Raw genomic sequence first — 52,780 nt, 5'->3', positions numbered from 1 at the left:
GCAACCTGCAACCCGTCCCTGAAGCTCCACGCTTCACCAGAGACCAGTCACCTGCAGCAGCGCCACCAGCAGGTCAGCATCACAAAGACAGCGGCCGTCCCACAGAGGTCTCACAGGAAGGACGACCAGTTAAAGGACGGTGCTGCAACGTCTGATAATGTTGCCTTTCTGTATGGTGTGTATATTATGTTGCGCTGCCGGGCGGCGTTGCTGTAATGAAGTTGCAGTGAAGCCATCGTTAGTCGTTGCTCAGCTGCAGGAGGATCATTGACTTGTTCTTTAATCTGTCTCTGATCTGGTTTTTGACTCAGTTCAACTGTTTTAATATAATAAGAAATAAAAACCTGAGCCTCACAATCTTAAAAGGAACCATAGAAGAAGAATTTAAAACAGCTGTAGTTCCTCCTACGGCCACAGGGCGGCAGCAGATCACAGCACAGCAGCAGCTCTCCTAACAGAAACAGCTGAGACATTATTTTCAGTTTATGTTTTAAACTGTTGAAGTTAAGAATAATTTCAAATCTTTAAAATGTTCTTTATGCTGCTGCAGCCTCACAGAACCTTAAAGAACCTTTAAGGAACATTTAAAGAACCTTGTGTGTTTGTTTTCATCTAAATCAAATCAACTGTTGATTGTTCTAAACCGAGGAACAACCTGATGTTCAGTTTCAGCCTCTTAACAAACTGTTACCCGTCGATCAGAGCTGAGGAACGAGCCGTTGATCCGTCACAGAAACAAACCTTTAAGTGTTTCTAATGATGTGAACGAGCCGACGCTGTAATCATCCTGTCAGCCTGTCGGCCGTTAGTGGCTGCTGGCAGCAGATGAAGGCGGCGGGCCGACCTGAGCCGCCACCTTCACCATGCGAGCGTTTGATTGACGGCGACGGCGTGCTGCGGGCCAAGTCCCGCCCCCTGGGCTTCACAAACAATGAGCGGTTTTTAACGTTGTATTCTCAGAAATGTGGATCTGGCAGGACGACCCCACGGAGTCTGGAAACACAACGACAACACTTCTAGAGTCAGGTGTTCACAAACCTGTGGAGGTCAGAGGTCAGAGGTCACGGAGGATTTAAGTTTGTTAATTAATGTTTGTGTAGTAAAATAAAAAGTGTCAGATGATGAGCTACTGTTGGCTGTGAGGCTAAGAGGATGGATCCATTGTTTGATTCATTGAATGAGAGAAATAACTACAACCAGAGCCGCCTCTGATTGGCTGCTGCAGAACCAAGGAGGTAAACAACAAGTAAACAAAGTGTGTGTGTGTGTGTGTGTGTGAGTTATTGGCAGGTATCTGAGGACCTGATTGATGCCAGCGGCCCCCAGCAGCGCTCTGATTGGTGGACTTTTCTCTGGTCTGAGCGCGCTCACTGGCTCTCATCCATACAGTAAAACACACACACACAAAGTCCTGTTTCTATCTCTGTGAGGACCAGAACCCTAACCCCTAAAAAACTGGTCTGAACAGGTTTTAACCCCCAAGAAAAGAAAAATGTCCCCACAACGTTAGTGTCCCGCAAAGGTTCTGGGCCCCACAACATGATGAAAACAAGAACAAACACACACACGTTCTCTGCTTTACTAGAGTTTCTAAAAAGATCTCACAACTTCACAAACATCCACAATCTGAGAACAAACAGAACATTTCTCAGAAACATCTTAATCACTTTTAAAAACATCTTTTTATTTTGAAGATCATTTATCTGGGGCCACTTCAGATATTACATCGTTTTAATATATTTTCTCCCTCAAGATTCAGAATAAATATTTTCTGAGGTGTCCTCGTCCTCACAAAGACAGAAGAGGAATAATGAGGCTCTTTGAGCGGGCCCTTGGCGTCGGCCCCTGCACACCGGCCAACAGTAGTAACACTTGATGATGATAATATTGTGACCACGCAGCCTCTGATTAACTCTTGAAGGAATGAAAAGACCTGAACCTTCGCCCAGATTCAGGTTTTTACTTTAAGATTAATTTAGAAATGTTTCACTGCACTGATGAAGAGGACGTTACTGCATTATAATAAAATATGATCTTAATTCTGACTGAATTCAGACACTGAGCTAAAACCCAACACAGCAACTTTTATTTGAAAAGCCTGATAAAGATAGAGCTACAATATTTATATCAATACTTATATACTTCTGTAACTCACCTGTCTATTTATTTATTTAAGTCTTTAAAAAAAGATTGATGCATCTTTGCATACCTTTTTATTTTTTAAGTCTTTAATGTTTAATAATCTTTAGACACCCCCTCTTTTTATTTCTCTGGTAAAAATATAATTGTTCCCTGCAGAGCGACGACTTCAGATTCAACAATTTTTTTTAATTTGTTTTGTTTTGAAGGATTTTAGTTTGACACGTTTGTCTTTCATGTTTCATAATAATAATAATTCAAAAGTGTACTTTGTGAACATGATCCTGAAAAACTAGAAGTTACTGAACCGGGACACAGAATGAGATTTGATTGCAAAGAAACAGCTGCAGTAAAAGAGCTAAAGTAAAGCTAATTTAGTTAAGTTCAAAGCTAAGGTAAAGCTAAGATACAGCTAACATTAAGCCAAAGTTAATCTAAAGTAAAGCTAATATAAAGCTAAGATACAGCTAACATTAAGCTAAGGTAAAGCTCCTGGAGCGTCATCGTGTTTTATTTCCTGTCGTTCTGCAGGAAGTTGTTCGTTTTTAATCTCCAGTTTTTAAAACCTGCAGCTGCTGTTAAATAATGTTGAAGAATCTCACGTGAGCTCCTTCTATTTCCAGCGCCGTGGCCGAGTAACACATTAAACGCTGTTGTGCAATCCCTGAATAGTTCAACTTTTCTTTCTTTTACCATTACAACTACTACTACTGTTGCCGTGGCGACTGGCGCTGTTGGCTCGCCGGGTTGCCCCCTTCAGGCTTGGCCGCCGTTCAGACACTCGGTGTTTGATTTAGAGACACAACAGCCACCAGCCGCCCCGGCTCGCGGCCTTTTCTGCTCCGTGTTTGGGAGCTTTGTGACGACCAGCGACAAAAAACAAAAAGGAGGTTTCTGGGTTTCATCGAGATTTATCCTCTGGTGACACGACAGATTAGAGGCTTCACAACAAACATGAGTTATGAGTCTTAATGCAACAGATATCAAGAAAGGTTCAGACTTACAGCAGAGAGTCACCATAAGACGTGAAGGTCAGTTGGTCCAGAACGTTTCCAGAAAGTTCCTTCAGTGTCTCTGATGAGGAACCAACAAGACGAGAGGTTCAATAGAAACCAACGAGATCAGAACCCACAACTTTACAAACCTCCATATTTTGAGAACGACAAACATCTTCAGCTTGTAAAAATGTCTTTGAGAAACAGCTCCATGAAGATCAACATCAGCTGATGGAGAAAACTGAGGGAACCAAACTGCTGCAAAGAAACCATGAAGAAGAGGAAGAAGAGGAAGAAGACCAAGAAGAAGAAGGAGAGGAAGAAGAAGAAGAACAACAACAACAAGATGAAGAAAAAGAACAAGAAAAACAAGAACAACAACAACAACAGGAACAAGAAGCAAAAGAAGAAGAAGACCTCCACGCTCCGTGAGGCTGCATCAGACGAACCAGCTCAGATGGTTCAGGAAGAAGCTCAGGATAAATAGGAACCCTTCAAAATAAAAGTTGCAGTTGGAGAAAGAAGAAGTTTAGTGGAGTTCATGTGGAGGCTGAGCAGAGAGTAGAGGGTGTTCTCAATGCATCATGGGACGTCCCCCAGCAGACTGGGCCTATAGCAGCATAACTAAAGGAATGGTTCAGGTTCACATGAGTCTGTTCTATTAGCTTTATCAAAAAAGAAAGTAACCTTCAAAGTAGAGAGGGTGTCTCCTCCAGAACCCAGACTGGGAGCTGGTTTCTCTGGAGAGGGTCCTGGTATCTGAAGGTTCTACCTCCCATTCTACTTTAGAACCTCTAGGAACCACAACAAGGTCTGAACTTTACTGGGGTGATGTGGTTCTATGAGGTATTTGAGATCAGATGGTGTTAGGCCTTTAAGGGACATGCATGTAAGGAAAATATAAACCAGGCAGCCATAACTTTATGACCACTAGATGAGTCAGTAGTCGATGTTAGGATCCTGGACCGAGGTTCATTGGTAGAAATGAGTCAGAACAGTCAGTGGATCTCAGTTAATAAATGGACTTAATTCATATAAACAGGAAACGTTCAGTTTAAAGACTCCGTAATAATAATCCCTTCATCACACCTTCATCTTCACCTCCATAGTCAAGTAACGGTACAACTGTCTCTCCACCAACGTCCTCCGTTCATTCGAGTCCTCAGAGACGTCCAGAGCTGTTTGTTGTGAGGACATTAGCTGCTGAGTTAAATCGAGCCGTATTAACTCTAATATAGAAATAATTGAAAAGTTGTGTGGTCAGATTTTAGATTTAGAGGCGTTCAGTTTGCTGGATTCCTGTCGGGATTAAACCAGATTAGTTTGTGGAGTTGGAGGGAACCCGCTGTGGAGGGAACAGACCACGACTTCAACCTGACGCCGTTTCAGTTCGGCCTCAGAAATCATTTTCCACCAATGTCATCTCAGAAAGAAAGAAATCCTTCCATCGTGTAGTTTTCTATGAACACAGCTGCTTCAAGGGTTTATGCTAAGCTAAGTTAGCCACGTCCTGACTCCAACTCACTCTCGTTAGCATATAAACTAATTCTCTGGTCGTCTGTGATGTTTGTAGAGGACGGTTAGTCTCTAGTGGATGTCCCGGGATCTGGTTGCCGTGGTAATAGAGACTGATATATCAATCGTAATCATTTTAAAAACGCCTGGATCGACCAGATACCGATCGGGACGTCTGTAGGTGGGATGGAGGTCATAATAACAGAATGTCAGGACGTTCAGAAAGTCCTCAAACCTCCACCGTGTGATGTGTGCATGGAGTTTGGTTTGGTTCGGAGAATAATAGCATCACGTTACAACTGCAGGACAATTCATTCCTCTGAGACTTCATCACAATAGTCAGAAGAAATATCAGATCTCTCCCGGTTCACACTCCAGTAACCAGGAAGAACGCTTTGTCCAAACATTTACAACCATTCAGCGGCGGCACACGTTCACGCACGCCCACGCCCACCGACCCCTACCGCCGTGTCGCGTGTCCCGGCAGCCAGCCAATGAGAGGGCCGGAGGGCGGTGATGTCACCAGGTGTGTTGGCGTATTGTGGCGAGAACAGAGGGAGGCACGCTGCCCGGCGACACCCGACTCCTCTCTACTGTTGGAAACGTGTCATTAGCCGTCAATCACTCTGAGCATAATCTGATTAACGGTTAGAGGAGAGAACGGCGGGAGGGAAGAGAAGTGACATTAAAACATTCAGCTGAGGACGCCGATCAGCCACAACATTATGACCACTGACAGGAGAAGTGAATAACATTTAAACCATCTTGTGACAGTTCAGTGTTCTGCTGGGAAACTTCTGGACCTGGCATTCATTGGTGTGGATGTTACTTAGACATGTAGCACCCACCTAGACCAGACCAGGCACCCCCACCCCCCCTCATAGCAATGACACTCCTTGAACTGGAGTCTCTCCACTACAAACTGATTCTGCTCCAGCAAAGACGTCCCGGGACAATCAGGTTGTTTGGGGGCGGGGCTTAATGTGGTGATGGACAGTGGTCATAGATGTCATGTGAGTTAGTTCACAACTAAATGTCTGAGATGTTTCGAGTCAACAATTAATAATTAATAGTGATTAAGTCACCTGTTGAGAAACATACGTCACATAATTCATTGATCTGATTGGTCGGAGGACTACCCAGGTGATGCTGAGGTACAGAAAGTGTATTAATAAATCTATGTTATTTAATAAAACACATTCATGTGAAGTTTGAGACATTTTTAATGTAACTCAAACACAAAGCTGAAATAAAAACAAAGAGACGTTCATGGCTTTAGCTCTTAATTAGTGAACGATTATTCCATTATTACAGATCAGGGAAAATCTAATGTAGAGTAAAAATCTTTTACCAAACTCAGATGAATTTATTTAGAAGCATTTTAGTTCATGTGCATGTTCTTCTCAACATTCATTGATGATTCTCTCTCTGATCTAAACGACCTCATCCAGAAACAAGTCAGATCCACCTCAGATGAAGTCCTGTCGATTGACCGGTGGAATACGAGGACATGGTTTAATGTCTTTCATGTCCAAGCAGCTGCTGGTCCGCCTTGGTCTGTGATCAGAACCCGGGGCGAGCGAGCGAGCGAGCTGCGAGGCCTGGAGGAGTTCCTCTCTCTCCCAGGGCTTTAATTGGCCCTGAGCTGCCAGCAGGACGCCATTGTGGACGTTAAAGAAGCTTAGCAGCACGAGGCCGACGGCCAGCGACTCAGACTGATGCTTAGAGCAGGTAGGCTGGAGAGAGTTGGAGGGAAATCATGCATGCGTGATTAGGTGTGTGTGTCGGGGGGGGGGGGGGGTATTTTATGTTTGTGTTTTGAGGGGGGTAGTTAATGTGTGTGCGTACTTAGTTTTAGACTTTGGACTGAGGACATTTCGGACTTGTTGAAGTTTAGAGACATAGTGGTGATGGTTTACATCAATGAACGTCCTCAGAGAGACACTAAGACAAACGTCCAGCGTAGGGGTCAGACATTGTCTTTAGTTCATCTCCATGGAGACAGACACGCTTTAACCAGTCTGTATGTGAGACCAGCGTTATGGGCTAGGAGCTCATTGATTGGTTGGTTGATGGTTGGCTCACATTGGAACTCAGGATCGAACCTGATCCACTGATCCACTGATCCACTGATCCACAGCCACCTCAAACCAATTGAACCAGACCGGTCCAGCTTGGTCTGATCATCAGTCCCATCTCCAAATTTGGTCACTGTGGAATAAATCAACTGACCCAGAATAAACCAACTAGTCCTGAACAGAACGAACCAACTCTTCAAGAAAGAAAGAAACCAAGTGAAACAAAACAAACTGCTCCAGATTGAACTAACTGACAGAGAGGAACAATTCAAGAGACAAGACTAGAATAAACCAGTGGCTCTAGTCAGGAACGTACCAAAACATACCAACTGACCCAGAATAAACCAACTGGTCCAGACCAGAACCCGGAACCAACCAGTTTGATAAACTACAGATGTGACTCCACTTTAATGCTTTAAGTTCAAACATGTTCTGAATCTGAATCAACCAAACTAAGAAAATCATTCATGAAACTCTTTTAATTAACAATAAAGACCTGTTTTCATATTTTAAAATAAGTTGCATTACTTTACACTTCATCCTTTTGTTGGTGATAATCAGTTCATCCCTATTATTTCATGAGGTGGATGTGACGATGTGGAGACTGAATACATGTGCTAAGCTAACAGGCTAACAGATGTGTTAGAGTGTCTGTGGTCGGAGCGTTGATGTGGTGGTTTGAGGTTGACTGGTCGTGGTTATTTAAAGGTAACTGTCTGAGCCTTTAACCTGAACCCTAACTTTAACTCAGTGAAACAGCTTGTTTAAACAGTCAGGTTTAGCTGGAGGGTGTCGTGTTGGGGGGGCGTGGTCGTCGTGTGGACGTCCAGTCGAGAACAGGCTGCCGACAGTCAGCCGGTCGCTGCTGTTGTCCAACAAATCCTGCCGCCCGTCCCACTGCTATTAGGATCCCAGCAGGGAGGAGGAATAAGAAGGGGGGGTGGGCGGGATTTAACATCTGTCCCACTGAACCTGAGTTAGACCACCAGGTAGCCCACCTGTAGCCCCCTGCTCTCTATACTGCCCTACTGAGGGGTAATTAGCTGCTAACTGCTGCCAGGACCGGAGGCTGTTTGTTTAACTGTCTGTCGCCTTTAACACCATTAACTGTCCTGTTGTTAAAGCTTCACTTCACAGCCTCAATATACACAGATCACATGCACTGATTCATATTAACGGGGGGGGGGGGGGGGGGGGGTATCCTGAAGGTGTCAAAATTTTTATTTTTATACATACAATATTCCAAAAAAAGACCAAAGTAAGTGACAAATATATATTAAAATATATAAAATATATAATAATTTGTTTTGTTTTTTTATTTTTGCAATATTTTTATGTTTTTTTGTTAAAGACCTGCATGCTTTTTTTTTCTGATATTACATATCTGAATGTGTAACAGGACCAATTTCCCTTGATTTCTTTTAATTGAACAAATGTTTACGACAGATTCTAAATGGTGACTCTCGCTTTAAGCCAGTGTTATGACTGCTATTTTATTTTTTTTTAAATCTGTATTAATTGAGTCTTAAAATCCTATCAGATTTTGAAATTAGGTTGCATCACACATTTAAGGAGAATCTTAACAGATATTCTTCTCTCTTATCTCTAACTTGCCCACACTACAGGATATTCTTTAGATTATTGTGTCAGATCAGGGACCATTGAATGCATCACCTCCCATGAACTCATGTCTATACTTTAAATATCTGTCAATGTTAGCATTCTCGCTAATGTTAGCTTAGAGGGATAGCATGTTTAGCTGCTCCATGTCCTCGTCGACTGGTTTCTCTCATTGGTGAAAGTACTGATGTAATCATCATGATTTTAAAAGCTTTTAAAAGTCTGAAAGGATCTGTGAACAGCTCACACTACAAGATAATCTGGTCTTAATGTCAGACCTGATATCTGCTCTCAAATATGGATTTCTATCTTTGCTAATCCGATGACGGCGCAGCTCAGTCTGACCACTTCCTGGCTCGAAGGCACCTCAGCAGACGATGCTTTTAATTCTTTCAGGGCCAAATTAAAGCAGCTGGCTGCAGAGCCAGAAGCTGCAGAGGGTCGGTAATCTTCCGACCCGCCGCCTGAACCACGACAGCCCGGAGGCCCCGGTCTAATTGGAGGAGGCCGTCCTGATCTAGTGGCTACAAATGAGGCTCAGCAGGAAACCTGGCGACAACAGACACTTCAAAGAGGAGGCGATAGGACGTCCCGCTGAGCGACACTCCCAAACACACCCCCTGTCGGCCAAACACACACCGACCTCAACTCCAGCGCCGCCGACACGTCGACACGTTGACACGTCGACACGTCCAGATTTCATGGATCGCCGTGAACTCGAATAACGTAATGTCATAATTTGTTCATCAGTGTGGTTAAAAAATGAAAATATTAGCTAGGAGGCTACGCAGAGCTAGCCAAAATAGATTTTGGCGTCGTTCAGGCTGATATAAAAACTAAACCAGTCCGTTCTTCTGCTCTCAGCGCTTCATCCTAGTTGAAGGAGCGACCTCCCAGTTCACGCCCTGTCCTCCACCTCCTGCTGCTGCTGCTGCTGCTGCTGCTGCGTTCACACTGCTGCTATTTGATGAGCAGCAGGTCGGCCGGCGGAGGTGATTAACCCCCCCACCACTACCACTTAACCAGCCACAAAGGCTAATGGGTAAAGTCATATTTAATGGTGGGCCGGTTTCCCTGCAGGGTGGGGTCTGGGTGGAGGAACAGATTTGCTGCTCGGCTGGAGGTGAAGCGACGTCTGCTGCCACGAGGCCGACGCTCATTAGACCAAACTTCAGCCGGACATTTACACCATCACACACTGCAGCTCGTCTGTGACCTCTGACCTCTGACTTCCTTTACTTAATTTTATTCTTTTACACCATAAACCATTTACACATTTAGCTGTTATTTCTTATAAAAGCGTATCTGTGTTGAGTTCACTGTCGCTTTGCTCTGACATGAGTTCACGTTTAATTAAGGAGGAAAGTTTAGTCTCTCGGTTGATTCAGAACTGATTCAGCTCCAGCAGAGATCTGACGGACCAATAAGATGGTTTGGTGCGGTGGCATCTAAATGTCTCTGATTGGTTGAGATCATCCTCCGATGCTGCATCTAAACTTCTGACGCTTCAGTAGAACAACAAAGATTCATGTAAATATCTGAGGAGACCTGAGGCGTCGGTCCAGATGGATCTGGAGAAACTTTTCTGGGTCTTTGTGAAACTTCAGCTGATGAAGATGACGACTGAGAGTGGGATCAACGAGGAGAAAAGAGAAATGACTGGAAAGTTGATCTGGAGTCTCTCTGTTAGGAACTGATCCTTGTTAGAGAATAATTTCTCTGTCCTACTGTTGGGGTCAGTTATCTGCCCTATTTTCTCTCTGAGGAACATGCCAAGGCCATGGTCCCTCTTTTGGCGTCTTCAGTCTCACTGTCTGGCTGTCTGCAGGCACAGCTGTAGAGTTAGATGATAATGTCCTCCGTCACTGTCTGACAATTTGTATTTCCTAGTTGGTGTGAATCCTTATCTTCATGCTTATGTTCTGTAGCCAATTGGATGTTGACACATCTCCCCTTTGCTGCCTCGGTCCACCTTGCTAGTATAAGAATCTGAGCTTCACTGTTTGACCCTTAGAACTGAGGTGGACTCATGCACTTATGTTGTGATGACGAATCTTCTGTTCTCCTCATATACGAGCCTAAATAAACTCCTTCAGCCTAAGACATACAGGACTCTGGTACTTCTTCTTCATCGGCATCACCACAAATTCCTCCCTAACAATCCTGACTCTCTTAACTTCAGACGGGACCACATTCATCCTCCAGAACTTCAACCAGAACCAGGAGAACAGGTCACATCAGTCCGGTTCTATCAGGTCTCCTGTCTTTAAACCGGAGACATTCATGTCTTTGTTCTGTTATTGTCCTCCTGTCCTCCTGTCCTCCGTCTTCCCGTCTTTCTCGTCCTCTGTTAATGAGTCACTTGGCTGGTATGTCAGTCTGTGAATTAGATTCCTAATCAGATTACAGGTTAACTCAGCGCCGTGGTTCTTCCCCTCAGTTTGTCTTGTCAGGCTCTGATGATGATGATGATGATGATGATGATGAAGACGTCCAGGATGAACTTAAACACATTTAAATATATTAATATTAATATTAATATTATTATTGTTGTTAAACAGACCGTGTCCTTTTACTGATGTACAATAGATTTTAATGTTATTACTATAACTGTCAATCAAAGTATAATTATTATTATGTGGTACTTTAATATAAAGTAAATAACTACACCAGTATAATATCTGTGTTTCATTCTCTTTGTCAACTTTCAGTTTTGAATCATTTTTATGTAGAAACGTCTGAATCATGTCTGTGTTTTACTTTATAAGACTGTAGTATAATATAAAACTACTACTAGAGTACTATAACAAGTATCATATAACTGTAAAGGGTATTTGTAGATATTACACTGTAGTACTACACAGTCTATTATATGATTATTCTGTATGACAGTGTATTCTACTATAGTTTTATGGTATAATACTACACATCACACTGTGTTATACTGTGTTATTGCACTTTAAGACCTAGTACTGCATATTAAAGTGTATTATTAAGTACTATAAAGCTCTACACAGTAATTTACAGTGTACTATTCAGTGTAAACACAGTGTTTATGTTGTTTTGTACCATAGATACTTTCTATTTTTATATTTACTGTGTACAGTAACAGTACTGTTAGTTTAAATATACAGATTACTTTGTTGTGTTAATGAAGTATTTATAAAACTTTACAAGATATTAGATAAAAATATAAGAGACTGAAACATGACTCTCATTAATGATAAAGGTTAGTTCTGATAAAGACGGTCAGTTAATGTGTTAATTAATCATCTAACACACATTTAGTTTAGATTTTAGAAAACAAAACTTTATCAAACTGAGACTTAAATGAGTTTTAATTTAACGTTTTAATTGTTTTTTTTTATTATTGTTAACTTTATCTTATCTGGTGTTTCTAACGCTGCTGAATGTTATGTCTTTGTTAATGTGCAACAGAAATAAAGATTATTCTAACTTATTATTATTATTATTATAATCTGGTCACAGATTGTAAATGTAAATAAATATCAACTTATTATAAATCATTACATAGGAGACATTAACTGATTATTTCTAATCATAACTCCAACACTAACAGACAGTCAGCTGATTATAAATGTAGGACTTTATTTGTAGATGCAGAGGTTTAGTTTAATTGTTTCTTTCTTTATTCATTTATTTACAGTTGTAATAAAAGTTTCTCTTTTTTATGAGTCACAGATAATTCACTACAGCCTCTAAATCTGAATGAACCCTGAATAAATCTTTATTAACACAGTCATTAGATGTTAAATGTTCATTAAAATAGTTTATAAATCACTGATGACTGGTCAATAAATAACTGGTTTATTTATTTATTTTATATCAGAAGCAGCAGCTGCTCGGGATGAATTCAATGATTCTGTTTTATTTTATTTTATTTTATTATCTCTTCTATTCTCTAACCTCATCAACTTCTCACTCTCGGCTCACCTTTCGGTCCGAGGCTGCGCAGCGTCACCGGCTCCGTCCTCGCCGCTGATTGGACGAGCTGAGCTGTCATGTCCGTGTCACACCTGTGTGTGAGTCAGAGCTCCAGCCTCAGCCTCTGAGCCCGGTGCAGCCTCTCTCTCTGAGCCGGGTCCAGTCTCTCTGAGCCGGGTCCAGCCTCTCTGAGCCGGGTCCAGTCTCTCTCTCTGAGCCGGGTCCAGTCTCTCTCTCTGAGCCGGGTCCAGTCTCTCTCTCTGAGCCGGGTCCAGCCTCTCTGAGCCGGGTCCAGTCTCTCTCTCAGCCCGGTGCAGCCTCTGTCTGTCGGTCTCTCTCTCTCTGGAACCATCGATCCGTTTCTTCTTCTTCTTCTTGGAGACTTTTTCCGCAGATCCAGACGCAGCGTTCACACCAGGACCAGGACTAGGATCATCTGCTCAGTGAGTCTCAGTAGATTTTTTTTTTTACTCGTGCAGAGGAACAAACTATAAATTTAAGTTTATAAATTTAACTTATAAATTTAAACTGGCGTTAAAAGTTTCTATAAAACTAAACTAAATCTTCACTTTGAATCATTTTATTTTTTATCTGCTGTGACCTGGTCAAAAATATGTGGACACTCTGATCTGGATTAGTTTTTACAAAAATGACAAAGTTTATTATATTATAATAATTTAATTTTGTACTTTAGTTCCTGTCTCTGTAGGGGACAGTGTCTCTGTAGAGGACAGTGTCTCTGTAGAGGACAGTGTCTCTGTAGTTCCTGTCTCCACTTGTAGGGGACAGTGTCTCTGTAGAGGACAGTGTCTCTGTAGTTCTTGTCTCTGTAGAGGACAGTGTCTCTGTAGAGGACAGTGTTTCTCTAGTTCCTGTCTCCACCTGTAGAGGACAGTGTCTCTGTAGAGGACGGTGTCTCTGTAGAGGACAGTATCTCTGTAGTTCCTGTCTCCACCTGTAGAGGACATCAGTTCCTGGTGTCCACATTATTTTGTCCATGTCATTAGCATCTTGTTGCTGTGTTTTTCTATCTTTGTGAGGACCAGGTTTTTTAAGACCTTTTGGCCAAAAATGTCCTCACAAAGACGCCCCCCCCACCTCCTCCTTCATTCAGCTCTCTCCGTCTCTCTGTAGGGGTTCCCTCCTCCTCCTCCTCCTCCTCTTCTTCCTCTTCATCATCATCACCTCCTGCTCCAGGACTCGGCCCTTGGCCCCGACACTGTTGACGTCTCCATGGAAACGGTGGCCTCCTTTTGGACAGGTGACCCCGCTGACCTCCGCGACCTGGGACAGAGGCGAGACGAGACAGCGTCGTGTGTCTGGGGTGAGTCCAGCCTGTAGCGTCCCGTCTCTGCTGAGGAGGACGGTTTCTCCTCGTTCAGTCAGACTCATTCATCAAACCTGGAGGTTCTCCGGCGGGTTCCACTCCAACGATCAGGAACCAGCTGGATTAAGATTCATCTTCTAATCTTCTCCGTGTCTCTTCTCTCAGACGGCTCCATTCATCAGGATCCTCTCTTTAGTCTGAAAATACTCTGCGTCAGCTAAACACCACAGCGGTGCTTCCTCTGACGACCACTAGGTGGCGCAGCAGTACGACATGAAGGGAGATGATCTGTATGACCGTCCTCAATGAAAGATAAAGATAATATGAGCAAATATGAAAATATATAAGAATATATATATATATAAGACAAACATAAGGTAATATAATAATATATAAGGTAGTATATGGATATAAGTGTATATGAGGCACTATATGATATTAATTTGAGGTTTATTTTCATTAAATAATACTCTACAAATAAAAGTCCTGCCTCCGTCTTTAATTTAACATAAAGCACCTATAGTTATATAGTTAATATAGTAATAACTCAAACATTCAGAGTAACATAAACCATGTTATCAGTTTATGATCAGTGCTGAGTTGATGTGTTCAGCTGATGAAGGTCATTTACTAAATAAAACACAGATTTAATGACGTTATCTGCTGCCCCACGAGTCCGTTTAGATTTATAGAAATAATAGTTTGATGTCAAAGTTTACATTAAAATAATAAAGAACTAACACGTTTATATTTTCACTGGCGTCTTTAGTAAAACGACTCTTTCTTCTACTACTGTATGACTTTGATAGAGTCTCCATTCATGAATAACATCGTGGTGTGTTTGTGTTTTTGTCAGGAACTCCTCCCCCTGGCTTCATGTGGGCGGAGCAGCTGTCCCCCCACCTCCAGAGGAACAAACAGGTACCGACACCTGACTTCACTGATTTAGATTAGCTACCCTAACTAGTCTTAGACCTGAGAGTGGGTTTAGGAGGAAGACCCCAGAATGAACGCTAGGCTAACGTTCAGGAAGCATGTGGGAATAAAGTGACAGTTCAACAGAAGTGAAGCCAAAATATCTCAGGACCAGGAGCAGCCATCTTGTTTTCATGGCGTCATTTACATCTAGAGTGTCCAGGAGTGAGCGGGGGATGGAGATGTGTTATCAACGCACCGTCTCCTGCTCCACCCTCCCCACAACCCTATCTTTGGGGCAAACGTGCAGCTAGCAGCTAGCAGCTAGCAGCTAGCACCTAGCTAACAGCACTAGCTAACTGGCAGCAGATAGAATGATCAGCGTTCACTGAGTGACAGTGAGGATGGAGGATGCTAGGCTACCGAAGGTCCAGGCTTGTTTGCTAACTTCTTCTAACACTTAAACGATTATAAACGATGCCACCCAGAACAAGATGGCCGCTCCTGTCTCTAAGACATTTTTTATAAATGTCCTCCAGCTCCAGGACACTCTGCTGCAGAGGGAGGAGGAGCTGGTCAGGCTGCAGGAGGAGAACAACAAACTCAGGGAGTTCCTCAACTCCTCCTTCGTGAGGAACTTGGAGCAAAAGGCCAAGGTATGTGCACCATCATCACACCTTCATCATCATCATCATCATCATCACATCTTATCCAAAAAGCGTTTAAAAAGGCAACTGGACTTGTAGAGTTTGTTGAGAAGATGTTTAGATGTTTCATCTGAGTAGTTTCTCCAGGTCTAGAGGACTGGCGGGAAGTTTGAGGTTTAAATAGATACCGTCGTTGGGGGGCGGGGAACACATGTCAGGATTAAAGAACTACTTTAACACAGAATGCAGAGATTCTTTTGTTCCGTAAACATTTAGTTCATCTTGGACACGTTTCAAGTCTCTTTAGAGGAGTCCCGTCTCTCTGTTGATGCGTTTGTGTCTCATTCTGTTCTTACAGAGACTGACCGCTGACGGGAGGAGGAAGCTGAAGAGGAACCTGACGTTCCTCAGCGATGAACCTCCATCAGTCTCCCAACAAGTCACCAAGAGAGTCTGCAGGAACCTCACCGCCGAGTTCTGCTCCGAGTCGTCCGGCTCAGAACCAAACCTGGACCTCTGGGTCCTACGAACGCTGGGACTGAAGGACAGAGACACCATCGATACGTCCCACCAATCCTCCGAGTACGACATCGGGAGTTTAGTTTTCGACACCGCCGCCCCTCCTTCCTCATCCCCTGAAGACGCCGTCGCCTCCGCCTCGTCGACGCCGTCTTCCGTCCACAGCTTCCTCCAAAGATCAACAGGCGAATCAAACTCTGATAACTGTGATAGTTTAGCTGAGAACTGCTCCCCTGTCTCTGGTCTGACCGGCCGGTACGACTCGTCCACTGCCTTCACAGCCTCCAGTCGAGTCCAAACTCAACCGGAGGGAAACCCAACCAAACCGCTGGAGTTCTGGTCTTCGATGCCAGATGTCCGGACTCCATCACGGGACATGGTCCAGTTCAGTCCACCAGCAGAGAGACTCTACTTCTCCCCCGTCTCGGCTTCGACTCCCATCCCAAACCAGCCCTGGACGCCCGTTAGCAGCTGCAGCCCGTCGAGTCCGTCGGCAGCGTCTCAACCTCCTGCCACGCCGAGGACGCCCCTCAGCCGGACGGACTTAGCCTTCAGCATGTCCCTCAGTCCGTCCAGCAGCGTCAAGACCCACAGCTTCCCCCAAGGACAGGCTTTCGTCAGGAAGGACACAGAGGGCCGGTGGAACTTCACCTGGGTGCCCAGACAAGGACCATAGGCAGGGAGGACAGGGACAGCTCCAGGTCACTGGACAAACGTCCCAGAAAGAAGAACCAACTGTTCTCAAAGACTTTATGTCCCATGTTCAGACCTGGACAATCTGATCTCAAGTGTCTCCATGTGTCTCCAGCCGGCTCCAGATCAGATCCACCCACCGTTGTTTCAGAACCATGAACAGCTGGTTGTTGTTCTGCCTCATGACATCGGCCCTGTTGAGTAGGTGGTCTTTAATGTGACCCAGGACTCATTGTGTGTTCACACTACCAAAGGAAGGAGGTCACATGTGTCCCAGACCACCTCCACATGTGGACTGACACCAGATCAGTGTTCACACCTGGACCTGTTTAACCTGGACTCTAGAGACCAGATCAGTGTTCACACCTGGACCAGATCAGGACCAGATTAATGAACAGGGCCTCAGATACGATAACCTGCCTGTTAGGATCCAGACTAAGGATCTCCTTCAGATTAAATAATGTTTTTATTTTTTTTATTCTCTCCACTAATCAGCTGTTAGCGACGTGTAACTTTAAGAGTTAACAGGAACTGAACTGCCTTTAAATATGTTTATACTGTTTACTGAGTGAAACTGCCACAAGAGGAATCAGAGTGGTGCCACAGAGCCAGACTCACTGCCTCAGAACCAGAACCAGACCCAGAGCCAGACTCACTGCCTCAGAACCAGAACCAGATCCAGATCCAGACCCAGAACCAGACCCAGATCCAGATCCAGAACCAGAGCCAGACTCACTGCCTCAGAACCAGAACCAGAACCAGACCCAGACCCAGACCCAGAACCAAATCCAGACCCAGACCCAGACCCAGACCCAGACCCAGATCTAGAATCAGACCCAGATCCAGAACCAAATCCAGACCCAGACCCAGTGCCAGATCCAGAACCAGAACCAGATCCAGATCCATACCCAGACACAGAACCAGAACCAGAGCCAGACCCAGACTCAGAACCAGAACCAGATCCAGATCCAGATCTAGATCCAGAACCAGACACAGAACCAGAACCAGAGCTAGACTCACTGCCCCAGAACCAGACCCAGACCCAGAACCAAATCCAGACCCAGACCCAGAACCAAATCCAGAACCAGATCCATACCCAGACACAGAACCAGAACCAGATCCAGACCCAGACTCAGACTCAGAACCAGAACCAGAACCAGATGCAGATCCAGACCCAGTTTCAGACCCAGATCCAGATCCAGACCCAGACCCAGATCCAGTTTCAGACCCAGAACCAGAACCAGAACCAGATGCAGATCCAGACCCAGTTTCAGACCCAGGTCCAGACCCAGATCCAGGTCCAGACCCGCTCTGATGTTAACAGGAAGTCGATCTAAGAGTCAGAACTAATGACTAGATGTCAGACAGATGAACGTCATCACTGCCGTAAAAGCTTTCCTGTCGCCAATCAGGACTTCACTGGTTCTACAGGTGTATCTATTAGAGTGATCAGCCATAACATTACGACCACCTGTCTGTTATTAGGACCACCTCCTGGACTCTGAAGGTGGTCACGTCTCGACGGTCTACGGGGTCAGAGGTCAGCATGGACACCCCGTCTCTGGTTATTCTCCTTCCTTGGACCGCTTCCTCCTCTTCTTCCTCTTCCTGCTCCTCCTGTTCATTTTCCTCCTCATCCTTGTTTTCCTCCTCTTCCTCTTCATCTTCTTCCTCCTTCTCATCAACCCTGAGGACTAAATATCGTACTTGTTCATTGACGTATATTCAGGAGCCAGTGGTCGTAATGTTTTAGCGGTTTGCTGTGTTAAAGTGTCGATTGAGCGTGTGAGTCATCAGCTGTAATGAAGTCACATGTTTTTATTTCTGGACGTTATTCCATGGAAATAAAATGAAAGTTAAAAAATTGTTTTAATGGATGAATTTGTGAGAGGAGGTTGGGGTGGATGGAGGGCACCTGATGGAGACATGATTCATTCATTCATTGGTTTCAGATCCTTCAGAATAAAACTGACCTCAGACTGATCAGGTTCAGACTCAACAGTCGACCCAGAGCTGCAGCAGAGTCGACACAAGAGGTTAATAAAGACGTTATTCATGATTAAACTTTACTGTCTAATGAACCAAATGTGTCTCTGATCAGTTCAAATTAGGGCCGGGACTTTAACGCGTTAATTAAGATTAATTAATTACACAAAAATAACGCGTTAATTTTTTTTAACGCATTTTAATCACACTTATTTTTGCACCGCGGAACGTTTCTCACTGGATGAGTTTCGGCGGACCGATTATACTGGAGCACCAACTAGCGTTCATTACCAGTGTCCTCAACAAGCAGCGGGTGCTGCCGTGAGCCCCTCTCCCGTCCCAAAGCACTCACAGGCGGTCAGTCTCACAGTAGCCCCGCCCCCGCGCAGCAGCGGTCAGAGCAGAGAGGGAGAACCACGCCACCGCGTCCAGACTGCAAACGAATGACGCATGCGCAAAGCTGCCGCTGATCGCGCCCTGGTTTACAGAGCGGGATGTAAATGTTTCTTCACTGTCACACTAAAATAATAATCCATTTAGATTGTTAATTTTGTCAAGTAAAAACCGTTTGTTCAAAAAATGTTAAAAAATATTCTAGTTATGGCAAAAAATGCTCATGTTCTTCTGTGCCTGTGACTTGTAGGCTAGAAACTAAACCAAACTTAAGAAAACTAAAAAAAAAAAAAAAAAATGCCAATACCAAGATAAAGGAGGCGCGTTAATAATACAGCGTCCATCACAATTACATCCAAAAGGTAAATTATGCAAATTAGCCGATGACGTCATTTAGCGACTTCTAGCGACTTTTAGGACAGCCAATAGCTACTTTCCTTTCCTGAGGAGTTGGCAACACTGTTCATTACTTCAGACAACAACAAACCACAGTGAACATGAAAGAAGAAGCTGATGAGACCGCTTTGGTTGGCCCCGTGGATGGGAAATTTAGTCATTATTCAATGGTATACTAAAAATCCATATGAAAAAAATTACTTCTCACTGTTCTCAGGTCAAATATTTATATGCGATTAAAATGCGATTAATTTCGATTAATTAATTACAAAGCCTCTAATTAATTAGATTAATTTTTTTAATCGAGTCCCGGCCCTAGTTCAAATACACCTGGAACAATTACACATTTATTTCTGGACTTTGATGAAAGACGCTCTGATATTTATTTCATGTTCTCTATCGACAGGTAAACTGTCGTAGCTCGTCTCCACCATTTATGCTGATATAAGATAAGACAGGACGAGACACAATGAGACACAATGAGACACAATGAGATGAGACACAATGAGACAAAATGAGATGAGACACTAGCTTAAAGAGGTTCCACTAAAAGGTGTCATAATGTTATGGCTGACTGATGTGATCTGTCTGCACTGACCAGAGTTTTACTTTAAGGATCAATCAAATGAATCTGTGTGAACCGCTCTGACCATCATCATCATCATCATCATCATCAGGAACAAAAGGAGGCCAGCAGCTCCCTGGAGACCCCCCCCCCTCCCCCCTCAGGTAACGACGGTGGGTATTTATTCTGTCCCTGGAGGCCCCTCTACACGGGGCCCCGGCCCTGCCCCGGGTCCCCTGAGAGCGGGCCGGGGGCCGAGGGAAAGAGGTGAGCGAGCGGTGTCCGAGCCGGTGGTCTATCTCTAATGACAAGGTAAGACCGGCCGCAGATGTCCGACAGATTGGAGGCTCTTTCAGGGGCCGCGGGGGCCCGGCCTCCGGCAGGAATGTGAAAGGAGGGCCGCTCTGGATCACAGGCTCCGAGAGAGGGCCGGAGTGAGAGAGGGTCATTAAAGAGGACGGACCCATGAAACGCGATCCCACCCCGAAAGATCAGGGGAACGGCCTCAAGACCACGTTCTCATTTAGACACGGGACGACAGATTGAGACAAAGACAGACATGTTACTCCTCCAGGAGGACGAGGAGGAGGAGAGGAGAGAGACATGTTACTCCTCCAGGAGGACGAGGAGGAGGAGGAGAGAGACATGTTACTCCTCCAGGAGCAGGAGGAGGAGGAGGAGAGAGACATGTTACTCCTCCAGGAGCAGGACGAGGAGGAGGAGAGAGACATGTTACTCCTCCAGTAGGAGGAGGAGGAGGACGAGGAGGAGGAGAGAGACATGTTACTCCTCCAGGAGGACGAGGAGGAGGAGAGGAGAGGAGGAGGAGAGAGACATGTTACTCCTCCAGGAGGACGAGGAGGAGGAGAGAGACATGTTACTCCTCTAGGAGGAGGAGGAGGAGGAGGAGAGAGACATGTTACTCCTCCAGGAGGACGAGGAGGAGGAGAGAGAGATATGTTACTCCTCAGAGGAGGAGGAGGAGGAGGAGGAGGAGAGAGACATGTTACTCCTCTAGGAGGAGGAGGAGGAGGAGCAGGAGGAGGAGCAAAGACGAGACAGTAGTAGTGTCTTCTCCTCCAGTCCTGAACCATGGAGGTTACCATGGTTACCACCAGAACCTCTACTCCTCTACTCCTCATCCAGCAGGAGTTACCAGACTCTCTAGTCTCTCTCTCCTCCTCCTCTCTCCTCCTCTCTCTCTCTCCTCCTCTCTCCTCCTCTCTCCTCCCCTCCTCTTCTCTCTCCTCTCTCTCTCTCCCCCTCTCTCTCCTCCTCCTCCTCTCCTCCTCTCTCCTCCTCTCTCCTCCTCCTCTCCTCCTCTCTCTCCTCCTCTCTCTCTGAGTGGGTCTGTAAATCTAACACCGTGATTGGTTGTTCTCTAACGAGCTGATTGACGAGGGACACGGTCCAGACTCTAATGTGTCATGTATCAGTGGATGGATGCTGCTGACCTCTGACCTCTGACCTCTGAGCAGTGAGGGAGAAAACCTGTAGAGGGACGAGTTAATGAGCACTGACACAACAATGAGGAAGTGAAGGATGACAGGATGAGCTAAACGCTCTGAGGAGCTAACGGCCAGTCCTTTGTGGGCGCTAATGCAGTTAGCATGTGTCAGTTAGCATGTGTCAGTTAGCATGTGCCAGCGAGCACTTTTCAGTTAGCATGTGTCAGTTAGCATGTTTCAGTTAGCATGTGTCAGCTAGCATGTGTCAGTTAGCATGTGTCAGTTAGCATGTGCCAGCGAGCACTTTTCAGTTAGCATGTGTCAGTTAGCATGTTTCAGTTAGCATGTGCCAGCGAGCATGTGCCAGCGAGCATGTTTCAGTTAGCATGTGTCAGTTAGCATGTTTCAGTTAGCATGTGTCAGTTAGCATGGGTCAGTTAGCATGTGTCAGTTAGCATGTTTCAGTTAGCATGTGTCAGTTAGCATGTGTCAGTTCCAGCTGCAGATGTGACACACCTTCATTCAAGTCATTATAATCATTTATCATGTGAATCAAACCTTCTACACGACACAGCATGACTTCAATATCAGATGACTGATTAAAATTAAAATTAAATACGATATATAATATAATATAATATATAAAATTAGATAAAACTAGACATACATAAAACGTTGACACCTGTCGTTAAATTACAGAAATAAAACAAAGTCAGTGTCTGTTCCAACCATAGACTGTTTATAAAGATGGAGGAGGAACCAAATCAAGTAGAGCTCCCCCTGGTGGCTGGCTGCAGTATAGGTCATAAGCTCCACCCCCTCCATGTTAGTGGGCGGGGCTTGGGCCAAACTAAAACACTAAAATACACGTCAAATAATTTATTTTTCATGGATTAAAGTTCTGCAGAAGTAAGGGGGCGTGGCCTGTTTGATTGACATTAAGAACATGGATGTGGTTTTATTCTGAAGCAGAGACTAAACTCTGTCTCTGTCTGTTTAATGGTTAATGAGTCTTTATGGCGTCCTCTCTGAGGATCACTAACTACATACCAACACAGTAACTGCTGCAGACTCCTGCTCAACAATTAACCCAGAACCACTCATGTTTCTACATTAATCACCAGCTCTGATCTTCATCCTCCACGTGTCTCTGAAGCTTTAATTCAGATTAACTTTAACACTGATCCATAAACTGGACCATGTGAGGCTGCCCCAGACACTGCCTGATATTAATTCCCTTCTTATTCTTTATCTCAGTTTGACAGCTGCTCTTCTAGACGTGACTCTCACTGTGTTTTATTCTAGTTCTTTTAATCTCTTCATTGTCTTTGGTTTGTGTTGACGGTGCATCTATATGGTTTATATACTCCTACATGTCTTGACTCCTCTGTACAGCAGTCACAGAAATAAACTGACTTTAACATGAATGCCACTGACTTAAATATGTGAAGCAACAAAGATTAGATTCTCAAACATGAACCAGACACTTCTTTCTGGTTATATTCATAATCTAAACAAATAAAAAACAGATTCGGTACAACCTTCAGGTCCAGATTAGATTTGAGTTCGATGCAAACAGGATTTAAAGATGTGATCTCAGGATCTGAGGAGAACTGATGAAAAGAACAAGTTTGTCAGTGACACAAATAAAAAACCTTTAAAATAATGAGATGAAGAATTCAAACACAGAAAAGGTTCATCCACCAGACGACCAGAGACGTTCATCTTAGCTGCCTTAGGCTAATGTTAGCTGGTTTATGATTAAATTAGTTGGTTTAGGCTAATGTTAGCTAGTTTAGGTTAACACTGTTTAGGCTAATGTTAGCTGGTTTAGGCTAATGTTAGCTGGTTTAAGCTAACGTTAGCTGGTTTAGGTTAACACTGTTCAGGCTAATGTTATTTGATTTATGTTGAAATTAGTTGGTTTAGGCTAACGTTAGCTGGTTTATGTTTAAATTAACTGATTTAGGCTAACATTAGCTGGTTTAGGTTAACACTGTTTAGGCTAATGTTAGCTAGTTTAGGCTAATGTTAGCAGATTTATGTTGAAATTAGTTGGTTTAGGCTAACATTAGCTAGTTTAGGCTAGCGTTACCGGCAGCTTGGAGCATCAGATAAGCCCAGATGGAGCAGCAGAAGTGTTGACTGTATTTTATATTCAAATATAAAATAGAAGGAGAGCTAGCTACATCTAGACACTAGCTATTTGTTCAAATGTTCAGGTTGTTTTTAAAGTTAGCGTCTGATGCTAAATGTGTTTGTTTTAGTGTTTTAGATGAAAAAAAGTAAATTGTTCTGACTTGGACTCCAGGACGCTGTGGCGTTGTCATTTCAAAGTTTTCTTAAGTCTTATCAACCACATGGTTCAAGACAAGGATCATTGGTCACTAACCTAAACTCCGTGTCCAGTTCATTAGGTACACTAGTGAATGCTTTCTAATCTAAAACCCCTTCATGGAGTTTGTGGTGCTGTTAAACTGGACTGATTTGAGGAGATGATCCATATTTTAGAACAAGCTGCAGCTACAACACCCGTTATTAGAAACTAAAGCTGAACACCATAACCTCCGTGCATTCACCAGTGTACCTAATAAAGTGGCCAGTGACCAGTTATGTAATATCAGACCAGGAGGATGAAGAGCGTTTTAGTTTAGTAGAGTTTTTTTTGTTTTCCTCAGATCAAATAACTTCAGTCGCGTGTTCTAAGCGTGTGGAATGTAAATCAACCTTTGACACACACACACACACACACACACACACACACACACACAGTTGTAATTAATAACCAGTTGAACCAGTCTCCACACTGAGAACACTCAAACATGTGAACTGTTAAATCTGACACCAGCTCAGAGATTCCAGGCCATCTCAGGCCCCGCCCACATCTCAGTGAAGGTGGGGCCACCACACACCTGAGGGGCCAACACCTGGGGGGGGGCAAAACCAACGTTCAACCATCTCAGCTTGATATAAATAAATACTTTGATATGCAGAGATAGCATACCTCCTAGCGTCCTAGCCTCCTAGCTAACAGTAGCCCTTCCTAGCGTCCTAGCCTCCCAGCTAACAGTAGCTCTTCCTAGCTTCATAGCCTCCCAGCTAACAGTAGCTCTTCCTAGCGTCCTAGCCTCCCAGCTAACAGTAGCTCTTCCTAGCTTCCTAGCCTCCCAGCTAACAGTAGCTCTTCCTAGCTTCCTAGCCTCCCAGCTAACAGTAGCTCTTCCTAGCGTCCTAGCCTCCTAGCTAACAGTAGCTCTTCCTAGCGTCCTATAGCCTCCCAGCTAACAGTAGCTCTTCCTAGCGTCCTATAGCCTCCCAGCTAACAGTAGCTCTTCCTATCCATGCGTTCAGACGATGCCAGAGAAAACTCCTCCCAACTAAACTCTGAATCGATGCGTCGTCTCGTTGGCAGCGTTGAGCAGATGATGGATGTCCAGGAGCTGCAGCTCACATTAATAAACGCTGATAAGATGTTTTTCCTTCTGAGCTGAGCTGAGCTTCATTAATGCCAGGACGATAAAGAGCGACAGGTAGAGACAGATCGGAGGACAAGTTAAAGGTCAGGGGGATGGTGATGTCCCTCATAAACATCTGATGGATCCAGCGGGACACTGACTCAGTCTGTTTTATTAGTTTGCTCCGTCAACACTTTGGAGGAAGGTTAAATAGAGGAAACAAACAAACTCTCACTCAGCATCAGAACGTTTTCAGGCTAAAAAGTGGAAAAAAGAATCTGTAATCAACTTGTTCAGCAGCGGAGACCAAAAAGAGAACACCTTCATTGATATTATTTCTTGTCCTTTCAGTCACATAGAAGCTGCTGAATCCGCCGGGAACAAAGATCCTGAATGAACTCAGCTCAGCGGTGAGCAGAGTATTCAGGAGTGTGCCGGACAGCGAGAGGATTAGTTTCAGGTTCCAGCTCAACTTCACGACTGAAACCCGAACCATCGGAGAGGAAACTGTTTGTTTCACTGGTTTCTGCTGCAGGAACACGAGATTAACACCAGATTAACACGTTCATTCAGAGCGTTCATGAAACCCGACTGGAGCCAACGAGCCAACGAGACAACGAGACGAGTCAACGTCACAATGAAGAAACTTAGACTTAGTTATAATTCACATACAAGCCCCTAAATGGACAGAAACATACAACGTGCACTGGTGTTTATACAGTTATCTGTAAATTATAAATTTTTTCCAATCTGTGTACAGCTGCTCTGCTGGTGTAGCGCTGAATGACAATAAAAATGTCTAAACATCAGATTAAATTCTCTCAGCAGCTGGTGGAGACCAAAAACAGATCTAAACGAAAAGATGACATGAAAATCCAAATAAGTTTCACACTTTTGCCACCAATGTGGAATTAACCAATAAAATGTATAAAAGACAAACAGCAGTATTATATCATAGACTATATTATGAGTCATTGGGTCATCGATCAGTTTTTTAGCTAAGACCTAAAACAGTTACTTAAAAAGTTTTAAATGAACTTGAAGTTTTAAGAGACTTCCTCAAGGGACGCCTACGATGTTATGAGTTTTGAAAAACTTTAAGTCACTTTAAAACGTCCTCAGACACACACACACACACACACACACACACACACATAGATTAACAGACTATCATCAGGAAAGTGAAGAGAATTCACGTCTTCTCTTTGATCCTAAGACTCCTCACACTCCAGGATTTTCTTTAGATGGTCAGATCAGGAGTCATTGAATGCACCGCCCTCATGGAGGAAGACTGTGGAGCTGTTGATCTACTGACCTATACCTCTGGTCCAGTAGGTGGCGCTAACACACCTGTGAGCAGGTTAACGACAGGAAGTCAAAGGCTTAACGAATGTGGATGAGAAAATGTTTGGGTGACTGTTCATGAGTCAGATTTAAAATGGGTCTAGAGTAGCTAGCTAGTGTTAGCCTAAGGGGTTAGCATGTTTACTGTTGCTTGGCAACACTGTCAGCTGGTATAATACCGATGTGATCGTAGATATCAAACATGATACGAGTCTGTGAACACTTCACATTAACAGATTATCTGATCATCATCATCATCAGGAGGATCCATCGATCTTAAACCTCTGTAGTCAGAGCTTTAACTGAACTAGATTTTATTTTCTGGGTCTTTTCTAGATTTATTGGAAACTTTCATCATAATTTATGTAAAAACTTTACTAATGAGTTTGTTTTACTTGAGGAATTATTTCTAACCAGTCTTTCCATTTCATTTCCACCCAGCTCCAAACTGACATACTGATATAATATAAAGACATTAATAAAGCAGCAGTTTAAGTTTTTAAAAGTCTGAAAACTCTTGAACCAAACATCAGTTTAAATGTCGGTTAAACGAAAGCGTCTGAAACTCTCTCCCTGTCCTCGGTTTCATTTAACCTCCTTCAATGAAACCACCTCAGTTCACACTGAGCTGCACTTTTCAGGAATTAGCAGCAGGATTAAGGAAGAAAAAGAGGAGCTCAGCGTCGCGTTGACGCCCAAACACTCTTTCATTGTGTTACTGTTGGAGGACAAAGGCTTTAAAGAGGTGGAAGAGGCAGAGAGGTTTAAGCCTCGTTGGTATTTGATCACGTTATCACTGATCAGCTGATCTTTACTGATCTCTGACTGTGACAAACATACACCACCTGGATTTAACTAATAAACAGGTAGGAGCCTCCTATTGGATAATTACTGCATGGGTGATTATCTTTCAGCTGACAACAAGTTATTTAAGCCCAACTGATGCAATGAGTAGCTTCTCATTTCTTCAACAACCATGTCTAAAGACACATCCTGTGGTCGTCTGTTTGAGAAGGGTCAAATCATTGGCATGCATCAAGCAGAGAAAACATCTAAGGAGATTGTAGAAACTACTAAAACTGGGTTAAGAACTGTCCAAGGCATTATTAAAAACTGGAAGGATAGTGGAGAAGCATCAGGGTAAGAAGAGAGGCAGATGAAGTGATGCACCCATCATGCCTAGTGTCTACTGTACAAGCCTGTGGGGGCAGTGCTATGATCTGGGGTTGCTGCAGTTGCCCAGGTCTAGGTTCAGCAACATTATGTGTCCAAAGAATGAGGTCAGCTGACCACCTGAATATACTGAATGACCAGGTTATTCCATCAATGGATCATATTCCAAGATGACAATGCCAGGATTCATGGGGCTCAGATTGTGAAAGAGTGGTTCAGGGAGCATGAGACATCATGTTCACACATGGATTGGCCACCACAGAGTCCAGACCTTAACCCCATTGAGAATCTTTGGGATGTGCTGGAGAAGGCTTTGTGCAGTGGTCAGACTCTCCCATCATCAATACAAGATCTTGGTGGAAAATGAATGAAACACTGGATGGAGATAAATCTGGTGACATTTGTCCAGGTAGTGAATGTTCAGAGCTCCAACCAGTTAGAAACCTCCAGTCTCTAAGAGTTGATGCTGAGAACATTAATGATCTGATGTTTGATCAGCTGATCAGGTTCAGAATGCATCAACTCTGCTTCATCATGTTTGTCTGGTCCTCAACTAAATAATAATTTGCAGAGCGATGGACGATCACATCGCCTTCAACAACTGAGACACAGAAGAAGAGGAAACTGCTTTTATCACTGATCTCTAATTCTTCATTTCATCATTTAAAGCTCTGAACATTAGAATCAGACACGAGTCAGTAAATAAACTGGTCCTCACAAAGACATGAAAACACTCTCAGGTGGAGCAGGTTCAGTGGTTGAACAGCGACACCTGCTGGTCTGAGTCGGTCCTCAGTCTCAATAAGAAAACTAAAAACTAAAAACAACCTAAAGTTATTAGTTAGGAAATAAAAATGTATTTAAATAAACAGATTTATGTTAATTTAATCCTCAAACAGCTTCACACTGAAACTATCAGAGCTTCGTTTTATCTTCACTTTGTTCCTCACCTGAAACAGTCACTGCAGGTGGAACTGGACGAACTGGAACAGACACTTCCGTTTCCGGTCCGGTGGTGTCCTCATCCTCCTCCTTCTTCACGTCTCCATGACCTTTGACCTCGTTTCAGGACACGTTCATTTAATCATTTTATTTCTGTTTGTTTATTTATTTTCTCCTCACTTCATCCAGGAAGTAGAACAGACTCAGAGTAGGACAGAAGAAGAAGAAGGAAGAAGAAGAAGTATACAGCGCCCCCTGACGTCCACACATTTAATCTTTAGTAGTTTCACAGTAAAACAACAAAACATTAAATGTAAATCATCCAGAGTGTTTAATTTCATTCAGAAGAATAATTACAGTCGTTAAAATTTCTAAATGTATTGATTTATTGACGGTTCTGAGACATTTACATGATAAATTAGAATCAGATTAAAACCAGACAGAAATAATAAAACGTCCAATAACAGAAATAAAATGTTTAATTGTATATGTGGCTTAATCTTGGTTCATTATGAGCTACGTTCAAGACACGGTGAAACTGACAGAACAAAACCTAAAGATCATTTATTTCATTTAACGTTTCATGTTTTTCAGTGAAGTCACAGTTTTATCAAATAAGGCATTTCCTGTTGTTTTAAAGGTGAACGTTCACAGCATCATGCTCCAACCAATGAAAACGTTTCTAAATATTATTAATTGAATAATATTTCTATATTTTAAAGTTAACTGATGGTACCTTTTAAATCAGCATCACTAAAAGTCCGTTTAAAAAGTCTGTATCAAAGGCTCAGTTGGTGTTTCTCCTGAGGGGCGGAGTCAGTGTCGATTTCAGCGCAAGCCCCGCCCCCTTCCTCTCCTGACATGATTTCTTCAGAAGTCCTTGAACCAATCACCTGCTGCGGTTGGTTTTGTTTCTCTGTGGGGTCCTGTTGACCTGTCGTGGGGGCGGGGTCTGCATCCAGGTCAGAGGCCAGGTCAGGTACGGGGGCGGGGCTTGGAGTGTGCTGCGCATTGTGGGCGGAGTCTGAGTGAATCTCAGTCCTGTCACGTGCCACTTGCTGAACCCCTCCCCCCACAGTAAGCACCACCCCTCTGTTCTCCACCTGGCCCATAAACCCGTTGCAACTGGAGCAGCGCCTGCTGTGCTGATGCTCCTCCTCCTTCTTGTATGACCCCGCCCCTTTTACACTGCCCCTCCCTCTGGGCGGGGCCACTCTGCCTCTACGGCTCTGATTGATCCTCCTGTTGCGTCGACTCTGACTGGCTGCGTCGCTCTGGTTCCGGTTCTGGTTCTGGACGCGTTGCACTCTCTGCAGCACGGCGGCGGCTAGGTCCGAGTGAGACGACGTGCTGTCAATCAGCCGTCGACCCAGAGCGAGCGGTCGGACCGGTAGCGCCAGCCTCAGCCTCAACCAGAACCGAGAGCGCCGCGGTTCCGACCGACCTCCTCGCCACGAGACGCTGCTGATGGCGGCCTGACGCAGCTGAGCGACCTCCACGCACGGCAGTTTGCTGACCGACCGGTACACCACGCACACGAGGGAGGCCCGGCGGCCATGTTGGAGGTAGAGGCCCAGACGACACTCCAGGAGGCTGAAGCTCTTTTCTGCCAGGAAGTCCGGACTGAGGACGAAGAGGAGGCGTCGGCTCCGCTGCATGGACTGAAGGATGGACTCTGACACGTCTGACAAACAGGAAGAGAAACGACTAAAACACAGAAGACGAGTTGATTTACTCACGTCGGACACGTTGGCGCCGACCGAGAAACATGTCGACATAAAATCTGGTTCAGGAATAAAATGTCGAAGCTCAACGTCTTTCCACAGATTTAGAAAGATTTCCTTCAACATGTCGTTGGTTTGATAAACGCGTCGTAACATGCTTCAACATGGAAATATTAGCATGCTAACGCTAGAAGTCTGATCATCCACTTTTTATTGAGATACAGATGCTTTTGTTTTGTTTTAGTCCGAGGTAAAAAGCCAAAATCGCGTTAGACTTTATAAACTTTACTTATCGTGTTTTTTCCTGGATCGTAAATATCTTGAATGTTAAATACTACTCAGGAACCAGACTGTAGAACCAGTGGACGCCATGACGGCTCCTCTGCAGTGAAGCCAAATGGTGACTGGCTGCAGCATAGGTCATAAGCTCCACCCCCTACATGTTATTGGGCGGGATTTGGGCCCGCTAGGTAGATGATGATGTAATGCTGATGTACAATCAAGGTATTTGATGGTATAAAAACAGGAAGTGACAACATGATAATTGACAGTTGCCACGACAACTGCTCTTTGAAATGAGTAGTTGTGCTGTAAACTAACTGACCTCAAGTTAAACTTTAGTTCAGTGAGAATCGTCACTAGCTTGCTAGCTAGCTACGTTAGCTCTGTGTGGCGTTAGCATGATGGAGCTGGATTTAAATGTTGTTAGTAACTGAGCAGAGAGCAGTGATAACCAATCACCAGCGAGTCTGGAGGAAGAGTGGGCGGGTCCAAACTCACAAGATGGTGGCGCCTGTATCCCACGAATGCTAGCTAGCCTTCTTTTTTTACAGTCTATGACTCTAGATGGAAAACATGAAATGAAAAACACAGAAAGAAAGAATGACGGTGACTTTAAATCAAAACGTATTTATTGAACAGCCCCTACCCGTATATAAAGCAGATTATAAAGCATGACAAAGTGCAGGATGAATTCTCCCAATACTGATATTTAAAAGTGTTAAAACAGAACATTTGTGATGAGTAGAATGTATTCCTTGTCGTAGATGTATATCTGAAAGTATTAAAGTGGAAACAGTGACAAAAAAAAAAAAGAAAAAAAAGTGCAGAGTCATGGCAACATTTAAAAGTAATGATCAGCTGAGTTTTACTCTGTTAACACATGAATCCATCCTCCATGGGTCAGGAGAAAATCTTCTGCTGTGCAGATGTTTTTTTGTTTTTTTAAATGCACCAAACGATTACTGAAAACAACAACTAACCAAAGTTTAACACCATAGCTAAGAATATGAAACCACTTCCTCTAACAGCCACTACATAGAGGAAGGATATAACACTCAGTGGTCTAAACATCCTGACATCTCCAGGATGGACTGAGGACGAATCGTCTGCCTTTTTCTCTAATGCCTATTTATTATTATTATCAGTCTGTGTGTGGTTTGTTGTTTTTGCCATTTTTAAAAGAAAAAAAACTTAAAGTAACATAAAATGGTGATAATGAATGAATAGTGTGAAGTGACTTGTGATGAGAATACTGCACCTAGAACCGTTTAGTGGCACATTAATTGTTCCTCTTGCTCCATCTTCAGACCAAACTGAGACGCTGTCGTTGAAATGAATCGGTAGGTTAGCTAAAGAGCTAAAGATTGCTAATGGTAGCATGCTTGCTAGTAACACTGTCTGTAAAGGTGAAATTTAGCTAACGTTTAGCCATGGTAGCAATATTGCTCCAATTAAATACATCAACTCCTGCTTAAAGGACTGACCCCAACCTTTCTATAGCGCCACCATCAGGTGGACATTGGGGTTAACTGTTATGACCCTTGATCCTGGTCCTAAATGTCCTAGAGTTGGTCTCCTGTAGCTTCCTAAAGTCTGTCATTGTCTTCCTTGTCTTCTCCTAGAGTTGGTCTCCTGTGTCTTCCTAAAGTCTGTCCTTGTCTTCCTTGTCTTCTCCTAGAGTTGGTCTCCTGTGTCTTCCTAAAGTCTGTCCTTGTCTTCCTTGTCTTCTCCTAGAGTGGACTGGATTCAGTCCAATAAATCTTTCAGTCAAAGTTAATGTAGTGTGGAGAGGGTAGCTGGTACCTTGTGTTCTCTACTCCAGAAATGTTCTGGTCATCCAACGCTGCCATAAACTCCCTAACCCTCTCTGGAAGATGTTTCTCCTTGACGCTGTCTCCAGGAAACTTTTCTCTTCTTTTAAACGCAGCGTTCATTAAAACAGAAGAAGACCCTCTGACGCTACAGGGACGTGGTTTCAGTTTACAATCAGACTTGGCTGCAGCCCCATAACAAACCCATCCTGTACCGGCTCCGGACATCTGACTATCTGACGTATTTGGGTAACTTTGATACCTTCCATGTAGCTACTGTCACGTGTCCTTCACTTTGGTTTAAAACCAGTATGTGGTCATAATCTTTTGGCTAATCGACATGTGAAACTCTAGAGACCCTCATGGAGCGGCTGGCTTGGCTGTAAACTTTAAACAAACAAATGAAATGAAATAACTGAGAGTAACTGAGAATGTGAGATGCCGTCTAAATCTGAACCTCTCTCTCAGAGCTCGGTCCTGGTCCCAGTCCCAGTCCCAGTCCTGGTCCTGGTCCTGGCTAGGCTGCAGAGTTCAGGACTTTCTGAGGGTCTTTGACGGTGTTGCTGATGAGGCCCGTTTGGGAGTTGGTGCTGTTCTGACTGTGAAGCCTCATCAGAGCCACCTCCTTACTGCTCCGGTCCTCCTCCTCCTCCTCCTCCTCCCTACTGCTGACGCTCCTCACCGGTAACTCCACCCTCAGCCTCTTCCAGAACCGGGACGACAGCTCTTTGGACTTGTCCCCCTGCCAGCGGACCAGAGCCAGAGCCACCCGGGCCCTCCTCAGCTCCCGGACCCAGCCCTGCCTCCGGACCGGCTTGTACTGGATCAGGATCACCCTCAGGTGCCCCCCCCGCGCCATGCCATCGATACCGACCTTCAGTTCCAGCAGAGCCTGGGAGCCCTGGGAGGCGTAGCCCGGACCGACCACCACCAGGAGGCGCCGGCTACGGGCCACAAAACTCAGAGTCTCATCTGTGATGGCTGCAGGGAGAGGGGGAGGGGAGGGGGGTTAATGGAGGGAGGGAAGGATGAAGGAACTAAAGATTGAAGGAAGGAAGGAAGGGAGGAGTGTGTTTGTGTGTGTGTCCCAGTGCTGCAGTAGCATTAGCATCTTTAGCGACAGTAGCAGTGAAGCTGAGAGCAGAAGCTGTTGATGTAAAACCTGGAGCAGGAGGAGAATACTACTAGTAGTACTTCTACATGAAGTACCAGTAGGTGTAGGAAGTAACAGGAGCAGTAGAAGTAATAGAGAGAGAGTATTAGTGTGTACGACAGTATCAGGCTTCGTTCAGACCTCACATCAACACCTGGTCTCACCTGGTCTCACCTGGTCTCACCTGTCCATCTACCTGGTCTTAATATAAATGTGTCTCCACATGCGTCCCCAGCCAGCACTTGAGATCTGATCTCAGTTTGTGTGTCTGTAAATCAGCAGCGCCATCATGTGGTCAGTAGAATATTGTACCAGCTGCTGTCTCTAATGGATCTCTATCTACCGCTGGATCAGAACCATCAACAGCTGCTTGTTGACTTGGAGACATGATCCAGATGTTGGAACCAGATGGAAAGACTCTCACATGTTAAGATCTGATTGATTTTAGAGACAAAGGGAAGTAGGGAAGGAAAGAAGGAAGGAAGGATGGAAAGAAGGAAGGAAGGATGGAAGAAGGAAGGAAGGAAAGAAGGAAGGAAGGATGGAAAGAAGGAAGGAAGGAAGGAAGAAAGGATGGAAGAAGGAAGGAAGGAAAGAAGGAAGGAAGGATGGAAAGAAGGAAGGAAGGAAGGAAAGAAGGAAAGAAGGAAAGAAGGAAAGAAGGAAGGAAGTAGGAAGGAAAGAAGAAGGAAGGATGGAAGAAGGAAGGAAGGAAAGAAGGAAGGAAGGAAGGAAGGAAGGAAGGAAGGAAGGAAGGATGAAGAAGGAAGGATAGAGGGAAAGAAGGAAGGAAAGAAAGGAGGAAGGATGGAAGAAGGAAGGATGGAGGGAAAGAAGGAAGGAAGGATGGAAGAAGAAAGGAAGGAAAGAAGGAAATAAGAAAGAAGGAAGGAAGGAAAGGAGGAAGGAAGGATGGAAGAAGGAAGGAAGGAAGGAAAGGAGGAAGGAAGGATGGAAGAAGGAAGGAAGGAAGGAAAGGAGGAAGGATAGAGGGAAAGAAGGAAGGAAGGAAAGGAGGAACAATGGAGGGAAAGAAGGAAGGAAGGAAAGAAGGAAATAAGAAAGAAGGAAGGAAGGAGGGATGGAGGGAAAGAAGGAGGAAGAAGGAAATGAAAGAAGAAAAGAAGAAAGGAAGGGACAAAGGAAATAAAAAAGAGAGGAAGGAAGGAAGGACCAGCCCCGTTAGGACTGAGACCAGATCAGTGTTCACACCTGGACCTGTTTAATCTGGACTCTAGAGACCAGATCAGGATGTTAATGTTTGCTCTGAACGGGGCCTCAGAGTGTGTTCTACTGTAGTAGTAGTAGTAGTACTAGTATTAGTAGTATAGTACAGTAGTACTATGAGTACTCACTCCCTCCAGGCAGACTGTCTCTGTCAAAGATACACACTGAGTACCCGAGCTCGTTCTCCAGGACCCTGCGGAGCGTGGACAGGACGAACGTCTCCTCCTCGCTGTTCCTGGCGTAGGAGATGTAGACGTCGTACTCTTTATCATCTGGAGAGAGACACGAGACAACGTCAGGACGTTTTATCTGCTCTGGACATCAGGCTGCGTTCAGCATCACACGCAAACAACAAACTAAATTAAAGCTGCAAGCAGCATTGAGGTGGCCAAGCAGAAAGTTCAGCAGTGCAGATTTGCCATGTAACTCAATGCAGTTGCATCAGACATAAAGCATTAAGCAGTCACAGCAGGTTTCAAGCCAAAAAACCCAGGATTGGTTGAGATATAAGGTCACTTCCTGTTTGGCGAATGCTTTTGCCAATTGTTCCAGAAAGCCATGCATTGATAAGGCATGGTCTGAAGATGGCCTGTGCCAATTTCGGTGAAGATCAGAAGAAAGTTGTGACCTGTGAAAACTTTTTGATGGTTTTGATTAAATCAAATATGGCGGCCGAATCAATTACGATGACATCACAAGTTGGCGTGGGTCGGCCTAAGGACGTCTAACAGTATTACCAGACACCATTAGTACATTTTAATTCCAAACACATCAACAGCTAAAGGCCAAAAGGCATCTTACTTAATTGCAGCGCCCCCTAGAGGTCAAAGGTCGCCAAATTTCTTGAGCGTTCCCCTGATCGGGTCCTGAGACCATGCACCAAGTTTGGCTCTGATACACGCAAGGGCTGCTGAGATATGAGCTCACTTCCTGCTAGGGGCTTCGCCGCAAATTTCGATTGGCTGTTACGGGAGAACGGTTTTAGTTCCGAAGACAAAAAGTAATGCATTAATGAAGCACGGTCCGTAGATGATGTGTGTGAAGTTTGGTGTCGATCGGACAAAATTTGTGACCCGTGAAAACTTTTAAGTGTTTTTGATAAAATCCAAAATGGCGGAAATTCCAATGGGGCGAAATTAACATCATAGGTATCGTTGATCTCGGCATGATCCGAGGAGTCCAACAGTACCAGGTTTTTAAATATCAGGCATACGGGTCAAAAGTTATAAGCAAAAACGCAATTTTGCTAATTACAGCGCCCCCTAGTGGCCGAATGACACCAAATTTTTATTGCGCACTTCTAAGGGAGTGTCGAAGCGTGTGACCAAGTATGGTCTTCGGAAGTCAAAGCATCACCGAGATATAACAAAACTTCCTGTTTGGCGGCTTTGCCGCCGACTGCGATTGGCTAACGCGAAAAGTCGGCATGAACTGTCACTGGGGCGACCCACGGTATCTGCGGATATCGCAATTTCATTTCAAATAAAAACGCATCAAGAGATATGAGCAAAAACAATGATTTGCTAATTATAGCGCCCCCTAGTGGCCACAAGACACCAGATTTTTTTCGTACACTTGGGACAGCATCTGGAAGCGCGGTACCAAATTTGGTTTCATTGCTCCAAAGCGTTGCCGAGATATGAGATAAAATGGAAAACGGCGCCATCGCTGCTAATTTTGATTGGCTGTTACGGCCAAATGGTTTCGAACCTGAAGACACCTGATAGTATCTTTTGTGCGCATTGGTCAGAAGACGGTGTGTGCCAATTTTCGTGAGAATTGGACAAAATTTGTGACCGCTGAAACTTTTTTCGTGTTTTCGCCAAAATTGTAAATTGCGAAAAATCTATCATGACGCATTATGACGTCATAGAGTGCGTTGAAATCGTCATGATCCAAGGATTCCAACGATACCTTGTTTTCAAAAATCGGACATACGGTTCAAAAGTTACATGCACAAATGTACTTTAAACTTTGACCCGTTGGTGGCGCTACAGCGTGCTTAGTGCTTACATGAAACTCTGTCAAAGTAATGTTGAGACTGTCCTTAAGCTGTGTGCAAAATTTCACAACTTTTTACCATACGGTTCTATGGGCTGCCATAGACTCCCATGGCGGAAAAATAATAATAATAGGGAAGAAAACGTACAATCACAATAGGTGTCCTACGCAGCTTCGCTGCTTGGCCACCAATGATGACGAAGCATCAGTGGAAACACGTCTTTATCTCTTCTCAGAAAAACTCAAACCTTCCATCCTGATAAACACATATGAGACATAATCTTAGATCTGTGACGTCCCAGAGTCTGTGAACGCTTCACGGCAGGAAACCAGCGCAATGCAGCGATAACTAAGAAGGAAGGAACATTTTTACGAGCAGCACTCTGAAGATTTGACGAGCTTTAATAATACTAAAGCTCCGAGCGGCGGCAGGCGGAAAAGAAATTTACTGAGAGGAGGTTAAAGTGTTTTATTGACTGTTGAAGAGTTTTTATGATTAGAAACCTGCTGACCATGGTTTTAATTATTATGTTTAGATTGTTTTTATCTATTTTAGTGTTGGTTTACTGAATTACACTAGAGTTCAGTTTGCATATTGTCAGTTTATTAGTTCATTAATGTATTATTGCTGTTATTATTATTTTAATTTAATAAAAAAATGGATTAAACTACATTTCCCTTCTCTCCTTGTCGCTCTATGTTTTCCTGACTATTAAATATTATGAGTTTGTAATAATTATTATTATGTAAAATATTATTTTATTCTATTTCTCTTTACTTTAAGTATAATTCTTATTCATTTTAAACACACAGGACATGAGCTCTTATTGTTTGGTCTCTGTCCCGTCAGTGAGGACCCAGAGGGAGCAGGTGAGCAGATGGAGCTGCAGGCTCTGGGACGTCCCACCTGTGTGCCTCTCGTCGGTGCCGAACCAGGACCTGTAGAGCAGCAGCAGCTCCAACCAGAAGACGTGATAAACCACGAAGAGCAGCAGCATCAGGACCAGAGTGACGCCCAGACCACAGCCCAGCTCCACGGACGGCAGCAACTCTGAAACACAAGATCTTGTGTTAAGCTACGTTGAACCCGAACGTAAAAAAGCTTAAAGGTGTCTCGACTTTTAGAAGATTTAAAGTCACGGTGGACGTCAGAAGAAAGAAAGTAAACAGACTGATGGCATCTAAATTCCTGTTTGACCTCCGACCTCCAATCAGCTGATCGTTCCTCACCCTCCTTCTCCAGACGAACACTGCGTCTCTCCTGCCCTCGTGGGTTCCTCACCCAGCACGTAAAGTCTCGGCTCTGGTCCTTAGACTGGAAGTCACGGATCAGCAGGATGTTTTCCTTCGTCACGTCACCGAAGTCGTACTTCACATCCCTGCAACCAATCACACAGCTCAAGCTTTTCAAAACAAAACACCACTTCATCTCATCTGGTCCAGCCTTGACGTTTTGGTCTCCACCTGGTGGTTTGGGAGAATCGAGAATTGTTGAGGTTGTCCAGCGTCTTCCCGTCCACCGTCCACCAGATGGCCTTGGACTTATCTTCGTCGATGTAGGGGAACAGAGCCGAGCATTTCAAACGCACATCGGTGCCTGGCGGAGACGAGAGCAGAAACAAACACTCAGACTCCATCATCGTATCCGTCGACAGTCTGAGCTCTTTACGTCACGAGATTCAGTTCAGACGACGAATGTTTTCATCAAGAACAAGAAGATTCATCAGATTCATCAGATCATTAAGGATTTCTGCTTTTAGGACGAAGATTCTGTCAAAACAGGAAAAATTCTGTTTGCAGCTTGTTTCTTAATGAACGTCACCACCTGAAACAGTTGCTCTGATTAAATTTACCTTTGGTCCTTTAATATGCAAATCCTGTATATTGTTCCTTATTATTATTCGTTTTTTATTTATTCGAGTCTTTTTTTTTCATGACTGAGCGACTGTGACCAAGTTCCCTCGTGGATCGATTGAACGACGAGTCAAGATAAAGATTTACTGAAGCAGCTTCAGACGGAAAATAAGATGAGCTGCACAAATACTGACTGCAGCAGCTCTGATCTGATCTGATTCAGTCTAATTAGTGTCCTACATGTTGCTGCAGCCGCCTGATAAGTTTATTTTTCATTTTATTTTGAGCAGACGTTTTAAATCAGGGTGAATAAAGTCGAGCTTCCTTTAAACGCCGTGGACCTGCAGTATGTTTCTGTTTTACGAGCTCCTGCAGCCGCTTCGATTGACTTCCTGGACGTTGAATCTGCTCTCAGAAAACTAATTTATGTGTTTGGCAGAGCAGCTTTATGTCCTGAGAGTCTGGCTGCAGGTGAAAACAGGAAGGATGGAAGCTTCACGGCTGAGTCCTGACCCTTGTTATTTTATTTACATATTTTATTTTAGTTTATTTGGACATATGACTACGGATCCTACCAAAATAAAATAAAATAAAATATGTAAATCATGTCTTCTGATGTATTGTTTCCTGTTTTTAATCCAGAACTCGTTTCTGATCAGTAACCGGCGCTGCTGTACCAATCCATCACCATGGCAACCGCATCCTTTAACAACAACCTCCTCCTCTGATCTGATCTCAGACTCTACGTGTCTCTGTGACGAGGTTCAAACCTTTCAAACTTAAGTTTCGTGTCAGAAATCTAGTTTTAAGATGCAAATAAAAATATTTTATTCTGGTTTATTATCTAATGATCTAAAAAACATCTCTAAGTCCCTGTGTCTCCACCTGGTCTTAATCTAAATGTGTCTCCACATGCGTCCCCAGCCAGCACTTGAGATCTGATCTCAGTTTGTGTGTCTGTAAATCAGCAGCGCCATCATGTGGTCAGTAGAATATTGTAGCAGCTGCTGTCTCTAATGGATCTCTACCTACCACTGGATCAGAACCATCAACAGCTGCTTGTTGACTTGGAGACATGATCCAGATGTTGGAACCAGATGGAAAGACTCTCACGTGTTGAGATCTTCTTTCCTCATTTATTTATTATTAAGTTTCTGTTTAAAGTGTCTGGTGACGTCTTCAGTGACCTTAGATATAAAGTGTGGAGGCTCAGCTACGTGGGGTCGTCCTTCAGTCTTAAAATGATTCAAACAGAGATGGAGGAGGAGCTGAGAACTTGCCTGGTTTGACGATGATGACTTCTTCTTCAGCAGGTACGAGGATGTTGGGCTCTTTGTTCATTCTGGGTGGATCTAGATGGAATCACTGAGGTTATATAACAGCATGGTTCCCTGATTAAAGCCTGAACACCAGCATTACTACTTATTACTATGAGTGCAGGACTTACAGACGCCGGTGACGTTGATGCTCCTGGTGAAGTTGAGGGCTGTGCCGTTCCTCTTGAAGTGGACGACGCAGAAATATAAACCCTGAAAGTGTTCCAACATGACGTGGATCTGCAAACGGGCTCCTTTCTGCTCCCGGTGTGAGTTCCAGGACTCACGCGGGAAACACTTTTGACAAGATCGGAGACAAAAAGAGGCTTCAGACATGTCCACACTGGGGGACCCCTCCAGACCATCCTAGTTATCTGTTTGTCAGTTGGGGATTACCAAGTTCTGGCGGCTGAGGGAGAGCCAGGTGACACTGGGCTCGGGTTTGGACACCTTGGCGACGTCCTGCAGGTCTGGACAGTCCAGCATCCTCCCCGTCTGCAGGCCGATGGTGATCTGCATTGGCGCCACCGCGACCGGAGGCTCGCATTCATTGCTGCGGACCACCTCGTCTCGCCGCAACACCCTCAGACGCATGGCGATCTTACTGCAGGACGACTTGTTGCTAGGAGACAATTTAAATGATAAGATCTTAACAGAAGGAATGGAATAAAGCAGAGAGAGAGCTAGGAAGAGCTACTATTAGCTGGGAGGCTAGGAAGCTAGGAAGAGCTACTATTAGCTGGTAGGCTAGGAAGCTAGGAAGAGCTACTATTAGCTGGGAGGCTAGGAAGCTAGGAAGAGCTACTATTAGCTGGTAGGCTAGGAAGCTAGGAAGAGCTACTATTAGCTGGGAGGCTAGGAAGCTAGGAAGAGCTACTATTAGCTGGGAGGCTAGGAAGCTAGGAACAACAACAGAGCACAATTCTTTATCTTTACTTTCAGAATCATCATGACACAATAAACCAAAGAACTTTTTTTCTTCTGCTTCTTCTGCTTTTATTTCATCACTAATGTTCCTGTTTCAGACTAAAAATGAACCACTAATTACTCAGAAGTGACATTAAAGTTTGACCTGAAGCCAGAAAACGTCCGTGAGAACACAGGTTTGTTTTTTTCGGTGTCTCTCTGCTGAGACGTGAAGTCAGAGGAAACAGGACGTGACATGTGACCACACAGGAAGATGGAACTAGATCATGGTCGGGTCTGTTAGCCGCGGCAGATCATTGAATCAGTTCATCTAAAATGTGAAACACTTCAGACTCTGTAGAAAAGTTCAACCAGTACTGTGTTCGCTGGCAGAGAAGGAAGAAACATCTGTGTGTGTTTTTATTAAATTGTTGGGGTCTATTTTTTTTAATTATTACTAACGTTGTGGTCACTGTTTGAGGGTTAAAACCTGTTCAGGGTTGGTTTTAGGATAAAGGTTATTATTAGGGTTATGAGAGAGGGAAGAGAGGGAGGGCTAGGAGCAGCTACTGTTAGCTGGGATGCTAGGAAGAGCTACTATTAGCTGGGAGCCTAGGAAGAGCTACTATTAGCTGGGATGCTAGGAAGAGCTACTGTTAGCTGGGATGCTAGGAAGCTAGGAAGAGCTACTATTAGCTATGAAGTGCTACTGTTAGCTGGGAGACTAGGAGGAGCTACTGTTAACTAGGAAGAGGTATGCTTAGCTAGGAGGCTAGGAAGCTAAAGACATGCTACACATATTTAAACAACTATTTCAGTAAATTTCCATGAAGTTTTAGGATATTTTAAGAAAAACATTGAATCATTGTTGGATGCAGCCATCGTACAGATAGTTTTAGTTTGGAGCATCATTTTCTTCTACACTGACATCATTTGTGTGTTACCTAGTGAAAAAACCAAAGATTATTTTACATTTTACAAGTGTTTTCAGGAAACTAACTGTCCTGAACACAGATAACGGATCTATTTGTTATTCATGAAGCTTTTATTTTCTAAAATAATAAAAAGTAAATGTTATTATTTCCAGGAAACGCCTCCGCCTCCTCTGTGACGGAGGCCGGACTTAAATCCCAGCGCCACGGCGCCCGAGCCTTGGAGCGAGGCCAGCTGACGGGTCACATCTGAACCTCGGTTCCTGTAATCCTCAGATCTTTAAGACGCTCTCAGAGCCACTTTAGCTGATTAAGTGTGGAGGGGCCAAGACGGACGATCGAAACTCAGAGCGCCGCCGACGCAGCAGCTCATTCCGGTCGGATCCGTGGGTCAGATTGTGATCTGATCAACATCCAAACCACCACGAGTCTCAGCTGAACCTACGGGTTCTCAGGGTTCTTTGGGTTTTGAAGCCTTGTTTATTTAAACATAAAACAGAAGTGAGGTGTAATTAAAGGCCTGGAGAAGAGCTCCTCCTGTCAGCAGCAGTCTTACCGTAGCATGCAGATGTACTGGCCGGCGTCGGCGGCGACGGCCGGCTGCAGCCACACTCTGTCCTTGTCTTTGCTGACCCGCTGGCTGCAGAGACGAATCACATTAGAGCGAGAGAACGAACGTAAATCAGACACGACTCGATTAGAACGGCGTTAGAACAAACAGGAGCGTCTGCGCTGGCGCTAATCGAGACGCTCGCCTCCACAACAACCATACATCGTCTCTGGAAGGGAAATCGTTAGAGGACACTTCATCATTCAGTTACTCTCAGACCCCCCCACCACCTCCTTAAACTGTGTCCGTCATAAAAACCTGGTTCTGGTTCAGATCCTCTGACCTGTTGGGGAGTGGCTGCTCCAGGTCCTGATTCTCGGGGATGTGGTACCAGACCAGGTTGTGGCCGGTGCTCTGGGTGGAGGTGTAGTTGTAGACGGAGGGATGAGAGAAAAGAGGGCAGGACAGCCAACCGGCCTCCCCCTCCAGGACCGAGACCGCCGCCTCCCCGTGCTCCCCCCAGTCGGCACATGTGGGCTCTGAGGAGAGAGACCAGGAGAGGGTCAGGGGGGTCAGGATGGACTGAATCCACTTTTCAAAATAAAAGACAGATGAATAAATAAGGAGCTTTATCGTCATAGCAACAGTAACAAAAAGACAGATTTATTATTAGGAGTATATTTAAATCTGCAGACTCTGTTTAAAAGCTTTAACAGATGTTCCATGAAAAAGTCCCTGAGGAGGACGATGCTCATTTCAGTTGATGATGTTGAAGCTGGATTTTATTTTGACATTTGATGTTTGTTGTTTGAAACCATCCAGAGCTTAAAGTCAAGTGTTTGGTTGGCATCCATCCGCCCCGACCTGTAGACCAGGAACATGAAGATGTTCTGACCCCGTCGTCTAAACATCACCGTTTGGTCTTTGTCCAAGTCAAATCCTTCCTCTTGAACATTTGTCCTGATTCTAACATCAACTTCGAGGACAAGATGTTCAAAGTGCTTTCAGCTGGTATATCCACCCACCTATCAGTGGTCATAATGTTGTGGCTGATGGGTCTTTTATTCAGCTGAGCTTCTCAGAGTCTAAACGCATCGTTTTTATTGATCTGATATTTGTTCAAGAACATTTTAGTCATTTAGGAAAGATCTGGCTCTGAGTCACTGATTACTTAATGAGAACTATTAGTATTAGTGATAAATCAGAAATCTGTGAGGGAGGCAGAAAAAAGCAAAGAGTGGATTAAACTCCATTGTTATCTTTAATAGAAATCAATAATTAAAAAAAAAAAAACACCCAAACTCACTGGAGACGAGACTCATTGATTTAATTGATTAGTTTCAGCCGCGGCTCAAGTTTCCAGTCGATCGGTCAAATTATAAACTTGTTAGTGGAGAATGAAGATGATGACGGATCACTGCAGAACAACAGACTGGACGAGCTAAAGAGAAGCTCTGCAACAACGAGAAAATATAAAACAGAGTCCTGGCACTGGCTAACAGCAGCTCCTCCTAGCCTCCTAGCTAACAGCAGCTCCTCCTAGCCTCCCAGCTAACAGTAGCTCCTCTCAGCCTCCTAGCCTCCTAGCTAACAGTAGCTCCTCCTAGCCTCCCAGCTAACAGCAGCTCCTCTCAGCCTCCTAGCCTCCTAGCTAACAGTAGCTCCTCTCAGCCTCCTAGCCTCCTAGCTAACAGTAGCTCCTCTCAGCCTCCTAGCCTCCCAGCTAACAGTAGCGCCTCTCAGCCTCCTAGCCTCCTAGCTAACAGTAGCTCCTCTCAGCCTCCTAGCTTCCCAACTAACAGTAGCTCCTCCTAGCCTCCCAGCTAACAGTAGCTCCTCCTAGCCTCCTAGCCCCCCAGCTAACAGTAGCTCCTCCTAGCCTACCAGCTAACAGTAGCTTTTCTTAGCCTCCTGGCCTCCCAGCTGACAGTAGCTCTTCCTAGCGTACAGAGCTTCCCAGATAACAGTAGCCCTTTTTAGTGTTCCAGCTAATAGCAGCACTTCTTAGCCTCCCAGATAACAGTAGCATTTTTTAGCATCCTTGCATTTCCTCTAACATCCACTAGAGGAGCTTTAAACTACAGCAGTGGCTATATGCTAACAGTAACAGTATTTAATATATATTCTACCGTCTCTATTTCTTGTACATTTGTTCACATGCTAATTCTGTACATTTATTGCTTATATTATTTTTATTTTATTTTATCTTCCTTGTGGTTCTTCATAGTTTTTATTTTTTATGTGCAGCTGAGCTCCTGTGACCAAACAGTCTAGTGTCAGTAGAGTCCTCCCAGGGACTCCTGTAATTACCACTGGTGACCACAGGGGGCGCTGATTTAAATGAGTAATCATTAATTTATAAACAGACCAGCAGCGTCCTGTTCAGGGTCCAGAGCCTCAGGTTGAGAAACCTCAGAGCAGGACGGTTTCCTGTGGATTAATGGAGGCTCTCCACACCTCCCTCACACTCTGGGACGGAGTGTGTGTTGGTAATTGACCTGTCAAGTTTTCTCGGCTGCGGTATTAGTCTTTCTATTAAAACCTCCTCCTCCTGCTCCTCCTCCTCCTCCTCCTCCTCCTCCTCCTCCATCACTATCCATCCATCCATCTACACTAACCCCCCCCCCCCCCCCCCCAGCATCCATTCATCTCTAACATGGAGCTGCTGGAAGCCACAGATTCTCTGCAGGACCAGATTCAGTCTGAATAAAATAAAATAAAATACTTGATTGTTGCATCTAGAACGGTAGAGATTCAATGTGATGATTATTTTATTTGGAGGATGGAGTTTCTGGTTTGAGGCGATGAAACATATTTTAGAACAAACGTCCTTCGTTCAGAGACTTTCCTGACGTAAACGGTTGAGACGAAAAACTAAAAATACTGAATCATTTCCCGGGTTTCAGAGGGCGCCGTCCTGTGACATTTATCTGTGGTTTCGAGCCGCTCAGCTAACGTCGGCTCATTTCCAGCTTTGTCTTCGTAGCAGAGACACATTTTATTAGAGATAAACTTAAAACTCGACCAGAATCTGAGACTAAAGAACGATGTGATGTTCTGCAGAACTGCTGCTTTAAAACCTTCATCATAACAACTGATTCTTTTCCTCAGCAGCTCGTTGGAACCACATTCTTCCTGAGCTTCCCTCCCATTTCCTCCCATTATCCCCCCATCCTCCCCCCGTCCTCCCACAGTAACAAATGAGCCTCCTCTCTCTGGAAGCGTCCCATGGGGCGAGAGCTTCGTCTTTTAATTAACCTCTGCTCCTGCAGAGTTGCACCACATGAAGAAGAGAGGAAGGAAGGAAGGAAGGAAGGAAGGAAGGAAGGAAGGAGCGCTTGTTCATCTTTCATTTTTTGCTGCAGGACTGGAACCAGACCTGAGCCACCTACCTGTCGGCTCGCTGGTTTGACTGACAGCAGGAGAGGCCCCGCCCATCACCGTGGAGAGGAAGAGGAGGGTGGAGATGAAGGACGCCCTGCAGAGACACGGAGAGAGACTGTTAGACGAGTCATTAATTAGACACTAAACATATTTAAATTAAATGAACTGTAACATCTTTTATTAATGCTGCTTCTTCTTCTACTGTTTTTATCTGTTAAAACTCATTTAAAGTCATTCTCCATGAAATGATCAGTGACTGAAAATGAATCAGTGTTCAGATCCAGACGGGTGGAGGAAGACAGATACCAGCCGTAACATTATGACCACCTGCCACCACACAGACCGGGGTCATGGAGATGCTCCGACCCGGTAGAAGCCTCTGACTGATCCAGGGGTCATAATGTTACGGCTGACTGGTTTTAATCAGGTCGTTACACGGCTGGTGGGCGACCTTCGCCTCCACGTCTGAGATAAAATCAGCTGTGACCGACGGAAATGAGACGATGTCACAGACCAGTGAGTGAGAATCAGAAAACGGACCGAGAGAAGTAAAATAAACCGTCGAGTTTATCTTGATAATGAGGAGAAGAAGAAGAGAGGGATGGTCACTGAGGGCCCTCGAGGCTCTGGGGGGCCCTTCTATCTGTCTGCAGCATCAATCAGACAGGTTCAGGTTCTACAAGGAACAAGAACCGAACAAAAACAGAATCTAGTCTGGTTCTAAATGAAGCATGAAAAGAGAAACAGAGAGAAGAGAGAGAAGTAGAGACAGAGGTAGAGAAGAGACGGAGGTAGAGAAGAGACAGAGGTAGAGAAGAGACAGAGGTAGAGAGAAGAGACGGAGGTAGAGAAGAGAAGAAGAGACAGAGGTAGAGTAGAGACGGAGGTGGAGAGGAGAGACAGATGGAGAGATAAAGTGTCACGGTGGACGGTCAGGCAGAGCGAGTGGATCCCAGGAGGAACATCCAGGAGAGAACTGCTCAACAACACCATCCATCACACACACACACACACACACACACACACACACACACACACACACACACACACACACTTCATGCTCGATAACAGATGGAGGCCTCCTGAGTGTGTTGGACTCGTCTCGTATAAACAAACACTCAGCATCGATTTAAAATCTGCTGTTTTATGAATGAACTTCTGCACAGCTCTGATGATGATGATGATGATGATGATGAAGATGATGAAGATGATGAAGAGGCAGGTGAGCTGTGCTCTGCTGATCACTGCAGAGTCTCCAAACGGTCCTGATTGACTTTAATGTGATTATCAGAGTGGATCGATGGAGAGACTCTCTCACACCAGAGTCCCATTTAAAAAGTGTCCGTTTTAAGATGACCTCAGCTTTTACCAGCTTTAAACTAAAACCTCGTGATTTACGAGACTTCATGATGAATCCATAACGTCTCAGGAATAACTCGGCAGATGAACACGTTCAAATTTTAAATCCAGTCTAAACTTGTGTGACTGTTAGTCTGGAATAAACCAGGCTTTATATCCTAGAGTTGTATTTATTTGTGACTGAGAGCAGGCTGGTGCAGAGTTTAAACACCGAACTGTTAAAAACATGAACAGGATTCATGTTAACGTGGAGCTCAGCTCTCAGCGTCGATGCGCTGCTGAAGATAACGGCTCTGATAATAAACTGAGAGGTTTGTAAATGGGGTTCTGCATGCAGCAGTCTGAGCAGCAGACTGAGCGGCAGAGACAGGTCTGTCTGTGGACACCAGGCTGTAGATGTTCATCAGATCTTCAGTCAAAAGATAAACGATCTGACTTTCAGTGAAAGAATCAACAGAGACACGTTCAATGTTCACTGAACTGACACTAACAGAACGGCGATAAGAAACTGCACCAGACTCCGTCCGAAAAATGATTGATTTAACAATAAAAGCAGTAAAGCGGAGACTTACATTGGCAGCAGGTCTGCTCGCTGTCCCCGCGGTCAGAATGAACCAGTCGGAGCTGTTCAGCTGGACGTCCCGGCGGGGGGAGGCGTGGGCGGGGCCAGGACTCACACACACACACCGGGAGCAGCGGGGGCTCCGGTGACGAACGGCCCCGCGTCAGGACTCGATCACGGCCTGTTCAGTAAACCTCCAGCCGCGCCCCGCGCCGGTCCCCGGGGCTCCGGGAAGTCTTCCAGGCTGAACCCGCCCGAGGAACGAACGGCCCCGGATCAATATGGCCGTGAACGAGCGGCAGTCAGCTGATTCAGGAAGTAAACACGCAGAAACAGCTGGACCCGCAACTGGACTGTGCGTCAACACGCTGCGTGAAAGAGTTTCCACGGAGGAACCGAGAAGTTGAGATGATTCCGGTCCACGGTCCACGCTCCTCCTCCTCCTCCTCCTCCTCCTCCTCCTCCTCACTGACACTGTTGCGACATCGACCAGTGATTTCACAACATCACCAGACCTCCACCAGATACAGGTTATTAGACCGTAGAAGAAGAAGAAGAAGAAGAAGAAGAAGAAGAGTCTGTTCTTTCTTTCGGTTTCAGTTGTTAAAGTTGTTTCGTAATGAAAAATACTTTTTTTTTCTTCTTTCATTTTGATAAACTCTTATTTTGAAAAACTTTTATTGTGAAAAATGTTTATGATGGAAAAGTAAAAAATATGTATAATAAAACTTATTATTTTTATTCTTTTACTTTGAAAAACTTTTTTTTTATACACTGTGTGCAATAAAACCTTTATTTTGAAAAACCTTAATGATGAACATAGTTTCTTATGGAAACATCCGGTCTGTTCAGGTGAGAACTGATCTCTAATAATTCAGTCAAAGCTCAGAAATAACATTTAATAGTAAAACATAATCAGGATTTAAAGGTTTTGTATTGAAGGTGTAATCAGATTACTGCTGATACTGATTTACTTCCTTAGTTACAGACTCAGTCACGGGGAGGTGTCGCCCCCTGGTGGCCGCAGTCTGCAATAACACCACAAACATTAAGATTCACAGCAGTCAGGGGCCACAGGGGCCAAATAAAAACTGTTTGGACTGAACAGAAACAGAAACACAAATTAATTTATTAATTATTTAATTATCTGGGGTCAGTGTGTGTGTGTGTGTGTGTGTGTGTGTGTGTGTGTGTGTGTGTGCGCGCGTGTGTTTGTCCAGATGTGACAGTTTATTGATCCTGGAAACATCCGTGAACATCTGGACCCTGAGCCGCTGCTTCCTGTTGTTATTTATGGAGACACGCTTTCACAATAAGAGCCCGTCTCTATATTTATTTCATGAGCCCTTCCTGATGGTCTCAGCGTTAAAGTTGGATGAAGCGTCTCTGGGGACGTCAGGACATCAGGCGCTGAGTGGACGGACGCAGAGCTTTTAGTTTTAGATTCGCTTCAGGAGAAACAGGAGCTTTTAGGAAGAACCACGTCAGAGACCGTGACCCTGAACGCACCACGATGTCACAACACAGATAAAGACTGAAAAACACAGACGGACCTGAACGTTACTAAAATATTTACTGTTTATTAAATATTTATGGACATGAGACGCTCTAAGATCTCAGTTCTCTCCTCTCTATCTGTTTATCGTGAAGCTCTGTCCTCTAGTGGACGTTAGAGGAACTGCAGGTCTTTGAACCTCTCTCAGTCTGACCTCTGACCTCTGCTCCAGGTTGATGTAAAGTCTTAAAGAGACGGAGACACAGACGAGCCAGACGCTGTGGTTCTTTGACGTTCTTTTTATTTTTATTTTTCCATCATCCTGCGTTATTTTCTGCGATGTTCTACGTGAAGCGTTACATGACGTGTTTCAGAAAAGGTGCAAACATCAGCAACACAACAAGACCAAGACGTGTCAACATGGCAAACCTCCCTCCCTCCCTGTTCGCCCACCGCCACCGTCGCTCGGCAATGACATCATCATTCTGCGACTTTGTATGAAGGTTCCAGAGTGTCCAGGTGCTGCCTTCAGGCGTCACAGACAACATCAGGTCAAGACAGATCTCTCCTGCTGCACCTGAACGCAGCGTGAGGACAGATTCAGGTTCGTTATTGATGTTAAAACTAAAAACCTTCTTGACTTTAATGATTCTCTCTTTTGTTTCATTTTGATTTTCTCATATAAAATAAAAATCTAATCAACTCTAATCTCCTCCTCCTCCAGTAAACATCCCTCTTCCTTTCTTGTCGTTTTTCTTTGGTTCTATTCTTCGTCCTTTATCGTCCGTTGTTTCCCGTTGACCTTTGACCTGATGTTGTCTGGAGACGTGAAGTCAGAGCTGAACAGTTTCCGTTTGTACGAGCTGAACCTGAAGGCGTCGCGTTCATTGAACTCATCCTTCCTGGAAGACTTTCTCTGAGGCAGTGCGGTGGATTGTGATTGGTTCGTTCCTTCCATCCTTTCAACCACAAACAACAAGAAAAGAAAGACAAACACCTGGACGGCAGCAGCCAATCAGAGTCGACCTCTTAGGCCGCGCCCACCCCAAACTGGATTTAAAACGTCGGCAGCGTGTTTTTAGTTTTTTTTTAACAGTGCGATTATTTTACATGCAGAACTTTTTATTTTTTATCTCTGAAGACGTGAAACTCAAAAATAAACGTTTTTACTTCCTGTCAGCTGATGGGAGGAGACCGAGTTCCCCGAACAGTCAACGATGCATTCAAGGACCCAACTAATACTCAGCAGACTGAGCTCTTTACTTACTATATTAAATATTTACACACGTCTGAGGGAACATTTTTTTCTTTTCTTTTCATGCTTTTAAAAAAATCATTTGATCTGAAATCAGTTCAGCCCGGCAAGAATTTAAATATTTATATTCTTAATGCATAAATAGTCTTGAGCAAATGAAAAGAAAAGAAGAGTTTTCTGAGAACTATGAAGGCAGTGATAGACGTTCTGGGGGAGGAAGGACGGATTCCTGTCGTCTGTTCAAAGCTCCAGATGTTTTTTGGGGAAACTCGGCCGGCGGCTCATGTGAGGAATAAAGGGCTCAGAAGGAAAGTGATGAAGGTCAGAGAGGGCAGTGACTCGGTCTGAACGTCTGAACTACACAAATAAAACTTTACTATCGGGCACAAACTGGATCACAATGTTTGGTTTGTTTTTCCCAATAAAACGTCTGCAGAGCTTTTATTTTGAAGGCCAGCAGGAAGTGGTTTTGTCGGGTTGGTGGAGTTCAGACGAGGTTCAGTTTTCAGGGCAGTGCTCTTCGTCTAAACGAAGCAGGGCAGTGTTAACACACGCTACCAAAACCTCCCACCAGCTGACTGACGCCTAAACGCATCACGGCGGCGAACGGACGCCAGGAGAGGACGGAGACGTCAAACTGTTTCAGCCAATCAGGACGAGAGAGACTTTCTTCTTCTGCAGGAAGCCAAACTTTCTGAATGTTTCTCCTGAAAGTTTCTCGTTTCCCTCCGGTGACCTCGTCCTGACGGAGACGATGTCGGAGCTCGTTTCATTAAACATGAAATTACTTCCTGTCAACGGACGAGTCTCCGAGGACTCAGAGACGTCTCCACGATGTTCAGCCAGAAGGAAACGAGATTCAGCCACAAGACTCGATGAGAGCGGACGATTAACTGATGGAGCGGCCATCTTTAAACTACAGCAGTGGCAACGCTGCTAGTCCAGAGCCTGGTTCTCTCTTTGATGTTAGCATTAGTTAGCTTAGCTAGCCTAGCAGTGTGTTCAGCTCTGTTTGTATTTGTTTTTCCAGACGTCACCATTCTCTCCGGCCAAAGCCTGAGAACTCCCAGGTTCGTTCAACGCACCGCGATCAGGAAGCCCCACCCCCAATCCATCACAACCAATCAATACATTCACCAAAGAATCATTAGTTTCATCGTTCAGATCAAGACAATCGTTAAAGTCTCTAAGTGACGTCGAGCTCCAAAACGAAAAAGGTTCAAACACGAGAACGAAAAGAATCAAATCAATTAAACAATAAACGTCAACTGAGACTAAAAAAGGCTGAACATCTGAATTTGGCATCAAGATAAATAATAAATAATCCTAAAAAAATACAATCAAAATATATTTTCTGAAACCAGATCTTTCTTCTCAGTTTAAAGACAGAAACAGGATGTGATGAGTCAAAGCAGTGATCAGCTGATAACATGCATCAAGAATCAGGAAATAAAAACCAGGGTGGACGTCAAGGATCGGGTTTCCTTTGGTCGGGTCTGAACGTAAAACTCCACCTCTTTTCTGGGAAGGGGCGTGGCCCAAACCCCAAAGGACACGCCCTCTTTACTTTTACACGAGAGAGAGCTCAGAGCGGAGCCGTCTCTTTAAATCAGATCAGATCAGAGTTACACAACTCGTCTGTCAGCGTCCAGATAAATCTTTTAAATCCTCCAAACGTCTGCGGAGGCGTCTGGAGGATCAGCGTGAAACATTTCTGCCTGCGACGCTGTGAAAAACTCTGCATCTGATCAGACCCTGAACGCAGCACGACCCTTTCTGTAAAGGTCACATTCCTGTCGCTCTTCCTTCATTTCTATAAAAATCACTCTGGTCTTTAATTGAAGTTTACTCTGGTGCATTCAAGGAACCTGAATCATCACCTGAACAAACCTAAATCATTTCTATTTTTCATCAACTGCTACCAAAGATCTGCTCAAGTAAATCTGAGGAAGTGAAGCTGACGTCTTCATTTCATGATGTTCTAAAATCCACTGAGTGGAGGAAACAGCGTGGGGGCGGGGCTTAATGTGGTGATGGACAGAAGGTCATCTGAGAGACGTGGAGATGAATTAGTTTAAAATGATTCAAACTGATTCTCTGTCTCCAGAAACATTTAAATCAGATTTTAAAAGGTGAGATTTGTTTCCGTTATCCTACATTGACTTTGTAAATCACAGGATTGATCCTGAATAAATATTTTAATTGATTGACAGCACTAATTATAATATAAAGACAGTCTTGTGTCTCCTGTCGTCTCTAGAGGACGCTAGAGGAACTGCAGCCCAGCAGCTACTTGTTCAGATGAAGAATTTTTTTGGGAAATGTTTTCTGAGATCCTGGTTTCTGCTTCTCAGAGTTCAGCCTGGAGACGCTACTCAGGGATTAAACAAGTATTTTACTAAATCTTAAAGCCAACATGAACGAGTCGAGGGTTAGGGTCAGGGTTAGGGTGGATGGGTAAACTCTGCAGCTGGTTTTCATAGAAAGGAAGGAAACAGCCGATGGTTTGAAACCTGCAGGAACGTGGAGCTAAGCCATCAGAAAGCAGACGGCTGATCTGAGACGGTGACACAAGAACAGAAACCAAACGAGACGAAGAAACTGAGAATTCTTCTTTCTGCTTGGACAGAACAACACAAAGAAGAAGAAGAAGAAGAAGCGCGGCGTGTTGAAAGTGCGAGTTTTTGCATTCATCAAGAAAATGAGAGGAAGTGAAGTTTCTACATGGCTTAAAGCTTCGGAGTTCTCAGCGCTCGCTCGACTCAGAAAAAACATTTCGTCTTCGTGGTGACGAAGGAGGAGGATGATGATGATGACGATGAAGAGTAGGTGTGCTAGCCTCCCGGCGCCATTTCAGCAGGGCTTTTTGCATAA

General features: G+C 44.4%; 2 protein-coding genes across 2 annotated transcripts; one reads left to right on the top strand and one right to left on the bottom strand.

Annotated features, from left to right (window-relative positions):
* The first annotated feature begins 13,463 nt into the window (after window positions 1–13,463).
* On the top strand, window positions 13,464–16,577 carry gmnc (geminin coiled-coil domain containing). The gene is made up of 4 exons (XM_084558572.1): window positions 13,464–13,616; window positions 14,476–14,540; window positions 15,074–15,190; window positions 15,540–16,577. Exons 1-4 carry the CDS (start codon window positions 13,526–13,528, stop codon window positions 16,374–16,376), a joined length of 1,110 nt encoding a protein of 369 aa, XP_084414698.1. The 5' UTR covers window positions 13,464–13,525; the 3' UTR covers window positions 16,377–16,577.
* A 14,125-nt stretch (window positions 16,578–30,702) lies between these two features.
* il1rap (interleukin 1 receptor accessory protein) lies at window positions 30,703–48,077 on the bottom strand. The gene is made up of 12 exons (XM_084559002.1): window positions 47,167–48,077; window positions 45,244–45,329; window positions 42,195–42,390; window positions 41,858–41,941; window positions 39,860–40,085; window positions 39,595–39,760; window positions 39,428–39,499; window positions 37,758–37,890; window positions 37,524–37,672; window positions 37,201–37,344; window positions 34,421–34,564; window positions 30,703–32,893 (listed from the first exon to the last, which is right to left on the bottom strand). Coding segments are annotated over exons 1-12 (1,866 nt in total). The 5' UTR covers window positions 47,169–48,077; the 3' UTR covers window positions 30,703–32,429.
* Between the last annotated feature and the right edge of the window lie 4,703 nt (window positions 48,078–52,780).

Source organism: Chelon labrosus (genome assembly GCF_963514085.1).
Source record: "Chelon labrosus genome assembly, chromosome: 13".
NCBI classification, from domain to species: Eukaryota; Metazoa; Chordata; class Actinopteri; order Mugiliformes; family Mugilidae; genus Chelon; species Chelon labrosus.
The sequence above is the reverse complement of the archived record's forward strand: the minus strand, read 5'-3'. Positions and strand labels throughout refer to the sequence as shown.

Coding starts and splice junctions, on each gene's coding strand:
- gmnc (XM_084558572.1), top strand. CDS start 13,526: ATGGAAACGGTGGCCTCCTTTTGGACAGGTGACCCCGCTGACCTCCGC. Junction 13,617..14,475: donor GACAGCGTCGTGTGTCTGGG/GTGAGTCCAGCC, acceptor TGTTTTTGTCAG/GAACTCCTCCCCCTGGCTTC. Junction 14,541..15,073: donor ACCTCCAGAGGAACAAACAG/GTACCGACACCT, acceptor AATGTCCTCCAG/CTCCAGGACACTCTGCTGCA.
- il1rap (XM_084559002.1), bottom strand. Junction 41,942..42,194: donor GAGCAGCCACTCCCCAACAG/GTCAGAGGATCT, acceptor TCGTCTCTGCAG/CCAGCGGGTCAGCAAAGACA. Junction 34,565..37,200: donor CACCGACGAGAGGCACACAG/GTGGGACGTCCC, acceptor GTCTCTCTCCAG/ATGATAAAGAGTACGACGTC.